The sequence below is a fragment of the Lagopus muta genome, chromosome Z (assembly GCF_023343835.1).
Source record: "Lagopus muta isolate bLagMut1 chromosome Z, bLagMut1 primary, whole genome shotgun sequence".
Taxonomy (NCBI): Eukaryota; Metazoa; Chordata; class Aves; order Galliformes; family Phasianidae; genus Lagopus; species Lagopus muta.
In genome coordinates, this window is record NC_064472.1 from 6,237,119 (window position 1) to 6,309,207 (window position 72,089).

Sequence of the window (72,089 nt, forward strand, 5' to 3'; positions counted from 1 at the left end):
ATCTCATAAGGAAAAGAGAGAAGTCCCTCCTTGTCAAGAAAAGAAAGAACGGTGGCCACCTCCTTCTTAGAAGGGGCGGTTTTCCCACAGTACGTTTTACAGGCTTGATATAATACCTTAATGACGGATTCCATCATCGCCCAGGGAAATCAAACCCTCTGCGACCTTCCACCAGCTACCAGCGCTGCTTTTAGCCCCAGGGGATCAGCCCCTCCAGCTCTTCCACCGCCTTACCACGGCAGGCTCCTGCGTCCGTCCCGCAGCCAGCTGTCACACTTCCACAAGTGAGGCTTCCTCACACGGGGCACCATTTGTAGCCTTTGTTTCAGCGACCCTGACTGAAGTCTCCTTGTGAAAGTGTTCTGACAGCCCCGGTCAGTTTCGCACGCTTTTCATGACACCAATATGGTGAGCGGCAAAATGGCCCTAATTGCAAGGAGCACACCCTTCTTAAAACTTTCCCCACGCCTTAGGGCTACTACCATTATCTCTGACCAATGGACATGTGGCATGTCTTGTTTCCTCCTTATTTGGTCTAACCTGTTCTTCTCTCTTATCTTCAAGACATTTGTTCCCATGGTTTCCCAGGGGCCAACGGGCCCCCGTGGACCCTGGAGACTGCCCCAGCCCATTCAGTTAACTACATACATACAAACAAACAATAATTAACATGCATTTCATATACGCATATCTATATATGTATATATACATGGAATCACTAAGACCACTGAAATTCCCTTGTGGTACACACTGGATGTCCCCACCTTTCTCCATCACCCACCACAAAAAATCACAAAATCACAACAGAGATGGGAGCTGTGCTCAAAGAAGGAAAACAAAACAAAACAAAACAAAACAAAACAAACAACAAAAAAAAAACGCAGAAACAATCTGTGGAGGAAAACTTATTTTACTAACTAGGATATTGCAATGGAAGATAATATAATACAATCTAATTGAAATTGGGACTAATAAATCAAATAAAGAGAGAGAGAGAGTTCCTGGGACCAAGTCAAACCTGAAAAGCTTGCTATGGCTAGGAAAGCACCCTCCAACACCCACCGCAAGGCAATAAGAGACCACCCAACCAGGAAGGGCCAGATCCGGTGACTTCTGTGATGTACAGGGACAGGTACCTGGAATTGGAGCATTAACACTTGGATTCAAATTCCTGTACTGAGTTCAGCACAGTAAATAGCATCTGCTTCCACTCCATTAAGTGCTTCAGCCCCAGGGCTATGGAAAAAAAAAAAAGAAAAAAAAAAGAAAAAAAAAAAAGAAAAAGAAAAAAAAAAAGAAAAAGAAAAAAAAAGTTTATTCAATCTGGTCCAGTAAATACTGCATTACTTATAAACAGAGTTTAAATGCATGCAGTGCATTATCCTCCTTACACGCTGAGATGCAAAGGGAGACCCCGTATATGCTACAGCTCACTTAACACCTCAGATTTCTACCTTCTGCATTCCCTAAAATCATTCTGAGGTGTTCAGAGTGTTGTGCCTTTGAGATTTCTACTTTTTACAGTCATCACAATAGGTAGATTAGTAGATCTCTTCAGCAAAAGTTATTTATCCCTGGGAAAGTAAAGCCTAAACAAACAGAAGAAAACACTCATCATTTTGATTGATAGATTATGTTTTTAAACAACAACAACAACAACATATTATGAATTAGCATTTTAGCATTCACTTATGTTTCAGAGCATTCTAATACTGTGAGATAGGAAAATTCCAGGCACAAAAAAAAAAAAAAAAAAAAAAAAAAAAAAAACAACACATAATTACTGTAGTTTTCAAAGGAACTCAAGTACATATGGTGTGAAATGGTAAACAGTACAACGTTCTAGCTGTAGGATACACTAAATATTGTTGAACACGTTTCTGAATGTTGTAGCAGAGCTTTTTTTTACCTCTGCATTTTCTTTTTTTTTCTTTTTTTCTTTTTTTCTTTTTTTTTTTTTTTTTTTCTTCAAGGATTTCAATGTTGAAGGGTTTTTGTTTTTTGTTTTTTTTTGGTCTTTCTTTGTTATGCTCCACAGGACTAGTTCGTATATGAAGCCATCTTTCAGAATCTGACAGTATGACAATAACAACTCCTTCAAAGATTCTTCTTTAGGTTTAAATTTTCATAATTGCTGGCCTAATTATATATTAAAATTAAAATTAAAAAAAAAAAATCATGTGTGGTGACAGCTTATACACATAAATGTTCCCTTCAAGCAACTATAGATGAGGATGAAAAAAAAGTATTCTAACATCTCATATTGATTGCTGAGTCAATGCTGTTCTTGAAACTGTAAAATATGAATGAATATCCTTTGAAAAGAGTAAGATACTAGCTACCTTTGATCAAATCTGGAATGCATTCCTGCCATGCTACTCACTAAAAAGAACAAATAGAGGATAACCCTCAGATGATGAACCCTGTATCCACAAGGGCTTTCTCTGTGAATCCTAAAAACTAAGTATCTATTGAACAAATGACAGCTTTGAGATGATATGGTCATTGCTTGTAATTCATTCAATGAAGTAAACACCAAAAAGGGACTGGCTTTATTTAGGTCATTCTAAAGGGATTGATTCACAATTAAGACGATTATTAAACAGAGAACTCTGTAGACTGGACATGATAAAATATTTCTTAATTACGGAGAAAGAGAAAGATCCTGTCAGAGGAAAGTGAAAAAATCTCCTTAATTCCATGAGACAAATAAGATTACTGAAATGACTCATTAATTAATCTGCATAGATGCACAAAACATATGAGTTACATATCACATAAAAGTTTTTGCATATATATTTCGTTGTTTAATTTTAGTTTTAATTAAAGTTTTAAATGATCATTTTTTCTATTCTTGCTGGTTCCCAAAGACAGCAATATGAGTCTTCTCAAAGGAAAGGGGCTTGCAAATAGAAGAGAACTTAAAATGGATCTTAGAAGTGTAAGATCATAGAATCTTAAGAGTTAGAAGGGACCTTAAAGGTCATCTAGTCCAACTCCTCCGCAGTTAACAGGGACATGTGCAACTGGATCAGGTTGCTCAGAGACTAGTCCAGCCTGACCTCCAGGGATGGAGCATCCATCACATGAGAAGCACGAGCTACACAGATATATCATAATTTATATATGTCACATAATTATAGAGGAAGGCATTCCGCAAATGTTATGGAAAATAAACAAAGTGAGATCATTAAGATGGATATGTTACTGCTAGACTTCAAAAGAATTGAGATCTAGTACTGTTTTCTGGCTACATTTACATTCTCTGGCTTTGGAAGAAATACACATCCAATGAATTGTTCTCAGCCAACTTCTTAGGTGTATCCTTTGACAAACATGCAATGTGTGATTAGAGATAACTTCTCTCATTTCAGATCTGGAGACAAATGCAATCTCTTTTTAATGACCCTGAATCAATTCAGTTTAAAGTGTACAATCATTTGAAGATCAGAAAAATACGGAATTTAGATTTAATATCCGTTTTCTCATCTTTATATAAAACTTCCAGCAATTGAATCTTAAAATAGTATTGGTTTTGTATGTTTGTTTTTTAAGATTATTTCTAAACAGATACTTATGCCCAATCTCTTATTTATCTGACCTCCTAAATTAAGAGGTCAAATAAAAACACTTCGGTAAGTCAGTTTGAAAAGTCTATTCAAAGAGTCTTTCCCTCAAGTGTCTGTGAAGCAAGCCAGTGTTCCTAAACCTGGCACTAAGGTGCCTTTCAGAAGCATGCTGTGCTTCTGAAAGACAGGTTGATAGGAAAACAGGTTTTCTGGATGACTTTTAAAGATACTTCTTTGATTTGTGCAGAACAGTACAAAGCTGACACAAATAAGTATTCAACAATACAGGAGAAGAAAATGACAGTTTCAAGGTGCTGAAAAACCTTGATTAGGAGCTCTCATGGTATTGTTCTCAGTGGAAATTCATAGTACTTTTAAATTTCCTTAATATATTCTTATAATTGGGAAAAAAAAAAAAAAAAAGATGTAAAAAGAAAGCCATCAACAGATTACATCAGCAGTGTGTGCTTACAGTCCAGAGAGCCAAATGTTTCACAGAATTGTAGAATCACTAAGGTTGGAAAACATCTCCAAGATCATATGGTCCAAACAACCACCTACCACCAATATTTCCCCACTAAACCATGTCCCTCTGCAAAATATCTAAACGTTTCTTGAACACCTCTAGTAGTAGTGACTTAGCCACCTCCATGGGCAGCCCATTCCAGATCAGGCTGGTGTTAGGATCTCCCTTTCATGAACCCATGCTGGATGGACCTCATTCCTTGGTTGTCCCACACAAGCCCTCTGATCTTACTCAAAACGTCAATCTAATGAGGTTCAACATAGCAAAGTGCAATGTTTTGTGCAAAGTGCAAAGTACTTGGGCCAGAGGAATTCCAAGCATATGTAAAGACTGAAAGGAGCAACCCTTGAGTGTAGCCCTGCAGAGAAGAACCTGAAAAACTTAACATGAGCCAGCTGTGTGCTCTTGCAGCTCAGAATGCAAATGGCATCCTGGGTTCCATCAGAAACAGGGTGGCCAGCAGGAACAGGGAGGTGACTGTCCTCCTCTACTCTCATGAGGGCCCATCTGGAGAACTGCATCCAGGTCTGGGGCCCAGAGAGGTTATGGATATCCCATCCCTGGTGGTGTTCAAGGCCAGGTTGGACGGGGCCCTGGGCAGCCTGGTCTAGTATTAGATATGGAGGTTAGCGGCCCTGCGTGCAGCAGAGAGGATGGAGCTTGATGATCCTTGAGGCCCCTTCCAACACAACCCATTCTAAGATTCTATCAAAATGATCTGCTCCATAACCTTCCCTGGCACAAGGTCAGACTGACAGGCCTGTAGTTCCCCAGATCCTCCTTACAGTCTTTCTTGTAGATCAGAGGCACACTGGCAAGCACCCAATCTTCTGGGACCTCCCCAGTTGATCAGGATTAATCCTAGATGTTGGAAAGCAGCTTGGCAATCACCTCCACCAGCTCCCTCAGCACCCTTGGCTGGATCTAGTCTGGAGTAGTAGGTTTCTGACTGTTTCCACTTGAATTGTGGGGGTTTATTCTGTTCCCCATCCCAGACTTTCAGGTCAAGGGGTGAAGTATCCTGAAGAGTTCAAGCTTGGTCTTTCTAATTTTCTCCCTGCATATCTTAACAACTTCTCTGTACTCTGCCCAAGTTGCCTATCCTTCTTCCACACATGGGAGACACTTTTTCTCCTGAAGCCTCAGAAAAATTTCCCTGTTTATCCACACTGCTGTTCTTCCCTGATGTTTCATCTTACAGCACATGGAGATATCCTGCTTCCGTGCTTTTAAGACTTCCTTCTTGAGCAGTGTTCAGTCTTCCTCGGCACCTTCACTCTTCAGTGCTGAATCCCAAAGTACCCTCCCCACCAAGGTCCTGACAAAAAGTTCAGGATCTGAAGTTTGCCCACTGGAAGTCCAAGGTAGCAGTTTTACTAGCTTCCCTCCTAACTTCACCAAGAATTGAGAACTCTACTGTTTTGTGGTCACCCTGTCCAAGATAGCTTCTCACCTCTTAATCTCCCATTAGTCCTTCTCTGTTTGTGAATAGTAGGCCTAGTGGGCCACCTTCCCTGGTAGGCTCTCTTGCTGCATCAGGAAGTTATCTTCCACACACTCTAGAAACTTCCTAGAATGTTTCTTCTGCACTGTACTGTATTTCCAGTATATATCAGATAAGTTGATGAGAACAAGGGCTGGAGATTACTCAGTTTCTGCCAGTTGCTTGTAGAATGCCTTATCTGTCTCTTCATTTTGGTTAGGTGATATATAACAGTCCCCCAGCAGCATGTCAGCCTCGTTGACCCTCCTCCTGAAACTCTCCATGAATATTCAATCTTTCATTCCAAGTCCTGAGCTCAAAAACTATTCTCCAACATAGAGACCCATGTCATTGCTACTCCTTCCTTGTATATCCCAAGAGCTGACAGTCATCCACTGCAGCATTTCCTTCATGGAATTGATCCCACTATGTTTCAGTGATAGCAACTAATTCATAGTTTGCCTGCAGCATAATGGCTTCCAACTTCTGCTTGTTGCCCAGGCTGTATACACTGATGTGGATGAGCTTCAGCTGAGCCTCTTGCCTCACTCCTAATCCTCTCATCATTCCCCCAGGCTCATGTCTAGTGTGCCAGGTTTATTCATCTTCCTGCTTCATACCTAGTTTAAAGACCTCTCAGTGAGCCCTGCTAGCCCCTGAGCTAGGATTCATTTCCTCCTTTGAGACAGGTGAGACCTATCAGTAGCCATCAGACCTGGCTCCAAGTAAACCACCCTACAGTAAAAAAAAAAAAAAAAAATCCTGTGATGGCACCAGCCTCTCAGCCATGTCTTTATGAAATGGATTTTCCTGGTCCTCTCAGGATTCCTTTCTGCCATAGAGGGCACAGATGAAAATACCTGCTCCATCAACTAATCACCCCAATGCCCTGAAATCCCTTTTAATAATCAATGCTCAGGCTTCTCCCAGTGATTTCATCATCACCAGTCAGAACTATCAGTAAAGGATAATAATCAAAGGGGTGAATCAGACTAGAAAGTTTCCTACAAATACCCCTGACCTGGACTCCAGGTTGGCATCACTCTTCTCTATGCGTAGGATCTGTCTGATATGTAGGGCCCTCAGTTTCCCTCCAAAGCATGTTACGTGCGATAATCACCCTTATTTCTTTCTTGGCAGAGTCAGTGAAGGATGGCAGGGCAAGGGGTCCACTACTGTTTGGGGAGTATCACCCTAAAGTCTTTCTTGCAAGTTTGAGGGGAGTTGCTCCATAAGTCTATCTCCTGCTTGCACTCTCCAAGGCTCCTTAATCTCTGCACCCCCTCCTTGAGCTCCACCACTATACTGAACAGATCATCCACCTGCTCAAACCTCAAGCAGGTGGAATTCCTGCTTTCTTTCACTGGCATCAACATGCTCAGGCCCACTCTGCCTCATTGTTGGGCATGCACTCCATCTCAGTTGCCACATTTTTTTTGGCCAGAGCTTTCTATCTAATGGAGACTGTAGCTAGGTTTATTCTCTGGAAGGCAGTCAATAGGTGAGTCAGTCTCCTGAGTGGGGAGAGATACTACGACCTCCTGCTCACCCACCCTGCTTACTGGAGTTGTGAGGAATGCTCAGGCAAACTGCTGCACCACCCCCGTCTGATGCACCATGTCCTGTTTACCACTCTCCTGGGTTGTGGTGCTCCACAGTGTCTGATTTTATACACATGGGAGGAAGAGGAGGTTCAGACACTTTGACCCCTGTTCTGCCCACACACATCGGCATTACCTCAGTTCAAGGGCTATCCCAATCTTCAGCAGCTCTTATCTCATGATTTTGCTGTGGTTTTAACTGTGAAGAATCACTTGGTGCAAACCTCCACTTATCAGCATGATGTTTTCACCAAAATGGTTGAAATGGCACTTCTGTTGGGCTTTTAAAAACTGCCACTGCCACCCCCAGTGCTCTCCAACAAAGATAAACCTACCCCTATGAAGATGAGTTCTTTGATCATGGGGCAGTTTACTCAGCCCCTGGCCTGTTGTGCATCCATGGAAGCCACCTATCTCCAAGGGGGAAACGAATCCTAGCGCAGGATCTTGTGGGTATTATTGAAAGAGCTTTAAACTAGCTATGACAGGGGAAGGGGACAAAATAGGGCTCACCAGAGATGAGCTCAGGGGAACGATGCTTTAGCTGGGGGTGAGGCAGATGACATGTATTGTATCAACACTAAGAGAAGAACCAGGGAGAATTTTCCATCCTTTACTTGATGCAGTGGGGAATGTGACCACTGAGGATAAGGAGAAGGCTGAGGTCCTCAATGCCTTTTTTACATCAGTTATTCTCAGGGCACTTTACGCCCTGAAGTCTGGAATTTTACGCAGAATATACCCCTGGAGATTCAGGTGGAGACAGTCAGAGAGCTCCTCCTCCATCTGGACTGTCACAGGTCCATGGGATGGGGCAGGCTACATCCCAGAGTGCTGAGGGAGTTGTCAGAGGTGATTGCTGAGCCTCTCTCTGCCATCTACCAGCACTCCTGGTTATCTGGAGAGGTCCCAGAAGATTGGAGGCTTGCTGATGTGACTCCCATCTACAAGAAGGGCCATGAGGAGGATCCGGGGAACTACTGCAGGCCTGTTAGCCTGACCTTGGTACCAGAGAAAGTTATGGAGAAAATCATCTTGGGTGAGATCACCTGTTATGTGCGTGGCATCCAGGTGATCTGGCCCAACCTGAACAGGTTCTTGACAGGCAGATGGTGCTTGACCAACCTCATCTCCTTCTACAACTGGGTGACCAGACTTATAGATGTGGGAAAGGCTCAGAAAGCAAATGGTATCCTGGGCTCCATCAGAAGAGTGGCCAGCAGGGACAGAGAGGTCATTGTCCCCCTCTAATCTGCTCTTGTGAGGCCCCGTCTGGACTACTGTGTCCAGGTCTGGAGCCCCCAGTACAAGAAAGACAGGGAGCTGTTGGAGAGGGTCCAGAGGAGAGCCACAAAGATGATCAAGGGACTGGAGCACCTGCCCTACAAAGACATGCTGAGGGAGCTGGGCTTGTTCAGCCTGGAGAAAAGAAGGCTTCAGGGTGACCTAATTGCAGTATTTCACTATCTAAAGGGAGCCTACAAACAGGGGAGGAATCAACTCTTCAAAAGGGTTGATAAATGCAGGACAACGGGAAATGGTTTCATGTTGAGGAAGAGGAGATTTAGGTTGGGTGTTGGGGAGAAGTTCTTTACTATGGGAGTGGTGAGGTGCTGAAACAGGCTACACAGAGAGGTTGTGGATGCCCTATCCCTAGAGATGTTCAAGGCCAGATTGGATAGGGCCCTGGGCAGCCTGGTCTAGTATGAAATGTGGAGGTTGGTGGCCCTGCCTTTGTCAGGGGGGTTGGAGCTTGATGATCCTTGAGGTTCCTTCCAACCCTGGACATTTTGTGATTCTGTGATTCTGTGAAAGGCTGTTGTAGGTAGTCAGCCTAGACTCCAGCAAAGCCTTTGATATGGTCTCTTACAGTATTCTCCGGGAGAAACTGGCTGCCCATGGCCTGGACAGGTACACCCTTCTTTGGGTACGGAACTGGCTAGAAGGTTGTGCCCAAAAGATAGTACTTAAGGAAGTCCAGCTGGCAACCCATTACAAGTTGAGTCCCCCAGGGGGTGGTTCTTGGGCCCATTTTGTTTAATATCTTTATTGATGACCTAGATGAGGGGATTGACTATACCCTCAGTAAGTTTGCAGATGACACCAAGTTGGGAGATGGTGTTGATCTGCCTGAGGGTAGGGAGACCCTTCAGAGGGATCTAGATAAGCTGAGCTGAATGGATGAGGTTCAACAAGGCCTAGTGCCGGGTCCTGAACTTCGGCCACAATAACCCCATGCAGCGCTATAGGCTTGGGAATGAGTGGCTGGATGACTGTGAAGAGGAAAGGGACCTGGGGATGTTCATAGAATCATAGAATCACCAAGGTTGGAAAAGACCTAAAAGATCATCCAGTCCAACCGTTCACCTATTCCCAATAGCTCCCACTAAACCATGTCCCTCAACACAACATCCAGCCTTTCCTTGAACACCCCCAGGCTCGGTGACTCCACCACCTCCCTGGGCAGTCCATTCCAGTCCATGTGTTGGTTGATGCTCGGCTGAACATGAGCTGACAGTGTGCCCAGGTGGCCATGAGGGCCAACGGCATCCTGGCCTGCATTAGAAATGGTGTCATGGAGACACAACAGAATCTCAGGACAGATTTAGTGTTTAGACTGAGCTGGACAACAGTGCATCCTCTACAGACAGTGGTGGAGATGTGTGATTCTGGGATTCAGTTTATCCCTTTTTTATGATACATATTTAAGAGAGATATCTACAGGAGGTTATTCATCTTAGTTACGTCTCTCCATTAGCCATGAGAACTTTAAGGAATAGCTTAAATTAGACAAGAACAGCTAAAAGCAGAGGTAAATCTTATCTATTGTTACTGTATATGCTTTCATTATTCATGAAGATTATGCTCAGCTGTACATGAGGATTTGGTGGTGACTAGTATGTTCTTTGTGTGACACTTATCCCACCAAACTTACACTGTGAGTGTGACCCAATGAACTCACTAGAACATTTCAATTCATTACAATTGCTTTCATAAAGTTGTAGCTACGTGATATGTCCAAACGCCAGTGTCAAGAGTAAGTTTTGTGTTCTAGTTCTGATATTCTTGGTTTTCTCTTCCCAACTTTTATTTACTACCTAGACTAACTAGGCTTTTGACTTACAGTATACAGGAAGGAAATAATCAGTGCAGAATTCAGGCCTCCAATGGCTATGTGACTATGGCTTCAAGAAATCACTTGAAAAATGGTGTGGGTAAAAGTGTTATGATTGACTTGTATACTAAAATTTAAATTATATTTTTTGGCATGTCTAAACAAAATCTTATCCAACACAGAATATGTACTGATAAAGTCAATGTCAAAGCTTGAAATGGAAGCAATTGAAAATACAGAAACAATTACTGCCCAACTGTCTTTGTTTAAGTTTCTATTTATTTATGAGCAATCTTATCTTATAATTTCTGCCAAATTTGTATTTTACTGCAGCCAGCAAAACAAAACAAATCTCTCTTCTTGATTTTCACACAGCTGTGTTCTATTGGAGGTGCTTCTCAGTTTCCAGCAAGTAAGAATCAGTGTTCACATAAGAACTGTATTCTTTCTTTCTTTTTTTTTTTTTTTTTTTTTTGGCAGCTAAGAGCCACACATTCGTTTCCTTAAAAGAGACAAGAAATAAGCTTTGTACAATTGCATATGGATGTGGATCTACAATTGTGTTGTAATGCTGAGCTGGAAATGAATTTCTTGCTCTGCAAATCAATTTGTTCATTAGAACAATCTCCAAATTTTTGCTGGACTCAAAGGCATATTAGACTTACATTTCTTTAATGAGTGTTTAAATAACCATTCTGCTGATGTACTAAGAGAAGCTTATTAATAAAACTGAAGAATTTTTGTCTGAAAGTTAGCTCTGTATGTCATATTTATTATGACGCTCTGCTTAGAGATTTAGTGGGAAGCCTGGTTCAGGCTTGCATCATATTGTTCAGGAAAATTTTTTAATAACAGTTTACATTTATCTAGATGTGTAACTAGATATATAGATATATGCTACTAATTGTACTATACTAATATTCTATATTAATATTGATAACATATTTCATTAACACACACAAAATCCTGAGTAATGAGAATTTAATCCACTACTTAACAAATCAGTAATCCAGAGCAATATCACAGTGATAATGATTCCACTTCACATTAGGACTTTCTTGGGGATCACAGAATAATGGAATGGCTTGGGTTGGAAGGGACCTTTAAGATCATCCAGTTCCAGTCTTCCTGCTATACTCAGAGATGCCTTCCTCTACGCCAAATTTTTCAAAGCCCCATGGGCTTCTCCAACCTTGAATGCCTTCAGGGTGAGAGTGTCCACAGCTTCACTGGACAACCTATTCCAGTGGCTCATCATTCTCACAGTAAAGAGAACTTGCCCATATTTCATATTAGATCATGGAGGTACTGAATCCGCTCTTCATACATGAACTTAATCTGAAGGTCTAGAAAAAGGAGGTAGAAAGTGAAATACTGCTGTCATCATTTTGCCACAAGGGTCTTTATATCCCAGCATCTAAGATTATTTCTTCTTTCTAATTGCTTTAAGAATCTGACAAGAGGTAATGAATTAAATGAAGTTTCCTGAGTGCTACATCAGTAAGTTAAATACAAAATGATTTTTATCTCAGTTTTTCAAAATTGTTTAAAAAAATAAGATTCTTAAAAGTTTAATTCTCTTACAAGTTACGTTCCTCCATCAAACTTATGCAAACTTTTAGTTTCTTCTTCTTATTTGTTGCTATCACTTTCACTTTGTCTAGATTATTTTTGTTTCACTTTGTTTTTCTTCCACCAATATATGATTTATTCCTCATTGTACAATTTATATCTCTTGTTCTAAATTCCTATTTTCCTGGCTTTCAAAGTGTTAGTGTCGCAAAACAGTTAAACTATTAGAAAGGCTGATTGTTTCCCCATTATTCTATGAATTTAAGCACTGTTTGTTGAAATCAAAAGTTGATTCAAGTCCAACTTGCTATGAGTAGAGACTGAAGTGTAGTAAAACAATTTGCATTATTAAAATAAAAACTTTTTTTTTTCTCTTTTCATTTAACACAGTAGATAATTATAATTATTAAGATTTAAATAAAGAGTGGATGTCAACTAGTATCTAATATTACATGAATCACAGAATCACAGAATTGTAGGGGTTGGAAGGGACCTCCAGAGATCATCGTGTCCAACGCCCCTGCCAAAGCAGGTTCCCTACACCAGGTCGCACAGGTAGGCATCCAGGCAGGTCTTGAACGTCTCCAGAGAAGGAGACTCCACCACCTCCCTGGGCAGCCTGTTCCAGTGCTCCGTCACCTCACTGTAAAGAAGTTCTTGTGCATGTTTGTGCAGAACTTCCTATACTGCAGTTTCCAGCCGTTTCCCCTTGTCCTATCTTCGCTAACCACTGAAAAGAGTCTGGCCTCGCCATTCTGTCCCCCACACCTTAGATATATATAGACCTGGATCAGGTCCCCTCTCAGTCTTCTTTTCTCAAGGCTGAACAGAACCAGTTCACTCAGCCTTTCTTCATAGGGGAGATGCTCCAGGCCCTTCACCATCTTTGTGGCCCTCCGCTGGACTCTTTCCAAGAGGTCCCTGTCTTTTTTGTACTGGGGAGCCCAGAACTGGACGCAGGACTCCAGATGAGGCCTCACCAGGGCAGAGTAGAGGGGGAGGATCACCTCCCTCAACCTGCTGGACACGCTCTTTTTAATGCACCCCAGAATGCCATTGGCCCTCTTGGCCACAAGGGCACACTGCTGGCTCATGGTCAACCTGTCGTCCACCAGGACACCCAGGTCCCTCTCTGAAGAGCTCCCCTCCAGCAAGTCATTCCCCAACCCGTACTGGTGCATGCAATTATTCCTCCCCAGATGCAAGACTCCACACTTGCTTTTGTTAAACCTCATCTGTTTTCGTACTGCCCAGCTCTGCAGCCTGTCCAGGTCTCGCTGAATGGCAGCACAGCCTTCAGGTGTGTCAGCCAATCCTCCCAACTTCGTATCATCAGCAAACTTGCTGAGGGTGGCCACTATCCCCTCATCAAGGTCATTGATGAAGATGTTGAACAAGACCGGACCCAGCATCGACCCCTGAGGAGCCCCGCTAGTTACAGGCCTCCAACTGGACTCTGCACCACCAACAATGACCCTCTGTGCTCTGCCAGTCAGCCGGTTCTCAACCCACCTCACTGTCCACTCATCTATCCCACACTTCCTCAGCTTTGTTATAAGGACATCATGGGGGACAGTATCAAATGCCTTGCTGAAATCAAGGTAGACTATATCCACTGCTCTCCCCCCATCCACCCGGCCAGAGACAACATCATAGAAGGCTATCAGGTTGGTCAAGCATGACCTCCCCCTGGTGAACCCGTGCTGACTACTCCTGATAACCTCCTCTTCTTCCAGTTGTCTGGAGATGACATCCAGCACAAGCTGTTCCATCACCTTTCCAGGGACAGAGGTGAGGCTGACTGGCCTATAATTGCCTGGGTCTTCCTTCTTGCCTTTTTTGAAGACTGGGGTGACGTTGGCTATCTTCCAGTCTTCAGGCTTCAGGGCGGTGGTGGAGTCTCCTTCTCTGGAGATGTTCAAGACCTACCTGGATGCCTACCTGTGTGCCCTGGAGGTCCCTTCCAACCCCTACAATTCTGTGATTCTGTGATATTGCAATTCTTATGATACAACTTTAAAATAGTTGTAACAGTAAACTGAAAAAATCATTTTATAAAATAATAGCCTAATAATAAGCCTATTGGGGAAATAGTCACTTAATAATTTTACATGATGCTTTCTTAGCGTTTACTCTAGGCAGAGAGGTTGTGAAGTCTCCTTCAATGGAGATACTCAAGACCCGTCTGTAAACTTACCTGTGCAATCTATTGTAGGAAACCTGCTTTAGTAGGGGGGTTGGGCTTGATGATCTCTTGAGGTCCCTTCCAATTCCTGTGATTCTATGATTCTGTCATAAATTAGTTAGACAATTAGTTAATTAGAAGTTAGACAATTCGAATGCATGTCCAAACTTAAGAAGCTGTTCTGAATTTGATATGAAACTTTTTATTTTACAGTGTTGTGTAGAAAATCTCATGAGCATTTGACTGGCTGTTATCAGGTCAACTTATTAGGGCTGCCTGGAAAACATTTTAATTTTATTTTTAAAATACTGTTTTTAACATTAGGAATTATTCTGATGCACAATCAAAATTGGATCTCATTGCTTAGTTTCTAGTTGAAAAAATATATAGGTCACTGATCTCAGTATTTGTGTGCAGTATCTTTGGTGCTTTGTATATTTTTCATCTTATCTTCCATGTGCATATTCTAACATATGAGTTATTAATTAGGTCAGCATGACTCTCCGAAACCAGATTTTCATCCTGAATTTAAGGAAACTTTATAGCTTTTGTCAAAATAAGTATTTTCCTGTGCACAAAAAATGGTCAGTTTTTAAAAATATGTCTATAATATACATGTGTATAGTTATTTAACTGAGTTTGCAGAGCTTTTTTACAAGAAGGCTACTGCAAAGATACATTTAAGCATAATGCGTTTGCTCCTACGTTGAATTTGAGGTTGGGACTGAATGGTTTATTTGCTGAAGATGAGTCAGAAATGAAAGTAATGGCAGACAGAAGCCATGGTCAAAAAGCTTTCCAAGTGTTTCCTGTAAATGTTTTTGTTTGGGTTTAATAATGTATGCAAAACCTGGTGTAAAATGGCAAATAGAAAACAAATTGTATGTTTTAATTTCTCTTGAAAACTGATTGACAATCATAGATTTCAAGCCAGGCAGAAGTAGAAGTAAAGGAATGGCCTTTATTGCTTCCTTTAATCTCCCTCTTCCTCTTTGAAACAATAGAAGGCAATAATGATTAGAAAATGCAGAAATAATCCAAATACTTCTAAATGTGTTTGATGCAAATTAACTGTAGACTAGATGCAAGCAGTGTTTCAGACTGGTTACAAACTTCATAATACTATTCAAACTACTGAAACTGCATCCATTCTCCTAGGGAAAATAATTTCATCTTCTAGTGAAATTTATTGTCTTAACATTCCTTTGAAGCACTACAAAAAATTGAACAGTCTGCTCTGTACACATAAACTGTATTGGTCTACCATGAAAAAAAACTTATTCAAAGTCTTGTTGGGGTCTCTAATTTCCCTGTTATTTTTAGCAGACTATGCTGTGTGTATAGTTAAATGGTAGCATCAAATGTAATGTAATGGCATTTTGTCTGCATTTGATGCTAGAAATTATTATGTTAATATTAACCTATTCAAGTTCACACAGCTGAAGCAGGTTCCTTTTTCAATATATCTCTCCTAGAACATATATAACTTTTGTTTTGTTTTCCAGAAATGTCTCCTTCCCAATTAAAAAGGTAAGCATGAAGGATGCTCCAAAAGTAATGCCTCCTGTTTGATTATGTTGATGTCAGAGGCAGATATTGATGGTTTGGCAGTAGAGGCTGAACCTTCCAAACAATATGCCTTTAGGAATCATTGTGACAGATGGCAGCAGAGAAGCAGCCTGAAAATATGATGTTCGATATGGAAATATTTATGATGGAAAGGTGTGGATTTTAGTAGAAAGTAGAAGAAATTATATCCATTGACATTTATCAGTATTTATTGAATGCATATGGAGACTGAACAGTAGATATGAACACACTGAAGTGGTTGTTGGTGCATTTCAGCAGTGAAAACTGTGACCATGGGGTCATCTGTAATGTATGCTGCATGCAGGCTCTTGTTCATTCCTGGTGAAAATATACATCTAGGGGTGATGACTACATAGAGAAAAATAGAGTTCTGTATCTGAGAATTTGATCTTTCAAATAGAGTTATTGTGTTCTCTGTATCTGATGTAGTTTCTCTGGAAATGAATCAGAGGCATTATTTTCAAGCAACTTATGCATGAGTTTCTTGCTGTATTACTGGTTCATATAAATGTATAAATAGAAAATAACAGGTAGACTCTTTCCTATGGATCTGCTGTCAATTTCATAAATACCTTGAGTAAGGATAACTACAGGAAACTGGATGTACCATCTCATCCCAGGCAATAGCCAGCATTCACTTCCGCAGAAAGAAATTCAGAAGTTCACCACAAAACTACTATTATATACTGTATATTTTTACAACATACTGCAATATTTAACAATCTTGTTCCTAATGCTTACTACTTATAGATGGTCATGCGGATGAGCTTTCAAAGGGAAGGTCTTTACAGAGACAATGATGATGTGCTGGTACAGGCTTCCCAAAGAAGCTGTAGATGCTCTGTCCATAGAGTTGTCCAAGATCAGGTTGGATGGGGCTCTGAGCAACCTGGTTCACTACCAGATGTGGAGGTTGGTGATTCTGCCTGTGGCAGGGGAGTTGAAACTTGATGATCCTTGGGGTTCCTTCCAATCAAAGTCATTCTGTATTTCTGATTCTATCAGCTTATTATTTGAGTTAGAATAACTATTAATCTATATTTTCTTTTTAAAAGAACAGCTTTAACAACCCAACTCATTATAAAGTAGATAGTCTTGTGAAAAGGATTTTTTTTTTTGTTTTTGTTTTTGGGTTTTTTTTTGATTGAGAAACTAAGATAAAAAAAAAAACAAGTTGAAAATAGGTGGAATGTGGTGAATCACTATCAGAAATACTTCACAGACTTACTCTGTTGAATTTCAAGTCATCTGATTATCTTTTTTTTTCTTACAGTACTCATCCACAGATTAAAAAAAAAAAAGTGCAAAACGTTAAAGAGGAAGAAGTGAGGAAGAGTAATAGCCAATATATTTTTTATTTGAAGAAATTTTACCAGTTATTTGACTCTCCTTAAGAAGAGCAACATTCACAAATTTTGAAATTACTATGAAAGACAACATTAAATAACAGAATTCAAGCACTGCATGCATCCATTTGACACTTTGTATAATCAATGATGTATAGGTACTATAATTAAGAAATATGTACAAGAGAGTTTGGCTAAGCAGATTATTACACACACACAAAAAAAAAAAAAAAAAAAAATAGATAGAGGGCTTATCCTTGTCCTGGGCTCACTAGTAAACTCCAAAAGGAGAGATATCCAGGAAGAGATCCTTCCCCACTTGCAGTCAGCTCTTAAATAGGGTCTAGGGGAGGTGGGGCCAAGCTCCCCCCCTTCTGGCAGCACAGGAATTGCCTTCACATGTGCTCCCAGGGCTGACGCAATGCTCACCTCAGGTGGTCAATCAGAGGTTCAGGTTGTGATTCAGCAGTTCCCATACACACCTCAATAGAAGTAATTCTGTAAAAGAGAAACTCAGAGATTCCATTCTGTTGTCACTTACACCACTCTGTCTAGAGTAACTGCAAATGTTGTAGTCAATAGTTACTTGTGATATACATTTATGAAGCCAAGAGAAAACAGTGCTGTAACTGTTCGGTAAAACCTGCTTCTCCAAGAATCAGAAGAAAACAACACAAAAAATAAAATATACAAAGAACTGAAACATCACAGTAAACAGTTATGGAAATTATGTGCCAAATAAGTTCTAAAAAGTCTGAAGAAATGCAGACAGAAGTTTTGCCTTAGAGATCTCATTCCTTATATAGATTTAAGTAATTCAATTGTTGAATAAATCTTCTATATTTTATTTATTCAAGCATTTTTAACTTTCAATTCCTAGCAGTCTTGCAGGAGTCATGAAGAATGAATGTTCTGTTTTGATCATTGACAAAATGACATGAAAATAAGTAACATACCTGAGTTTCTGGATATTGTAGAAAAAAGGTACAGATAATACTATGTTGTTTACAATTATACTAAGTGGGGGTGGATTTGGGAAAAAAAAAATTGGTTTCTTTTTTAAACTTGCATAATTCATTGGTTCAATACACTGAATAAATCTCAAATTTAGTCATTCACAGATTTTCTCTGATCTATTTGCTGGCAATAAAATTTAAAACAAAACAAAAATATACTTAGTCTCCTTTTAGAGGTGACAATCAAATAAAAAACACCTTGCAGTTTCAGAAAACTTTTATCAATTGGAAAAGGTTGCTATCTTTCTTTCAGTAATAACTTTGGTCAAGATACGGTAGTTGAAATACAGAGGGTTTTCATTAGATATTTAAAAAAAAAATCAGTCTTTTATCTGTAGCTCTTTGATCAAGTATGAAGTACAGGGAATTCAGAAACAACTTTTTTCATTTTCCATGTTCTCCTTCTGAAATCAAAGTGATGGGGTTATCATGTTGTCAAATTCTATTGTTTGACAAAAGTAAGCACAATATTTACAGGAGTTGATTTGACCCCTCTTTAAAGTTTCTCATGCTATTTGTTCTGCATATTTCTGTTCTTGTTCTTTTTTATTTTTTCTTTCATTTGTTTAAAATCAAGAAAAAAAAACAGGCAAATTATTCCAATCAGATTGTTTTTGTTTTTGTTTTTCTTTCTTTTTAACTGATATTTTCTTATTCAGAATATCTCTTGGAGTATCTTTAGAGACAAAGAAGAGAAGGGCTTGCAACATTCATACATAGAAGAATGTACTCAAGGAGACTTTCTCTGCCTAATTTTCTTTAATTTTGATTTCTTTGAAGTTTCCATTTAAGAATTTTTTTCCTTGTCTTGCCTTTGCCTTGCTTTTCCTTTCTGTTCCTTACCTTGCCTTGCTTCTGTCTTCCTTACCTTGCCTTCTCTTGCCTTTGCCTTGCTTTGCCTTGTCATTTTTCTTTCTCCTCCAGTGTTTGCAAAAGAAAAGGAAGAAAAATATTTTCTGTGCTCATACATCTTTGCTTTTTCTTGTCTTAGCTGAGGATGGGAGGTGGAGCTTTCTTTCATTAGTTGCTTTGAGATTCGTATCTTTTGTTCTTCGTGCACTCTTATTTGAAATTCTTTAAGTCAGCGGGGAGCAAGGGTTGATGAGCCCCAGCCTGAGCTGCAGCCCTGGGGCAAAGAATCTTCTTTTTGAATAATAGTCTTACTGTTTCATTTTATTTTATTTTTCCCTGAAATGTATATTGGGTATGTTGATACATAAAAGGCTCTTCTGTGAATTGTACTCATCTTCTTTTCTTTAAGATATTATGACCTTTTTATTTTTCCTGTACTGTTCTATCAGTTTACAATGTTTTAATACTTTTTGCAGGAGCTGTTGTTTTGTTTTGTTTTTCTTCATTTTGGTGGTTTGACATATACATTCATATTTGTGTTTTACTTCTAAAATTGATGTTAGACCAAAGTAAATATTTGCCACCCAGATTCCTGGATATTTAGTGAGAACAAATTTAATATTATGGTGTGTTCAGTTATCACGTAGTTGACCAGATCAATCTACGTTCGTGACAGGGGCAACAGGCCTCTGCCCTCTGCCCCCCACCCCAGTCCCACAAAAATGGGAAGGAAGGAAGGGAGGAAAAGAACAGCGGCAAGAATCTATGGAGGAAAACTTATTTTACTATAATACTGGAATACAAGATAACAAAATATAATACAATTTAATTGGATTTTTTTGAGATTGATAAATCAGACAAGATGTGAGAGAGTTTCCGGGACTGAGTCAAACCTGAAAAGCACTGCAAGGCAGCAAGAAAGAGTCCCCCCTCCCCCCATCCCCCACCCGGAAGTGCCAGATCCCGTGACTGCTGTAATGTACAGGGATAGGTATCTGGAATTGGGGCAGTGACACTACATGATGTTTTGATATGGAATACTGAAACCCAAAAAACAAAAAACATAGAACCATGACATCAGTTTATATATATAAGGGATCTTTACAGGGACATTACATGTCACATTTCATTGTTTAAACTGGAACTTAGAAAGATGAATACCATGTAAGTCTGGGAATTTTGTTATGAAAGAAGACATAAAATTTTCTGCAATTTTCTTGATTTATTCCTTGTTTTTATCTTTCCTTCTGTATAACTTAGTACTTAAAGCTCTTTCTTAATAATCAGCTTCATGAGTTTAATTCTACAATTTCTATTAACCAAGGATGGACATTATCCCCCAAATATTAGTAAATTCATTACTCTTGTTGAGGCATTCCTGGCTGCACACTGGTTCATCAATATTCATAGAGAAAGAGCATAAAAAATAAAACATAATTTGGAAGCCTAATGCCTCCAATACTCCACTGGGAAAAAGGAGGCCTGTGTTCTAATCCTTGTTTTCCTTATTTATCTCTTAAATTACCAGTCAAAAGGGAAATCTGGAGTTTTCTCATTTCACACTGGCCTTGCTGTTTCAATGTAGTATATCATTTCAGTCTTCAATAGCAACTTACTCATTCTTCACTGTCCCTTGGAGCGCTTTGTGTTTGAAAGGACTGCATTACAAGGTGTCTGGTATTCCTTTCTTCTGAGAAGCAGGACCTTGCTTCTTGACTGGGGAAATTTTCCCTTTCAAAAATGTTATATTCAGTTGCAGCTAACTGCAGACTTTTTTACTTATTTAAATTTACTTCATTTTCTTCTGGTCAGAAGACTGGTTTTGATCTACACCATTACTACTCTGGAAAGTGTGTGACATTTTGCAGTGAGAGACTGCTGTTTACTACACATATTTATTCTTAAATGCTCCCCCTCACAAGAATTTGAACGTATTCATAGTCACTGTTCAATTAATTTGCACATTTCTCTCTTTTCATTTTAAAATATATTCCCTGTTCTTTGAGTAAAGTCGTCTATTTCTCACATGCTCTTAGCTCTAACAGAGATCTTTGAAATAAATACATTAAAACAAGTTAATCATAAAGTAAATGGAAGAATCTTACTCTCTGTTTCCACCCTGAAGGGTAAGGAGGAACAATGGCAAACTCAAAAGAATGTGTGGGATGATTTCCAGTGTGCAGTCATAAAAATGTTCCTAACAATATTCAAAATCTGAAGACAGACAGCAGAGCCAACGAGTACACATAACAATTCTGTATGAAAAAAAAAAAAAACAAAAAAAAAAACCTAGCTAGAATCATAAATTAATTCTTATAGTTGGAAAAGATTTTTAAAGGTCATCTAGTCCAGTTCCTCTGCAATGAATAGGGACATCCGCAGCTAGATCAGATAGCCAAGGGCCGGATCCACCTTGTTTTGAAAGTTTCCAGGGCTGGGACACCAACCACATTGCTAGGCAACCTGTTCCAGTTACTCACCACCATCACTTTTAGTAAAGTGATAAGCAAAAGACTTTTTCCTTACATCCAATCTAAATCTGCCCTTTTTAATCTTGAAACCATTTCTGCTTGATCTATCACCATAGACCCTGCCAAAAGGTCTGTCCTTTTCTTTCCTGTAGCTCTGACAGATACTGAAAGATACTGAAAGGCCACTATCAGGTCTCCTCACAGCCTCTTCTGCAAGCTGAACAGTCCCAGCTTTCTCAGCCTGTCCTCATAGAAGAGGTGTTCCATCCATAGGATCATTTTTGTAGCTCTCTTCTGGATGTGCTCCAACAGGTCAATGTCTCTCCTATACTGAGGACTCCATCTCTGGATGCAGTATGCCAGGTGAGGCCTCACCAATGTAGAGGGGAGAAACAGAATCACAGAATCATAGGGGTTGGAAGGGACCTCCAGAGATCATCGAGTCCAAACCCCCCTGCCAAAGCAAGTTCCCTACACCAGGTCGCACAAGTAGGTGTGCAGGAGGGTCTTGAACATCTCCAGAGAAGGAGACTCCACCACCTCCCTGGGCAGCCTGTTCCAGTGCTCCGTCACCCTCACTGTAAAGAAGTTCTTGCGCACATTTGTGCAGAAATTCCTATGCTGCATTTCTGGCCATTTCCGCTTGTCCTGTCACCATTCACCATTGAAAAGAGTCCGGCCTCGCCATTCTGCCCCCCACACCTTAGCTATTTATTGACCTGGATCAGGGTCCCTCTCAGTCTTCTTTTCTCAAGGCTGAACAGAACCAGTTCACTCAGCCTTTCCTCATAGGGGAGATGCTCCAGGACCCTCACCATCTTTGTGGACCTCCACTGGACTCTTTCCAAGAGGTCCCTGTCTTTTTTGTACTGGGGAGCCCAGAACTGGACGCAGGACTCCAGATGAGGCCTTACTAGGGCAGAGTAGAGGGGGAGGATGACCTCCCTCGACCTGCTGGACACGCTCTTTTTAATGCACCCCAGGATGCCATTGGCCTTTTTGGCCACAAGGGCACACTGCTGGCTCATGTCCAACCTGTCATCCACCAGGACACCCAGGTCCCTCTCTGAAGAGCTCCTCTCCGCAGAGCTCCTCTCCAGCAGGTCATTCCCCAACCTGTACTGGTGCATGCAATTATTCCTCCCCAGATGCAAGACTCCACACTTGCTTTTGTTAAACCTCATCTGTTTTCGTACTGCCCAGCTCTGCAGCCTGTCCAGGTCTTGCTGAATGGCAGCACAGCCTTCAGGTGTGTCAGCCAATCCTCCCAACTTCGTATCATCAGCAAACTTGCTGAGGGTGGCCACTATCCCTTCATCAAGGTCATTGATGAAGATGTTGAACAAGACCGGACCCAGCACCTACCCCTGAGGAGCCCCGCTAGTTACAAGCCTCCAACCGGACTCTGCACCACCAACAATGACCCTCTGTGCTCTGCCAGTCAGCCGGTTCTCAACCCACCTCACTGTCCACTCATCTATCCCACACTTGCTCAGCTTTGTTATATGGATGTCGTGGGGGACAGTATCAAATGCGTTGCTGAAATCAAGCTTGACTACATGCACTGCTCAGAATTGCCTCCCTCGCCCTGCTGACCACACTTCTTTTGATGCAGCCCAGGATGCGGTTGGCTTTCTGGGTTGTGTGGGCACATTATTGGATTATGTCCAGATTTCCATCCATCAGTACTCTCAGTTCTGATTTGGCAGGGCTGTGCTCAATCCCTTCATCCTCCAGGTTGTATTGGTAATGGGAGTTGCCTCAACCCAGGTGCAAGATCTTGCACTTAGATTCGTTGAACTTCATGATGTTCATCTGGGCCCACTGCTCAAGCCTGTCTAGGTCCCTCTAGGTGGCATCTCGTTCCTCTGTTGTGTCAACTGCACCCAACGGCTTGATGTCTTCAGCGAACTTGCTGAGGATGCACTCAACCTCACTGTCAGTGTCACTGATTAAGATATTAAAGAGTATCGAACTCAGCACTGTCCCCTGGGTGACACCACTCATCACTGATCTCCATCCAGGCACTGAGCCATTGACCACCACTCTCTGGATTTGATTCTGCAGACTGTTCTTTGTCTATTAAACAGTCTACCCATCAAATCCATATCTTTCCAATTTGGAGAAAAGGATTTAGTGGGGTACATTATACAAGAAGACTGAAAGATTCTTCTAGAATGTGTCACTTTGACAAATTTTTAAAAGGAGAAAATATGTTTTTCCTAATTTTGTATTATTTTCACATAAACTATCTTAATTTGATAAATTAATTTTTTTCATTTTTACATTTTTAATGTTTTTAGACTTGTATGTAATGTTATTGAAATTATACATTTGTGATTCTAAGATATTTTTAATGTACCTTCAGTCTGTCTTTTTTGATATAATTTATGTGATTGTGATGCTTCAGTATGAAATCCTAGCAATTAGTCTAAGAACACTACATGTTGCAGCTTCATTTTTTAAATAGAATTTGTGGCACAGAGAGACAATTTCCAATGTCTTTATTTATCTTTTTGTTGTGCTTCGAAATAAAAATTTATGTTGAAATGACACAACTTCCTGTAAAATAGAAAATAATTGATGAGCAACTAAAACAGTAGAGGAATTCACAAGAAAGGCAATGGACTTACTGTTAGTCGAAATTCTTAGAACAAGATTAGATATCTTTCAAAAAAATAGTCTTTAGTAGACATCATGAGATGATGTATGATTTGTATTTCAGGGAAGAAAATTTTCAAGCTGAAGAACTGTGAAGAAATTCTTTTGCAAATTATATTTTAATATATTGTTGAGTGAATATCTATGCAAACTGTGTGATCTTTTAACTCCTGTCTCACAGGGATGTAGGTGCCCACAGAATTTTACGTATATTGTAGATAAGAAATTGTTTGTCCCCTTCTATCTCTAGTGTTTCCAGTCTGTGATAGTGAGTCTTAATTAACAACAGATTATATACAGATGTGTTCTTAAAAACATCTTTAGTCAGAACTTTCTAGCACACAGGGGCAAGAATTTTTAAGCGGCAGCTTGCCACCTTCTTCAGTTAAAGATTTGTCTAGGTACACACAGCTGTCCCTGCTCCTTATGAGGTTCTCATAACTAATTTATGAACAATTACTTTATTTTATGTTAAACAGATTCTTCCTCATTACTTAAGTATAGTTGGCAACTTCTAGTCATGCATTAAGATCATTTCATCTAAACATAGCCATCTGGAAGCCATGCATCCTGTTTCAAATAACCATCTAAATTCCTTCTGCAGTCAGCAGAAAGAGACATGAGGCAGTTCCGGAGGACAGTTTATCCTGGTGCAAGATAAATGACAGATAGTTGGGATTAATTGCTCTCTAGATACACCTCTTGTTGGCTGAATAGGAAGCCCAAATAAATAACTTGGATATCCTGTTCTCATATTACTTGCTTTATGAAGAATTTCATCATGACTGAAGGGAGCAACCTCTGTCAGACAATACTTTCTCTCCTTACTTCACTAATGTGATACTAGTGATAAAAGTTAACAAGCACCTTGCTTTATTTTTAACACATTAGCAGTTAGTTACTATAGTTATGGTCATAAATAAAGTAAAAAATGAACCACTTGCAGATTTTGCAAATCCAGCCTAAGCTGTGCTTGCAGACATTAATTCTTATTTCAGAACAAATCAAATGTTTGTTGGATTTTTTATTTTATTTTTATTTTTTTGGCCACCGGCCCACAATTACAAAAACTCAATATCTGAATGTGGTCTGAGAGCAATAGACAGCCTAAGCTGAAACTCACCAATTTAGTAGAATGAGTGATTGCATAACATTTTTTTTTCTTTTGGCCTCATTATTCAAGTGATATTGCATATGCCCAACAGTTCAGACCTTTCTGACATTGGCCTGTTAGATGGGTAATGTTTTGTGCAAAATTACTGAGTGGTTTTGGAATTCATTAGCGTGCTAGGGAAGTCTTTGAAGCTCCTGTCTGCTATGATCTTTACAAGAAAGTCAGCAGCAGCTAGGCAGCTTTCATCTTGTGACCACTGCTCACTATGCTGTTTCTAATCATTGTACACTTGTCTTGCGCTACTTCCATCTGTTTACTACATTCACCTGTTGTCATTTGCCTTAATGTCTATTTTGCAAGATTTAAAGAATGGGATTTTGTTGCTGCTGTTTGTTTTTCCTTTTTTTTTAGGGGGGAGAAATGGAGGAGGGGTGAGGGTGAAGCTATTCATTTGTTATGAAAAGTTTTATGAAAAAAAATATATAATAAATACATTTTAAAAACAAATACACAAATCAAACATAGAAGTGATTGGCAAACCAGATGGTTTCAAAATAATAGGTCTTTTTGATGATTTGAGCCATTTTTCTGAGCTAGCAAATAAAAAAATAAAATTCTTATAAACAGAGTTTTCAATAACTATCTGAAATTACAGTATTTGAATGCAAAGTAGCTTGCTACCTGTTGATGTGTTTTAAGCTTTAGTTTGTTCTGATTTTGTTGCTTATATCTTGAATTGCTAAAATGAAAGCAAAATTATATTTTTAAAGAAAACCAACAGCTAGAAAATATATATATTTACAGCAGCATTCTTGTGATTTGTCAAGATTGTAGAATATAAAACTGTCTCCCACTAAATGAATATGATCTTCAAACTTCACAGGATGTGTTCAAGATACTGTTATATATGTGCAGATGTACTTTGCAGATATCTCAGTAAAAACCTTTTCTTTCTTTTTCTTTTAGAGATTCAGTGATCCTGTCCTTACATTTTTCCTCGTTATTATTTTTTTTTTTTCATTCATAGCTTTTTGCTTAGCACTTTTTTCTTTCAATCTCTTATGAACAAAATGGACTACATTCAAAGTGTGTCTGAAAAAAAAAAAAAAGACCCATGGGTCAGATGCACACCCTTCACCTCCTGCAGCAGAGTTCATTAGGAAATAAGAGTAATTTGGTTAGATGGCCCAGCAGAGGGAATATTCAACCTTTAAATAAATACACAATAAAAATAGCACACTGTTACTATAGGGTTACTGGACTGTAGCAGTAAATGAACTGAATAAAATTTTATGGCTTCTTAACATGCTGAGGTTTTGCAGTGTCGTCCATCTTGTAGCCTAACAACATTTCCCAGCCTGCTATCAATGAAACTAATAGTGCGGATGGAAATTTTATGAAAAATGGGAAATCTACATTGGTTTTATATTATGTCAGTAGAATGAATAAAGACCATATTTTGGCATTAATAGCTAATGGTGAAAAGTGCAGAGGGAGGGAGAAAGAAAGAACTGCTACATTTTCAGCATTTAAATTGATGTTTCTTAAAGAGTTGGTTGTAATTATGATATTTGAATGACATTATCATTAAGCTGATAATTTATTCAGTGGCTTGGTGAAAAAGGCATAAAGATGGTGTATTCAAACGTCTTGGTTGTATTCCATAAGTCTCCTCCTGACTCCCAGACTGCTGTATTAATCACTTGGATACCACAGATATGTTCTGTTATTATCATTCACTATAAGGTCAGTTTCATACTAACATAAAGTATGGGAAAGATTGGAGGGATCATGTGGAGCGAAGAAAGCTCAAAATTATTAATAATGCTGCAGAACTATGATAACAACAGTTCTTTATTAACTTAAAATAGGTTCCTTATTGTTTCTCAAGCAGAAATGTCAGAATAACCTCCATATCTTTATACAACACAGATAATGCATAGAGTACATGAGCAGGAAGCAACAAGCACAACTATAACAGACAGGCACTCAGCAAAGATCTGTTTCCAAGGAACCTCGGACTTGAATGTGGGAATTTACTTCAGAAATACAGCTTTGATTCTATTTCAAAAATAAGTAAATAAATAGCACTTCATTAATACGTCAGTTACTAGGAGTGGTAAGAATACATAATGTCTCAGTTTATTGAGTAAGAAGGAAAAAGTGTAAGTACAGCATAAATACATTGTTTTCTCATATATCAGTATTTACAAAGAATGAACACTTGTGTATCTGCTGAAAAAAAAAAATCTATCTCCTAAATATAAACCCAAATCTGATTGATATCAACTATCTCAAATCCTCTTCTAAGCAAAGGTATAATGATTTTTTTTTTTTCTTTGTTTTTTTTTTCTTTGTTTTTTTTTTTCTTTTTTTCTTTTTTTCTCCTGATATAGGCTTAGCCTGTCGACTTGACTGTGAATATCTCTTTAACATAATCATTAGTCATATGGAATAAATAATTCTCAGGCTGATTTCTTTTAATGGTCTACTCAACCACCTGATATTAATAAAGTGATCAATGTTTTATCATCCCCAGTGTTGATTCTTGATATAGATCATGTCTTTGCATTTGAAGAACAAATGTATATGAATGAGAATATTGCCAGGTTATGTCATATCAGAGCCAAAAGATTGGAATTTCCTATGTTAATCTCATCAACCACATAGACTTAAGAGTAACCTGAAGTGCTTTTAACAGACATACCTCAGTTTGAACAATTTTTATAATGAAAAAAGAAAAAGGTGAAAGAGGAAGGGAAAGAGAAAGCAAGATAGGGAGATAAAAAGAAGAGAGAGAGAAAATACGTGTCAATTTTTCATACATGTTGAATTGTCCTTTCCAGATGCATCTTTCATCAATACTTACAGAGAGAACTTACATGGTTTCATCAAAGTTGTCGAATTATGAAATATGTTGTGATAAAGCGTATCTTCTGTGTCTTAGTATTGAACTCATCAGTTGTCATATGATTTCAATCATGACTACTTGTGAAAATACCATCCTGTCCCCAAGACAACAGAATAGTCAACATTGGAATGACATCCCATATAATTAAATATATTCTAAAAATATATTAAATCTACTTAATCTTTTGAATGTATACAGTGAAGAACATTTTCTCTGAAATCTTAGTAAACTGTATTTATGTCCTTGTTTACTGCAATATTTTCAAATCAGGATCAGACAGTTATTTTGCCACCTTCCCCAATTATTTTGCTACCTTTGTTATTGTTGTTGTTTAAAACTTTAACACTTCAGAGAAATATTATGAAAATGTTTTCATATTTCCTTCCTTCTTTATGGTTGCAAATGTTATTCATATTAGATTCTTAATACTTATTTTCCATTCTAAATTAAAAAAAAAAAAAAAAAAAAAAAAAGAAGAAATACCATCTCAACTATCTCTCTTTTATTTTTCAGCATTCTTTGGATTTTTTCTACATAGATATTGCCAGCGTAATGTAAACAAAAGCAGTGCACAATTTAGGGTGATTTTGAAAGTGTTGATATTATTCTTGTGTAAATGGTACACAGAACTTATTTTGTTCCAGAGCATAAGAATGACTCAGACTTGAAGAATATAAAAGCAGTGCCATATAACCAATGATGTATAAGAGGTTAAAAGATCAGACTCTGCATATGGCAGGACATCATTAGGAGAGCTGCCATTATAGTAGAAATATTTTCCATCAAATATTGATATTTATTATGTTTCTTCTATTCCATATGCAGTCACATAGTCACATTTAAATGTTTATATTTATTCTGAATTAATATGTTCATGGTTTGTTGACTCAGTTTAATTAGTTGTAGTCCTTTATAAAAAGCTTCAGTAAGCTGATCATTGCATATTATATAGCACTTACGTGAAAGATGCATCTCTGAGATTCTGTTTGTTATTGGTGTTTTTTTTGTTTTTGTTTTTGTTTTTTATAGAATTCTGAATCTCAGCACAGTTTAGAAATTGTGTGATCTCTGAAATAGATTCCTTCTATTTTGATTTGCGGAAATCCATGAATCTTATTCCTGGCACATTTTTTAGGATTTTTGACCTACAAGTTCAGACTGGATATTTACCTGGGCAGGCTGGAGAAGTGGGCCCATGTGAACCTAATGAGGTTCAACAAGGCCAAGTGCCTTGGTGTTACAGTTGGGCTGGGGCATTCCCAGGTGTTTATACAGACTAGGCAAAGAACTCCTGAGTGCAGCCCTGTGGAGGACTTGGAGGTCCTGGTAGACGAAAAGCTGGACATGAGCCAGCTGGACATGAGCCAGCAGTGTGAGCTTGCAGCCCAGAAAGCCAACTATGTTCTGGGCTGTATTAAAAAGTGAGTGGCCAGCAGGGAGAGGGAGGTGATTGTCCCCCTCTACTTGGCTCTTGTGAGGCCCCACCTGGAGTACTGCGTCCAGGCCTGGGGCCCCCCATACAGGAAGGACGTGGAGCTCTTGGAGTGGGTCCAGAGGAGGGCCACTAGGATGATAAGAGGGCTTGAGCACCTCTCCTATGAAAACAGGTTGAGGGAACTGGGCTTATTTAGCTTAGAGAAGAGAAAGTTCTCGGGAGACCTCATTGTGGCCTTCCAATACTCCAAGGGAGTGTATAAACTGGAGGGGGTGTGATTGTTTACAAGGGTTGAGAGTGTTAAGGCAATCAGGAATGTTTTTAACTAAGGAGAGGTTTAGGTAGGATATTAGGAGGAAGTTTTTCATTCAGAGGTTGGTGATGCACTGGAACAGGTTGCCCAAGGATGTTGCAGATGCCCCATCCCTGGATGCATTGAAGGCAAGGCTGGATGTGGCTCTGGGCAGCCTGGTCACCAGTTGTTGGTGACCCTGCTCATGGCAGGTGTATTTGTAATTAGGTGATCATTGTGGTCCTTTTCAAACCATGCCATTCTATGGTTCTGTGACAAGATAAATTAAGTCTTCTGCTTTTCTCCAGTATTTTCCATCTTGCTAGTGGTCTGCATACATTTTCTGAAGTTCCGTCTCTAAATAACCCACACATCAGAATTGAAAAGCTTTTCTGGCAAGTAGGAAAGAGAATAGATAAAATATAGCAAAGGGTTAAACTTGCAAAAAGAAAAAGAGTCTTCATATTATGCCACCAGCTGTGAGCAGAATTCATTTGCCTCTCAAATATAGCCCCAAGGGAAGATTCCCAGAGTAGTGAGTGAAACAGAAGGTTGCAAATGTCCTGAAGATCTTAAACAGTTTTAGGACTTGTTCAAAATCAGAAGTAGTAAAAATGAAACTGCACAGAAGTGAGTGAAGATATATGTATATACATATACGTATATATATATAAAGTTCCATTGTATACTAAGTTCTCGTAAGGTAAAAATTAGACAACAACAAATATTTATTCTCCCTCTACATGTTTAACCTCAGCTCTCTCTCTCTTTTTTCTTTTTTTCTCCAATCTTTACTTTCATATTAAATTTTCTCTCTTTTTTTTTTACCTTTCTATTCCAACTGTTATGTCCCTATTTCCCTTTCTTCACTCTGTGCTTAATTCACCAAAGCAGATGTGCCTGCTTGATCTGATTGACTTTAACAGGATTTCTCAGAAGCTGTAAGTAAAGTAAGCAGTCTCTTGTTCCTTTTTCAGCTGTGTATGTTCTTATTAACTTTAAAATACTCCAAATCTCCAGGGCATTGAACCCCTTTAACTCTTTGTGACACAAATGGAAGTTAAGGACAACTGACATTTCATAGGACCTCCTCAGCATTTTAGTATATCGATATGTAAATGCCCAATGGGTCAGATCCAAAGTCGCTTGAAATCAATGAAAAAATCTCTTGTTGACTCAAACAGGCTTTGGATCAAACCCTATTTGTTTATCTGCCCTTCTGTATTAACCTTTTATGTTTCTCATCTTTCCCTATCAATATCCCTTGCTAGAGGCAATCTTGGCAAGACTAAACATATGGAGAAAATTAATAAGGTGACTGTATTATTCAACAGTAGAGTAAATGAAAAAGGAGAGGGGAGGGAGGTAGAGGAGAGGGGACAGAAGAGGAAGAAAGAAAGGGAGGAAAGAAGGAAGGGAGGAAGAAGGAGCTAAAAAGGAAAATAAAAGAGAAAAAAGAAGACATGAAAAAATTGAGTTCACTTCAAATGAGCAAAGCAGTGTTACTGAATTATCAGATTTGGTACATAGGAATTTTTGTTTCTTCAGTCACCTAATAAGAAATACGTTTGAAGAATTCTGTGTAACTGAAGAGGTTCTAAGTGATCCAAAATGGAATGGAAAAAGGTGCAGGTGGAAGGAAGACACAGAATAAGGTGCGGGGAGAGGGCGTAGTTGATAAGTAAGTTAAAATCCATCTTGTTGCATTACATTATTTTAATTTTGGATTCTTTATTTTGTTTTATAAAACATATTACTCAGTCTGCAGATTCTGTGCAGTTTATAAAGAAAACATGAGATATACTGATGCATAAAATATTGGGACCAGCATCACAGTATGTGCAAAATTCCATACAAAATTCAGATGTGCAGTAGAATAGAAATTCCTTATTTCTTGACTAGATTAAAATGGGTGCATAATTTATCTGGTGCAAAATATATGCAATGCTCTTTCTTAATAATTTATATTGAAAAGATGTTTTGGCATTTGGTGTCAAGAGCTACTCTTGAAAAAACTCAGACAAGAAAATGCATGTAAAAATAGACATTCCTCATAAGAAGAAGAATTTTTTTTTTAATATATCTCTCTCCTCTCCTGCCTCCCTCTCCCATTTAATTAAAAGGATACAATATCAACATTTTCAAGATTATAAAAATTAACTATGATCCTTATCTATTCATCTATTCATACAGTTACTTGTCATGAACCTTTATATTATAGAGTTATGTTATATATGTATCTTCAGTGGAAACTAAACCTAGACATCTAAGAAGATTTCTTATGATTTTGTGATCTATGAAAAAAACATAAATAACACAAACACAATGAGGAGGATAACAATCTACCCAAAGATCACATAGTAATTATAGATCATAGCACTAAGCAAACTTAACATTTTAAAAGTTGCTGAGATTCTTTGTCTGTTTAACTGGAGCAAAAGGAAGACTGAGTGATGGGTTAACGTTGCTCAGGGATTTGTGTCTGAGCACTAAAACTCCCTGCCCATTAAACCATCCTGCCAAGAAGGCACAACTCCTGATTCTATCAGTTACCACAGTCTCTATGAATAGTAGGTGGGGGCTAGAGGTGGGAACATCAAAATGTGGTCTGGATCTGCAGACAGAAAAACAAATTATTTTTCTTTAGCAAAATCAGGGAAGCATAGCAACAGCTGAGATTGTTTGAGAAATCAGACTGTTTGCAATTACAGCAGAAATGGTAGTCAGGACTGGACACAGACACAATCTGATGGGAATAAAAAGCAGGTATATTGTGTCACCTTTGTAATGTAACAGACAATGTGAGCTTCTACAAGATACTGCTAATGGGGAGCTAGAGCTCTTTTGGCTGTCTGTGGATGTCATGGTTCTATGTTTTTATGGTTTCAGTATTCCACATCAAAACATCATGTTGTGTACGGGGTATTAAAGTGTCACTGCCCCAGTCCCAGCTACCTATCCCTGTACATTACAGCAGTCACGGGATCTGACCCTTCCAGGTGGGGGGGGGGCGCTCTCTTGCTGCCTTGCAGTGGGTTGCAGTGGGCAGATTAGGCGTACTGCCAGTGTTCTGGGATATTTGTAAACTTTGAGCACTACTTAGTCTAAGTAGTGCCTTTTTTTCTTTTTTTTTTTTTTTCTCCCTCCTCTTGTTAGCTTCAATTCATTAACCCTTTTTTAGCAAGCACCAGCGATGAACCCACTCGTTATCGTGGGGGTGCTGGGTAAAGGATTAAAAGCAATGGTGTTACTCACAACCTACTGGCCAATAATCCATCTCACACTTGTGTGTTGTGGAATTGCATTCATATATAACTATCTAAGGGCACTGATGGAGACACCTATGTTTTACCTATTTGCAATGTGGTATGATTTGAACTTTGACATCTACATCCCAGAAGGAATGGCTAATTTCACAAACAACTACATCCCAAATGGAATAGCTAATTTTACAAACAACACGATGTTCAGACCAGTCTCTAGGTTTTCTTCTCGGTTTGTCAAACGTTTTTTGAATCCTGAATTAATAGTCATGTTGGTGTGCATGTCATCAATTTTCCTGAATGTATTCCTATGCATTCGTATTAAGAGAAAGGAGTCTCTTCCAAAACTAGAGAATGATGATTGGCAGGGAATATGGAGAGGTTTAGGAAAGGTTTTAGAAGCATGGGGACCCGCAGTGTCATGGGATTTTACTCTTGAACACCTGTGGGATCCTGAGAAACTAAGCCAGTATTTGAGTCAGGGACTATGCGGCTTACATAAATCTAAGGAGGTACAACTTATTTGGGGTTTGGCTTGTGCTTACCGTGCCCTATATAATACCATTCTGGAGAGAGAGAGTTTCCGAGCTGAGGTTCAAGCCAAAGGGGAAAATCCCCAAGTCAAATCTAATCAATCACAGGAGACACCAGTAACAATACTGGTTGCTCCTGTGGAGGGCAAGAAATGGAAACGAGTGTCTTCGCGTCTTGAATGAAAAAGAGAAGAGGAGGAGGAGGAGGTGGAAGAAGATCCATGAGAGGGGCCCTCCTCAGAACCACCACCATCGCGAAAGGCAAAAGGGAAAACTAAGAGACATGCAGAAGAGAGTGATGAAGAGGAAATCTCTATTACTACTCGCCGGCCTCTAAAGATGACTGAAATCCAAGGTTCAAGAAAGGAGTTTACATGGCACCCGAATGAAACTCTTGTTTCCTGGTTGGTTCGCTGTTGGGACAGTGGGGCCCATAGCTTATCTCTGGATGGTAATGAAGCTCGCCAGCTAGGTGCCATTGCCAGAGATCCAGCTATTGACAGAGGAATTAGTCGGTGTTCAGATGAAGCTGCCTCCCTCTGGGAACGAGTGTTAATAGCCGTGAAGGAAAAGTATCCCTTCAAAAACGGTTTGAAGATTGCGATGAAAAAATGGGATACAGTTGAAAAGGGTATCCAGTATTTGAGGGAAATAGGCGTGGTGGAAATGCTGTATGACCCTGACTTTGTTCCTAACCATCCACGCCAAGACCGCGACCCTGAAAAAGTGAGGACAACGCCTGAGATATGGCAGAAACTTGTGACAACAGTGCCGGACAAATATGCCGCTACACTAATGTCAGCGTGTGACAGATACAACGAACAATAGAGAACACCCTTAATTTATGAATTAATTCTTACGCTCCAAAACTATCAACAGTTGCTATCCCCCATTCATGCTGCTGTAGCCGCTATCTCAAAAGTGACCGACCAACTGAATGAAACGCGGCAGCAAATGTCTCAACTGATTAACCGTGACAAACCTGTAGCAGTATCGGAGATGCTTGATGAAGATCAGGATAATCAAAAGAGTCTAATGAAGGAGATGAAGGAGATTAAGGAGATGATGCGAGCCCACCTAATTAAAGACGATGAACCTTCCTTCTCACGTGCACCATCAAAAATCTCAGCTGTTAGAGGCAGACGCTCTCTGGCTCAAGTAAGGGATAATACACCGCGAATTGTCTTATGGTATTACCTACGTGACCATGGAGAAGACATGGGGAAGTGGCACGGTCAACCTACTCCTGTACTACGAGCCCGGGTGAAAGAATTACAAGGCAGATCAACCACCAGTGCAGTTGCTCCAGTTACCACAGGTAATGAATAGAGGGGCCCTGCCCTCAGTTGGGGGGGGAAAGGGATAATAGAGTATATTGGGCTGTGTGGATTCGATGGCCTGGCACATCAGAACCACTGAAATATAAGGCCCTGGTGGACACTGGTGCACAGTGCACTCTGATGCCCTCGAGTCATGAAGGGACAGAATCAATCCATATTTCGGGAGTGACCGGGAGCTCTCAAGAATTGACTGTGTTGGAGGCTGAGATAAGCCTCACTGGTAAGGACTGGCAAAAACATCCTATTGTGATGGGCCCAGGGGCTCCATGTATACTAGGTATTGATTATCTCAGAAGGGGGCATTTCAAGGATCCTAAGGGGTATCAATGGGCCTTTGGAATAGCTGCTGTGGACACAGACAACATTAAGCAGCTGTCTGTTTTGCCTGGCCTGTCAGAAGATCCATCTGCTGTGGGGCTGCTGCGAGTAAAAGAGCAACAGGTACCGATTGCCACAAAAACGGTGCACAGGCGGCAGTACCGCACCAACAGGGATTCTTTGTTCCCCATTCATAAGTTGATTCATCAACTAGAGAGCCAGGGAGCGATCAGCAAAACTCACTCGCCTTTTAACAGCCCCATATGGCCAGTGCGTAAAGCCAGTGGAGAATGGAGGCTGACGGTGGACTACCGTGGCCTAAATGAAGTCACACCCCCACTGAGTGCTGCTGTGCCAGACATGTTAGAACTCCAGTATGAACTGGAGTCAAAAGCGGCGAAATGGTATGCCACCATTGACATTGCTAATGCCTTCTTTTCCATTCCTTTGGCCAAAGAATGTAAGCCACAGTTTGCTTTCACATGGAGGGGCATTCAGTATACCTGGAACCGTTTGCCCCAGGGGTGGAAACACAGCCCAACCATTTGCCAAGGGTTGATCCAAACTGTATTGGAACAGGGCAGTGCTCCTGAGCACCTGCAGTACATTGATCATATCATTGTGTGGGGCGATACAGCAGAAGAAGTCTTTACGAAAGGAGAGCGAATAATCCAAATTCTTCTGAGTGCTGGTTTTGCTATTAAGCAAAGCAAAGTGAAAGGACCTGCCCAGGAGATTCAGTTCCTAGGCATAAAGTGGCAAGATGGCTGTCATCACATCCCAACAGATGTGATCGACAAAATCACTGCTATGTCTCCACCTACTAGCAAAAGAGAGACACAATCTTTTCTGGGTGCAGTGGGCTTTTGGAGAATGCATGTTCCAAACTAGAGCCTCATTGTAAGCCCCCTTTATTATGTGACGTGAATGAGAAATGAGTTTACATGGGGCCCTGAGCAGCAGCAGGCTTTTGAACAGATTAAACAGGAGATAGCCCGTGCCGTGGCCCTAGGGCCAGTACGGACGGGACAGGGTATAAAGAACATCCTCTATACTGCTGCTGGAATGAACAGTCCCACTTGGAGTTTGCGGCAAAGAGCCTCAGGAGAGACCTGAGGCCGACCCCTGGGATTCTGGAGTTGAGCCTACAGGGGGTCAGAAAGCACTACACTCCAACTGAGAAGGAGATCTTAGCCTCTTATGAGGGGGTTCGGGCTGCTTCTGAAGTAGTCAGTACTGACAGACAGCTCCTTCTGGCACCTCGACTGCCAGTGCTGAACTGGATGTTTAAAGGAAAGGTTCCCTCCACCCATCATGCTACTGATGCCACTTGGAGTAAGTGGATTGCACTGATTACACAACGAGCACGGATGGGGAACCTCAGCCGTCCAGGAATCCTAGAGGTCATCATGGACTGGCCTGAAGGTAAAAAGTTTGGAACACCACCAGGAGAAGAGGTAGCTCGTGCTAAAGAAGCCCCACCATACAATGAACTACCGGAGAATGAAAAGAAATATGCCCTGTTCACAGATGGATCGTGTCGTATTGTGGGAAAGCATCGCAGATGGAAATCTGCTGTGTGGAGCCCCACATGACAAGTTGCAGAGGCCACTGAAGGGAAAGGCGAATCAAGCCAATTTGCAGAGGTAAAGGCTGTCCAACTGGCCTTAGATGTCGCTGAACGGGAGAGGTGGCCAATGCTCTATCTTTACACTGACTCATGGATGGTAGCAAATGCCTTATGGGGGTGGTTACAGCAGTGGAAGCAAAATAACTGGCAAAGAAGGGTAAACCTATTTGGGCTGCGGAACTGTGGAAAGACATTGCTGCCCGAATAAAGAATATGGTTGCAAAGGTGTGTCATGTAGATGCTCATGTGCCCAAGAGTCGGGCTACTGAAGAACAGCAAAATAACCATCAGGTAGACCGAGCTGCCAGAATTGAGGTGGCTCAAATAGACCTGGACTGGCAGAACAAGGGTGAACTATTCCTAGCTCGGTGGACCCATGAGACCTCAGGTCATCAAGGGAGAGATGCAACATACAAATGGGCTAGAGACCGAGGGGTGGACTTAACTATGGATGCCATTGCACAGGTTATTCATAACTGTGAAACGTGCCATCATCAAACAAGCCAAGAGGATGAAACCTCTCTGGGAGGAAGGGCAATGGCAAAAGTACAAATATGGGGAGGCATGGCAGGTTGATTATATCACCTTGCCACAGTCTCGCAATGGTAAGCATTATGTGCTTACTATGGTGGAGGCAACCACTGGGTGGCTCAAAACATATGCAGTACCCCATGCTACCGCACGAAACACCATACTGGGTCTCGAGAAACAAGTCCTGTGGCGACATGGCACCCCAGAAAGGATTGAGTCAGATAATGGGACTCATTTCAAAAATTCTCTTGTAAATACTTGGGCCAAAGATCGTAGCATTGAGTGGATTTACCATATTCCCTATCATGCACCAGCCTCTGGTAAAATTGAACGATACAATGGATTCTTAAAAACGATGCTAAAGGCACTGGGTGGCGGAACATTTAAGCACTGGGAGAAGCATTTGGCAGAAGCCACCTGGTTAGTCAATACCAGAGGATCTATCAATCGTGATGGTCCTAACCAATCTAGATCTATGCATACCATAGAAGGAGATAAAGTCCCTGTTGTACATGTAAAGAACATGTTAGGAAAGGCAGTTTGGGTTCTTCCAGCTTCTGGAAAGGGCAAACCTCTCCGTGGTACAGTTTTTGCCCAGGGACCAGGATTCACTTGGTGAATACAGAAGAATGGGGATGTCCAATGTGTACCACAAGGAAACTTGATGCCAGGGGAGTGCAGTCAGTAATTCTATGTATATATATATAGCCATGTGTGAGTAATGCATTTTAATCATTTTTTGTTTGTTTGTATATATATATGTGTATATATTTTAAGCATGATGTAACAATTTAGAATAAGGGGTGGAAAGAGAGCGCCCCCCCCCACAGCAGAAAAAAAATCTGTCACGGAGTTGACTAGATCAATCTATGTCCATGACAGGGGCGACCGGCCCCCCCCCACCCCAGTCCCACAAAAATGGAAAGGAAGGAAGGGAGGAAAAGAACAGCGGCAACAATCTATGGAGGAAAACTTATTTTACTATAATGTTGGAATACAAAATAACACAATATATACAATTTAATTGAAATTGAAATTAATAAATCAGACAAGATAAGAGAGAGAGAGTTCCCGGGACCGACTCAAACCTGAAAAGGTTGGAACAGCTAGGAAAGCACCCTCCAGCACCCACTGCAAGGCAGCAAGAGAGCGCCCCCCCCCCCCACCTGGAAGGGTCAGATCCCGTGACTGCTGTAATGTACAGGGATAGGTAGCTGGGATTGGGGCAGTGACACTTTAATACCCCGTACACTACATGATGTTTTGATGTGGAATACTGAAACCATAAAAACATAGAACCATGACAGTGGAAAATACTTCCTTATTAATTAATAAATCTTTGTGAACTGTTAAGTTGAAGACTGAGAACAAATTGCCTCAATCATTTCCCATACAATGCAAATCCAGGCTACTCACTTCATTGAGATATACTCCAGAAAATATCCTTTTGGATAGATAAAGTGAAATAACAGTATGCTAATGAGAATAATAATCAATGTGCATTATTTCTGTACGTTATACATAAACTACAGAAAGATTTAGAGTAATACAAACACTGTATATCTTGCAACAACAGCTGACATTTCATCTAATGATGTTATCATATTGGTGTGTTCACACAAATAACAAGTGCTTGGAGAAGAGAAGGCTTAGCTTGGAGAAGAGAAGGCTCTGGGAGATTTAACTGTGCCCTTCCAATATATGAAGGGAGCGTATAAACAGGAGGGAAAACGGCTGTTTATGAAGGTGCAGAGTGATAGGACAAGGGGGAATGGATTTAAACTGAGAAAGGAGAAGTTTAGGTTAGATATTAGAAGGAAGTTTTTTCACTCAGAGAGTGGTCAAGCACTGGAACAGGTTGCCCAAGGAAGTTGTGGATGCCCCATCCCTGGAGGCATTGAAGGCCAGGCTGGATGTGGCTCTGGGCAGCCTGGTCTAGTTGTTGGCAACCCTGCACATAGCAGGGGGTTGAAACCAGATGTTCATTATGGTGCTTTTCAACCTAGGCCATTCTATAAAACTGTCCAGTTTAACAGAACATCTAGTTCAGAAATGATGAAAGTGAAGAATTCAGTGACTTTGCAATTGCCTTCCAGATGATGGTAGAGTTCATGGGTGGTACAGTTTTGCATGCTGCAAAATACTCATCTTTAGATTTGTAGCACTTTCGCAGAAAAAAAAGAAAAATGTGTCTAAATTCTTAACATCTTTTTTCTTTCCCATCACAGATGACATAAAAAAGAAGAAACACATATGAACTACTAGAGTTATCCTGAAAAAGGAGCATAGTAAAACAAATCCTGAAACTGAATGATTGAAAGGAATGCATATGGAAAAATCAAGTGACAGATAATGTATATAACATAAAAGTGAAACAAAGTAATTCACACTCTGCTCTTAACTGAGAATTTAGGAATGGTTTTAGGTATGGTCAGATCACAAGGTCATAGAAAAGCAGATAAAAGATAAATATTTGATATTTTTTTTTTTTGGTAGATACAGGCCAAAATCTTCATTTTTCAATACTCACCTAACAGACTTACTTGTGGACCACACTCAGAGTTTTCAGAAAAGTATTTTCAAAGTTCACAAACTTTTCTGTAACAATGAATCTCATAAACAAGGGGAGATAACTTACTTTCATAATAATAATAATAATAATAATAATAATAATAATAATAATGACAACAACAATAACAATAACAATAATAATAATAACAATAACAATAATAATAGTGTCAAATGAATACTTATATTTTTGTTTAGGCTAAAGTTTTCTTCATTATCTCAAGTAATTTGTTGACTTGGACAACATTCTTGTTTGTAGCATGATATACCCACACTGCAAACATTTCACAATCTTGAAGTGACTTATGTCACTTCAGTAGCTGTACTGGATATTAGAGTTCAATACAGCATTTGTAAAGCAGCATCCAGAATGCTACCTACTCTGAATTATCCTCATGGCTAAAACTGAAATTACTTTCCATCTCCTGCTCTTAAAATCAGAATAAGAGGTTTTGTCATCAGTGATTATGGGCATCACTGAATACTGAAAATAATAAAGAGAGCCTTTTGAACAATCTGCAAATAACTTTCCTCATATGGTACTTAAGATTTTGTTGCATTAACAGTGAGTTTGCTTCCATGCTAAAGTATATGAAAACGTTGTTATCAGTTTAAACAGAAATACATAATATCACCTGATGCTCTTCAAAGCTGGGAGCTGGCTAGTAAATAGTCAGATAGATAAGGAAAGAAACCCTTTGAACTGCAGCTCGATGTAAGATGAAGAGAGGTACACCAGGGAAGAATATTCCTTTGAAAACATAGCAGAGTACTCCTAGAAAACTGGCTTTCATCAACATATGTTAGTCAATAGCACCTTAACTGGACAAGGGTATGTAGAGAGTTGGGCAAATCTCCTTCACGACACAACACAAAAGGAACTACATCAGCTGGAAAAGAGGAATGGTGCTCTTGTGCTCTTCTCCTGGGAGTGTTGTGTAAAGGAACTGGATAGAGTATAGGAAGGAAAGGTTTCAAAAGGGATGCAAGTTTTAACCTTAGCATTTTACGTGGTGTCTTTGTTGTTTAGTTTCATTCATCATTAGTCTGCACCAGAATATTTCTCTGTAAAGTTATACAGAAAACTGTATGTACTGCTTTTGAGCACGACCTAGACTTAGGGCTAGTTTTTTGAAGGGATGAGAATAAGTAATTTACTTTAGGAGATCATGCAATAAGAAGCATTAATATTGCATCTAAACTAGGATGAGTATGATGAGAAAAAAGAAATAAGGAGTTAAAGTTTCATAGAATCATAGTAGAATCTTACTGCATGCAGTGAAAAATTAACATCCAGATTTCTGCCATGGAACTTTCACCATGACTTGCAAAACCAATAAAAGGCAGATTCTAAAATATAACTTATTTACCGACTACTGGGTTTATTGTTACTGACTGTCCTAAGCTTAATTGTAATCCTTTTTTAATCATATATATATATCATATACGATTATATCCACACTGATATGATATATATCATATCATATATATCATATATATATTCTCATATATATGAGAAGCAGAACATAAGGAAACAGTATTACCTTGAGGACATGTCCAAGCATCTGTTTTTGCATAAATTTCTAAATGAGTATTCAGGCTCCAATGATCTGTTTTCAAAAGGGACCCTAGAATATTGTATGTAGACTTTTATTTTTCCTCCTGGTAACAGATAACAATAATAAAATAATATATAATAAATTATTTTCTAACTGCACTCAGTGTGTAATGGATATATAAACAATGATTTTATTACCACAAAATTGCTATTCTTCTTCATGTATGGAACTGATGAATCACAGTACTGTTAACTTCACAGTGGTTCTTAAGAGACTCTCATACAAATATTTGGTGCACAATCTCACCAAACTTTTAATCTTTGGATTTTACCAGTAAGTGTTAGGAAGAACTGACTATTGAAAAAATGACTGCAGTTAGGATGTGAACTGAAACAACACAGCAAAATCATAGTGTTTTCTTTTGTTTGTTTGTTTGTTTGTTTTTGTTTGTTTTTGACAAATTGAATCTCAAAGTACAGTTGTTTAGAAGTTTTGAGTAATCGGAGTATTTTCAGGATGTCTAGTACGTAAAGATTTTAATATGTAATACCTCCTAAAACAGAATGAATACTGTAGTGTGGGAATATTGGAACAGCTTGTACTGGATGTCATCTCCAGACAACTGGAAGAAGAGGAGGTTATCAGGAGTAGTCAGCACGGGTTCACAAGGGGGAGGTCGTGCTTGACCAACCTGGTAGCCTTCTATGATGTTGTCTCTGGCTGGGTGGATAGGGGGAGAGCAGTGGATGTAGTCTACCTTGATTTCAGCAAGGCATTTGATACTGTCCCCCATGACGTCCTTATAACAAAGCTGAGGAAGTGTGGGATAGATGAGTGGACAGTGAGGTGGGTTGAGAACTGGCTGACTGGCAGAGCACAGAGGGTCGTTGTTGGTGGTGCAGAGTCCGGTTGGAGGCCTGTAACTAGCGGGGCTCCTCAGGGGTCGGTGCTGGGTCCGGTCTTGTTCAACATCTTCATCAATGACCTTGATGAGGGGATAATGGCCACCCTCAGCAAGTTTGCCGATGATACGAAGTTGGGAGGGTTGGCTGACACGCCTGAAGGTGTGCTGCCATTCAGCAAGACCTGGATAGGCTGGAGAGCTGGGCAGAAAGAAACCGGATGAGGTTTAACAAAAGCAAGTGTGGAGTCTTGCATCTGGGGAGGAATAATTGCATGCACCAGTACAGGTTGGGGGATGAGCTGCTGGAGGGGAGCTCTGCGGAAAGGGACCTGGGTGTCCTGGTGGACGACAGGTTGGCCATGAGCCAGCAGTGTGCCCTTGTGGCCAAAAAGGCCAAAGGCTTACTGGGGTGCATTAAAAAGAGCGTGGCCAGCAGGTCAAAGGAGGTGATCCTCCCCCTCTACTCTGCCCTGGTAAGACCTCATCTGGAGTACTGCGTCCAGTTCTGGGCTCCCCAGTACAAAAAAGACAGGGATCTCTTGGAAAGAGTCCAGCGGAGGGCCACGAAGATGGTGAAGGGCCTGGAGCATCTCCCCTTTGAGGAAAGGCTGAGTGAACTGGGTCTGTTCAGCCTTGAGAAAAGGAGACTGAGAGGGGACCTGATCCAGGTCTATAAATATCTAAGGTGTGGGGGACAGAATGGCGAGGCCGGACTCTTTTCAGCAGTGTGTGGAGACAGGACAAGGGGAAACGGCCAGAAACTGCAGCATAGGAAGTTCCGCACAAACATGCGCAAGAACTTCTTTACAGTGAGGGTGACGGAGCACTGGAACAGGCTGCCCAGGGAGGTGGTGGAGTCTCCTTCTCTGGAGACGTTCAAGACCTGCCTGGATGCCTACCTGTGCTACCTGGTGTAGGGAACCTGCTTTGGCAGGGGGGTTGGACTCGATGATCTCTGGAGGTCCCTTCCAACCCCTACAATTCTGTGATTCTGTGATTCTGTAATATAACTGATAACAGTAAATCATTGTAGAAACAGCTTACCTATAATCAAAATGTTGATCTTTGGCTTGAGTACTCTAATAGATTATCCTAGATTTCAAACAACTGCAACAAACATTGTGTCAGTATTCCTACCTTTAAAATAGTGAAAAGGAGGAATAAAAAAATAACTTGCTCTAGAAGAACTATCATACACTTAGAAGAACTAATACCATTTCAGAGGCTGGAAAGTAGTTTATATATTGTAGCAATTACAACCCATCTTTCCATTATTTAAGTAAGACATTTTGACACACAATTGAAACAAAAGAAAAGAAATGGCAAATGCAGTGTTAGAGATACACAAACAAACTCATCCTGTGAGATACATGAATTAATCCTCTGGTTTTCATGATAAGGCTTTATCTAAGGCATTGTATCCAGTTCTGAGTGCTGCATTTTAGAGATAGAAGTGGAAAGTGCACAGTGCAAGCAGTGTCCAGAAGTCCAGAAACAAGCTATGAGGAAAGATCAAATAACTGCAGCCTCTTTGCAAAAACTGAATGTTAGAGTAAATGGTACCATCTTCCATATATGTAAATGATTACTTAAAATAAATAAACAACATATTAAAAATAAATAAAAAACAGCTTACATACTTTTTAGGAAAAAAAAATATTAAGTCACTAGCATTGTTTAATTTGACTAGAAAAGCTGTGTAGTTGTCAGAATTAGACTTTGACAATGAAATTCTTAAGAATAATTTTTTAGAGTTGAATCTTAGGACACAAGACAGTTTATCTGATATGCTTAAATTTCTGAGTGTTGCTTCCCCACACATTTTAGCTATAACAAATCTTTTGTGCAAATTTTCACTTATAGTCATATTGCAAAAGCTGCAAAAAGCAAAGGGAAAAAAAAAGCAAAATGAAACCAGCCAAACAAAAGAAAGCCCATTAAACAAAAAACTTCCTCACAAAAAATATGGTTAAGATCAGGCATAATATGTACACTGATTCTCTATGTTATAGACTGATAATATAAACATCCATGTGTACTAGATGAAGATGTCAGGCAGAAGGTCTTTTCCATGCTAAGGTTTATAGAAATACCTATTATTATTATTATTATTCTATTATTTTCTTCAGAAAATCAGTTCCAAACTCAGTCAAGAACTATCAAGAAGATAGCAAAGCATCAGAGTGTGGTTTGAAAAAGTGAAATACTGGCATTCATTTCTTTAAATAGTATGTATAACAGTACTGTAGGAAATCCATTCAAATTTCATTTTTCCCTTTGTGAATTCAATCACTGAAATTAAAGGAAGTTTCGGTCTTCAGAATTTACCAACATATTCTACCACTCTTAGTGTGGTATATTATTGACTGGGACACAATCAGTTCTATCAAATGAACATAACCATAAATTCTTGGATGATAGTTTTCATCTTGCATTAATTACATTTAGAATGACATTTATGACTGATGAGTTCTTGAATTTTTTTCTGCAACATTTTTGATAAATCTGTTCATATTTCTGCAGTATTTTAATAATATTCTGACTGCAAGAGAAGAAAAAAAAAAACAAACATGCCAGCAAACAACAACAAAAAGCAATTAAATATTCAGCCTCCCAACATACAGTTATATTTTTCTAACTAAATTCTCTATTGTTTGTTTCTAGGAATGAATCTAGCTACTTATTCTTCGTACTTTTGTCATAATCTTCAGCTATTCAGTTTGTTTCCTGAATGGAAAATATAGAAATGAACATTACTCTGAATTTTGTCTTTAACTGCATAAGCAGTTTGTCTGTCTACTTTATAGACTTTCTTTTTTTTTCCTGTTGTTGTTTGTTTGTTAATTTGTTTCCTTAGGAAAAATTAATTTTTTAATGATGTTTATACTCACAGAAGAATGTGCACTGGCACAGCACTTTTCATAGCCAATGCTGTTAATTCTTAAGATACTTGATCCACAGCTGTAAAGCACAATTTCTAGTTTATTTTTCTTAAGTTTTTCATCCTCATCCATTTTGTTTGCTTGCATATGACTTTAAATTAATCGAAGTTGAAACTCTGTAATTACAACATAAACTACATGTTCTCTTTTCTTTATATTTTGCTTTGGAACTAATGACTTACTTATTTAACTAGATTAGCCTTAAAATGCAAAAAAGGGTTATTAGAAGATAAAAAGAAAAAAAAAACAGAAAAAGTCATTTCATTCAAACACATATATAAACATTTAATCATTGCATTTACATTTTCTTGACATTTTTCAGTCTTCAACTTTTAACTTACTCTAACTACAGAAAAAAAGAAACCATCTTTTTATTTTTGTCTGTTTTTTTTTTCAATGAATACAGCCAAAACTGAAGAAAACAAATGAAGTAAGGACTTTTAATATCCTTCTAAAATTAAAGTATTTTTCTCTGCAGTTGTTAAATAAATACACACATAATTAATATATATTTTTTAAAAATGACCTTTACAGACATAATCTCTAATCTCTTGAGTAAATAGATATGTATATTTTTAAACTAGGGGAAGAAAAGATTTCTTAAAACTCTCATCCCTGAAGATATTGAAATCAAGAATTTTTTAGCCAGATGAAGTATCTGGTGAATGGAAAAAAAAGAAAAAAGACAGGCTTGAGTGGTGGGTCCGGGAGAACCTCATGAGATTCACCAAAACCAAGTACAAGGTCTTGCACCTCAGTTAAGGCAGCACCCACTATCAATACAATCTTGGGGGTGATAGAATAGAGAACAGTCCTGCTGAGAAGGACTTGTTGGTTCTGTAATGGATGACAAGCTGGACTTGGGCCAACAGTGTGCCCCCACAGCCCAGAAAGCCAACCATATCCTGAACTGCATCAAAAGAAGCACATTCAGCAGGGCAGGTGAAGGAGCTGATCTTGCCCCTCTAGTCTGTTCAGGTGAGACCTCATCTGAAGTACTGCATCCAGATGGTGGGTCCACAGCACAGGAGAGACATAGACCTGTTGTGTGTGTCCAGAGGAGGGCCACAAAAATAATCCAAGAGATGGAATACCTCCTCTGTGAAGAAGGCTGAAAGAGCTTGGTCTGCTTAACCTGGAGAAGGCTCCAAGGAGATGGAAAAGTGGGTGTTCAGTATCTGAAGGAAAGCTACAATAAATAAGGGGGAAGACTTCATCAGAATCAGTTGTAATAGGGAAAAGGAAAAAGATTTTAAACTAACAGCATGGAGATTTAGACTGGACATAAGAAAAAATGTATTTTACAATAAGGGTAGTGAAACGATAGAACGGGTTGCCCAGCAATGTGGCAGATGTCCTGTATCAGAAGATGTTCAAGGTCGGGGTGGACCAAGCTCTGTGTATCCCAATCTAGCTGTATGTCTCTGTTCACTGTAGGGTACTATATGACTTTTGAAGTCCTTTCCAATGATTCTATGATTCTATGTTTTGAGGCTACAGTTTTGTTTTTTAAGGTCCCCATAAAGGTGACTGCAGTTCTAGGCAGTCATAACTATGTCTTCTCACAATATTTCCATTCTTCAGCTCCTTCTTCTCCTTTCTTAGTAGTTTCAACTTTTTATAGCTTTGATAGTTAGGATTCAAAGTTGAATTTCCAAAGAAATCAGGGATGCGATACATTTAACTTAATTTTAGGTATGTAATAGAGCAAATACTTCAGAACTAGATACAGATACAAAGGGCACAAGATCACTGTTTAACAGACTGAGTTCTCCGCTACAAAACACTATTTTTTAAAATGGTCACCACTATGAGCTATGTACTTTCACCACTGTTGAACAAAAGTCTGCATGCTTCACTCAGAAAAATCTACACCATCTGAGGTGATCTGCAGCCACTGTGGCTACTCCTGAAACACTCCACCCACAGTTGTTTCACAGCTGCTAGAATGGCATTGTTGCTATAACACCACCCACTATGTCACTGTGCTCCCACCCACTGTTTGATCTCCATAAACTTCAGCACGCATTGATGAATGCCAATGGATGCCATTTTTTTTTTTTCTACATGAAAGAATTCAATTAGATATCTTTGATTTGTATGCACTTCCATGTCAGACGCTATTTGGTCAATCTCCTCCACTGTTGCCATTTGTTGCAAGCCAATAAATTTTAACAGAATGATGACATGAAGACTCAGCCTCTACCTTTCCACTAACATCCATGATGTAGTCAAAAAAAAAAAGAAAAAAAAAAAAAAAAAAAAAAAGTGCATTATCTTCAGTGCTGCCCTCTTATATTTCACCATAATGAGCAACAGTTAATTAAACAGTCAATTCAATGCCATGTCCAACAATACAAGTTTTTCTTTAATAAAATTGTCTCCAGGTTCAATATATTGTAGTTGTATCAGTGAATTATCTTGATCTTCTTAAAAGGGTGGGAGTGTTTCATAACAGAGGAGACACATAATAGTTGTATTGTTAAATGGAAGCAGTGTTTTTTTCATCTTCTTAATTTTTCTTGTTCTTTTATTCTTTTGTTCTGTTTTGGTGGTCATCCAAGGTTGGATTCATCTCTTCTAACTTTTGCTGTATTACATTGCACATCTAACTTTGTTTGGCATGTAGGCTCCCTTGGTAGTCTGTAGAAAGAGAAAGTGCCTCTAAAGAGTGATTTATCTGCACATAAAGATAACTGAGATTATTGAGATGAATAACCCTTTCTCTTAGATGGCTAAACTTGTGTGATATTAATATAACTCAGTTGTGCTATATTTTTACACAGCTTCAGTATTCCACACTGAAAATGGCAGCCTTTGGTCTACTTGAAAGATACTTCAGGAAGGAGATTTAATTTAAAATATAAATATCTTTATTGTTGCCTGATTCTTACAATTTTCCTTGATCTTTGCTGTGGTTACACGCTGATAAAACCAAGAGAAAACATGGTTAACGTTATTCTTAAACGTTTGCAGCTCTCTCTGCCTTTCCAAAAGCGAAACAATTTTAAGTGTAAGATTATCTGGTAGTAAAAATGAGCATTTTTTTTTTCTGATAAAGACAGTAACTCTACTTATTTATGTAACCTGGCAATCACCCACTGTGCATAGGAGTTGACAGGAAATAACTAGTTTCTCTTTTGAGTGTATTTCAAATAGATAGATAGATAGATAGATAGATAGATAGATAGATAAAATCAGGGTTCATTATAAGAGATTTCTCTAGAATTTCACCATTTGATTTTTAGAAGATTGCCGTGAAATAGATAAATTCTGAAACAATATGCATAGGGCCTTGTTGAACAAGTCAAAAGTGTTTGTAATTCACACTAGTAGAAATGTTCTGCGTAAATCCGTAATCTGTTAATTGTAGCTGAGCAATTCAATACTCAACCTACTAAAAGCCAAAGGAAATAAATATCATGTAAAGAATTCTAGTCTAAAAATAAGATCTTCTTTCTGATATCTGACATGTGATGACAGTTCATCTTACATCATGTCACATTAACTTAGTGCAATAAACCTGTTTTTATAAAAGGAGAAAATGATGGAGAAGAAGAAGAAAAAAAGTAAGAGGAATTCTCCTTAAACAGATTGTTTGGACAACACTAATTGTTTGGACAGTAAGACAATGAATAGTCAATCCAAATTTATCAGATTAATGGAGATAGAGCAGATGAATTCACAGGATTCACTTGAATCCTCTATCTGGAGTTGGCAGATGCTCTAGTAACCATCTACATTAGTTATATTTTAAATATGTTAGTATGTCTACAATTTACAAATAGAAGATGCAGAAGACGCAGAACAAATGAGCTAAATATCTGTCTTAAGTTGTTAACTAGAGTTGCATTTCTCCAGGTAGTCTGGAGCATCAATGAAGAATAAAAGCCCACTGTTTAATAGAGATATCTTTTCTCAGAGCATTTATTGACCAAATGACTTTAACAGAGACCAGCCTAAAGGATGTAACTCAATCTTAACTTTGCAATAACTTATGTTTACAATCCAGCTCATACAGTGGGAAACTGTAAGTAAACTACCTTGAAAGCCTTAACAAAAATTGCAGTGTTCACTTACACTTAATTCTGTGGATGTCAAAATCACAGAGTACTCACGGATAAAAAATTTCAGTAAATTAAGTTGTAAATACTATCAGGTGGACATTCAACATTCATGAAACATGTCAGTGTATGTTCTGCACTTATTTTGAAAGGGTAGCCCGATGTTTTTGCAAAAAAGATTAATCATTAATAAAAGTAGGTATTTTCTTTAATACATGGCAGCTCTTTTCCCTTTAAAGTGCTGCTTGGCCAATACCTCAGTGCAGTATTAGACCAATACTGTTCTAGAAGAAGTAGTATTTTTTGCATGAGGAGTAGAACTGACCACCTAACTGCCTGAGGTGAATAAAGACTTCATGAAAGTACCCAGTCACTTTAAATTAGGTTGAGGTCCCATTTGTTTGCCAATTTTCTGTTCAGTACTAATATTTCTAAAACATGACTACAGTACATGGAGTGAAGTTTGTTACTTGCATGAACAATTCTTTCTGTGGTATATATATGAAGTGGAAAGCAAATTTATAGAACAAAAAAAAAAAGGTTTTCAAAACAGAAGAGGTATATACAAGAGGAACTACTATACTTGGGCATATGAGGTTGTAAAGATTTGTTACGTACAATCAGGATAATAAGGTATGGTTTCTGCTATATCGCAAAGAGAAAAAGATAAAGATTTCATAAAATGTAAGCTATTGCTCTTGTCCAGAATCAGAGCTGAATTTTAGTATAAATAAATAAATAAATAAATAAATAAATAAATAAATAAATATATATGGTAGCTTTGATTTAAAGAGTAAGAAGCTATGTTGTTTTAGTTACATTAAAAATCATTTTTAAAAAGCATATTTAAAATTTTATCTATTTTTTCATGGGGAAGAATTAGGATAGCCCAATAGAAGTGCAGTCTCTGCATTGTCACGTGTCTTTTTCCGACTCTCTTCATCTGAATATTTTACTGTAAGCAAGTTTGTAGGAGGAGACAGTTGTGCAACTACATAAGCAACATAGACTATGTGTGCATGTATTTTTGTGTGCTTAAGTAATTAAATTAACCTTTCTTGTCCTTTGAATTAATAGCAACTCATGGGATGAAATGCTCTCAGATGTGGATTCTGTGACCTTCAGATTTTGAACAGTGCTTCAAGTAAGTTTAGCATGATGACTACTTTAGGTTTCCCTGCTCAATAGCCATTTTGCAGCACCTATGTCCCAAATGAATAGACAGCAAGATCAGGTTTTTTTTCCTCCCTTCTCTTGATAAATGTTTCCCCTTTTCCACTTGGCTGGCAGAAAGGCAACCATTAAACGTTCATTTGTTTAAACTAACAGACTGTGGTCATCTGCACCCCTGGGAGGGCAGGAATCCAAACAGGTCTAAAATGGCATCGTTTAGGAACACAATCAATTCATTATCTTTTTCATAAACTTTGTGTATGCACACATTAATCATAATGGAATGGCACTGGGCAGAAAGTTCTTACCTAAGCAAGTTCTGTGCTGAAACATCTCTTTATCATTTAACTGCCTCTCACAGTCAGGCTTTTATTGTTAGTTCATTCAACCATTTTAAAAGTGCTGGTGTGCCTTTGTATGCACCAGTTGAAAAACCAATAGCGAACCATCATGCCATGGACACCACATGCATCTGATTGTTCTGGATGCTGTCCTTAGAAATGAATGCTGTATCATTTTATATTTTTCCCCTATTTTTAGCTTCTACAAAAGTGTTTATGAACAGATGGTGTTGCTTCACATGCTATTTTTGACCTCAAGTCTGATTTTATGAAATGAAATACAAACATTTTATTTTATATACTTATGTGACCTTCACTGCGGTTTCATCCTCTCTAAAAGTCTTTATTGCATTTGCACTAAACAAGTAAATTCCAGATTTGTGATTTAACCACTAAATGAAAAAAAAAAAAAAGAGGGGAAGGAGACATTTTCTATTTCCTATTTTATAAGAATACTAAAAACGTTTTATCCACTGACCTTCATCTTTTCTTTTTTGGCCAAAAACATTTAGCTGTTGTGTCTTTTCCAAGCATCTGAGAGCTCATTGCTGAATAAGATTGAACTCCTTTAAATTTCACCTGTAACTTTAGTGTTGTATAAATATGTGAGGGTTCAAAAAGCAAGGTTGTTTATTTGAAGAACATGGAGGGAAAACTAATTTGATATCCCACCTAATTTCTCCAAAGTTAAAAACTCAGGTTAGGATTCATTTCACCTGATATTAAATACATAAAATACCTGTAAGATATGGCATTTTAGGGTACAATAAAATTTGCCTGAGGATAAACCAATCTCTCTACTGCCTATAGACAAAAAGTGAATTCCTTTACTGACAGAGCTTTTACACAAAATTTATCCAATGTAGATTTTCAATGAAAAATATTGACTTTTTTTTTACAGTAAGTAACTGTCTCTGCATGGACATCACATTGCCTGAAGTTCTGATGTTGTTTAAGCCTTGATGTAGGTATTCAAAGTTAACCCTAAGAGTTTAGTGTTGACTTTGCCTGTTTAAGGTTATGTAAGAAATGTCACAATCTTATCCTGGTGTGACTTTACATTGATAAAACTATTCTAAAATGTTTCAAAAAGCTTTCTGGAGGAAAAAGTCCTTTTTATCTACATAAAATCACTCTATAGAAAATATTCAAGACTTAGTTATAGTTGTCTTAATCTTATATATAAAGCAAAAATGCATTAATGTACAAGGTAAATGCTAGTATTGCAATAGAGTGCATACATTTTAAGTAAAATACTTTTTAATATATGTATATATCTATGCTGTCAGTAATTAATATCTTGGAATTATGAACAGTTTATATTTAAATTACATTATTTCAGAGTATAAGAATATCTGAAGAAAAGCTAATTGAGTATTAAATCTAATACTTTGGTTTTAAAACTTCAATTAGCAGCTTCTGTCTTTTGCTTCTCTCTTTTACTTCGTATTTTTTACTCTTTCAATCATGTTTTTAAAGAAAACTGCTCTGTCAGTGCTCTTGGGGAAAATATATTCTGGCAGATAGCTGGACTTTCAATGAACAAACAAACAAACAAACAAACAAATAAAGCAGCCATTGAAGTGGCTTTGTTTTTCTCTGAGTTTCCAGTATGTGTCATGGAACATAATGGAAAATGACATGACTGATAGAAACCTGACGTGATTCAGGGGGTATTAAAGGTGAAAATCATGAGTATTCTTTGAAGACTTCCTTTATTCTTCAGAAAGCCATAGTATATTTGAAAATGCCACATATTGTCACAAAAGGGATAGGAAAGATTCTATAAACTAAGGGGTTAATATTTATATCTTGTATAACTGTAAAAATATAACAAAACAAAAGGGAAAGTCCATAAGAAGTTCTCCATAAGAAATATCATTTCAGGGAAGAAAAAAAAAATAGCTGTTTTGTTTTTCTTTTTTAATTGAAGTTATATCTGTTAAGATAAAATTTTGTTTAAAACCAATTATTACTTTTCAACTTAAAAAATGTGACAAATTGCACTGTGTAATTTCAATACATCTTTTGAGAGGGATCATTTTTTGAACAGTAGTTTATATGATATATGGTTTATTCTTTTATGTTTTAGTGAAAGCACCAATTTTTTTTTTATGTTCTTAAAATTACTGCAAAACTTTTACTTTGTGGGATAATTTTATATTGTATTCTTTCTGTGTTCAAGGGAGTTTTGATGGAAAAAATGAAACAACAGAATCAAATTCTATAAGGATTGTAAGTATATATATATATGCACTATACATTCAATAAGGATTATAACTTATTATATATTACGTATGTGTATATATATGCAACATGGACAGTGGGATCTATGATTCTATGATTCTATGAAACTATTTTGAAATAAAGATTACAGCCATTCTCTTCTTCAAACCAGTGTGTGAGTTTTGACATAAGTCACTCAAATGTTCAGTGTATGCAACTTTTGCATTTGTTTCTGACTTCTCTGTAAAGCAGTTGAACACATGTCACTCCTCATTTATATCTCATGGAAGACTTAGGAACATCAGCTCTTTTCTTTCCTGAGCATCTTGGCTACAGGAAGTACTAACAAGGATGTAACACCCTTGGGTGTTGAGGGAGCTGGCAGGGGTGATTGCCAAGCCTCTCTCGGCCATCTATCAGCACTCCTGGTTAACTGGAGAGGTCCCAGAGGATTGGAGGCTTGCTGATGTGACTCCCATCTTCAAGAATGGCCATAAGGAGGATCTGGGGAAGCACAGGCCTGTTAGCCTGACCTCGATAGTGTGGCCAGTAGGAGCAGGGAGGTGATCATCCCCCTGTACTCAGCACTGGTGAGGCCGCACCTTGAGTACTGTGTTCAGTTTTGGGCCCCTCACTGCAGGAAAGACGTTGAGATCATTGAGTGTGTCCAGAGAAGGGCAACAAAACTGGTGAGGGGTCTGGAGCACAAGTCTTATGAGGAGCAGCTGAGGGAGTTGGGATTGTTCCGTGTGGAGAAGAGGAGGCTCAGGGGAGATCTCATTGCACTTTACAACTTCCTGAAGTAAGGCTGTGGTGAAGAGGGGTTTGGCCTCTTCTCCCAGGCAACGAACAGGACCCGGGAAAATGGCCGCAAGTTGTACCAGAGGAGGTTTAGATTAGACAGAAGGAAGAACTATTTCTTTCAGAAAGTGGTCAGGCACTGGAATGGCTGCCCAGGGAAGTGGTGGAGTTGCTGTCCCTGGCAGTGTTCAAGAGGCATCCGGATGAGAAGCTGCGTGATATGGTTTAGTAGCTTGTGGTAGCAGTGGTTGAGAGGACAGTGGGACTGGATGTTATCTCCCTTGAATTCAACCCTCCTTGGAGGGTAATATGTAATGGCAGTAGTTTTACCTGTGAAACAATACTTTAGTTATCTGGGAACGAGTTCTGTTTGATTCCACTATTTGCTGATTTAATCCTATGCCATTTAAGAATTTGTGAATGCTCATTCATGAATATTTATTGTGTTTAGATCATTTGGGTTGGGACTAGTTTGTCCAAAACTGGAAATCTGACATGTAATCATGTATATCTAGGCTAGTTGTCCGTGTACTTTTAACAAAAAGAAAGAAGCTCTTTTACAATAAGTCTCATTTCATTCTTACAGGCATTGCAAATATGTCATATTTGTCTTGTCCTTAGAACATCTTTGTTCTTCTAATTTGATTATGAAGAATGACTAGTTATAGACTTGTCTACTACAGACATCTCTATGTGCAATGTAAATCTTTTAGAATAATGGAATCATAGAATGGCTTGTGTTAGAAGGGACATCAAAGATCATCTAATTCTCCTCATAATTCATTCACACTCTCATAATTGAATTGCTTATTTTTCCTGTAGTATTACCTAGCAATATGTGGTGCTGCTCTACTCTAAGTAATCTTTTTAGTTTTAACTATCTTTTTATCTATAATACTTCTGTTATGTTCTCCCCCCTCCCCTCCCCCTTTTCTGATAACAGTTCTGATAACAATTATTAATTTGTCCTTAATTCAAAAGAACTTACAAAATGCATCCTTGATTATCTTGCTTTTGCCTTATCGCTTATCACTTCCCTATCGTCCTTTTCTGAGAAACACGGAGAGGATTAAATTAGTCATTGATTTTAAAAAGTAAAAGTAATATAACAAATTAATACAAGAATATGAGTAAAGTGAGACTACCTAGATACTTTACAATCACAGCAAAAAAATCCAGATCTTCTAAGCTTCAATTATTATATATGCTGCTGGCTAGTTTAGTTGCAGTTCTGGACCATAAAGCATTGTTTGTTTGTTTGTCTTTAATTTCTCATACTTTTATCTTTTTATAAGTTTGACTTCTATTTTGTTTTGTTTTATGTTTCATGTTTATCATTGTTCACCACAGGATATACACTGGATAGTAGAGTCCTTTATCTCAGTTGATTGGTTCCTATTGCTCTTAGTTCTGAACTCTAACTGATGTGGTGGCTCTTTGATTTTTTCTCTAGGTAGATAACCTGCCATTGTTTGTAAGATTTTACTTTTTCCAAGGTTGGATCTCTTTGATGTCCTAATTAGAAAGTTGTTTTATATAATTATTTGTGTATTTTCTAGCTCTAATTAAGTACATGGATATTTAAATCAACTGCTATTAGTAGAAGTTGTCATTCATCACTGTATGTCATCATTTACATGAATTATTTTACATAATACTGATGTAGATATTGATATATTGATAAAAATAATAATAAAGGATTTTAACCACATTGTTTTTATCAAGAATTGACAGAATAATGAACCTAAACATTTTGTTTTATTTTTAATGAAAAGTAGAGAAGAGCTTTTCTACGAAAGTCTATGTGCTGTAGGCTTTGATCAGCTGTGTAAGAGAAGGCTGTAATGACTTTTCCATTAACACTGTTTCCTCACCAATTATTGATTTTTCTTCACTAAGTACTGTTTCATAAACTACATATGTCTGACCTTGTTTTTAAATTCTAGTGGGGGAAAAACAGTATTTTTGATTCTTTATTGTTTGACTCTAACACATGAAAGGTCTGTATTTTAGAGCCAAATACATGTAAAGGCTTTTAATACTTCCAACCTGTTATATTTTTCCCCAAGAAATTAGAAATTAATTTTTAAAATAAGTATTCTCCTTTTATGCTCCATAATTCTTCATCTATACAGATCAGTCCTTTTGTACATCTATAATCAGCATGCAGAGTTCTGATTACAAAATATAAACAATTTGAGGAAAATCTTAATCTTATTTATATTATTAATTTTAGTTACCAGTGAAAGATTCAAAGAATGTCCTTACTAACAAAAAAGAAAAAAAGAAAAATCTTCTGAGCAGCTCAGGCATGATTTTATTCTACCTGAGGAAAAATTGACAGTAATACAAACTGCAAAGATTTTTAAACTCCAAAGGAAAAACAAACAAACAAACAAACAAAACAAAACAAAACAAACAAACAAAAAAAAACTATAGATGAGTTAAGACATTGTTATGAGTAAAAATGTACAGATTCAATCAGATTCATGTAATATCATGTAAATTCATTTTTAGGATATAATTAGAGACATTTAACTGTGCCAGTAATAAAAGACCTTGGTAGAATGGAAGCTACAAATGATGATACATTTCAAGCTAGATGATAATTATAAGATCCCTGCTAATATTTCAGACTCTCATCTTAAGTACGGAAACTGCTCAGTATATAATAATAATAAAAAATACTACAACTTTATATCCCTTGTTATATTCTCTCCTCCAGTTCCAGTTGCTACGAATCTTTTGCTGCAGTGGCATCTCTGCTTCAAATAAGACTGATTAAAATGAAATTACTCAGTCTCCTGACCCATGGCAAATTTCATGAGCTGCAATTTGTCTAGTAGTTGAGCTGTGAGTACAGTCTGATTGGCTATAATTTAGGTTTATAGTTCCTTCTTTTTTTTTATTCCAATATAGTAGACATCAGTGATCCTGAATTTAAAAAATAAAATTAAATTAAAAAATAAACATTTTTTAAAAAGAATTAAAAGTAATATATTCAGAAACAAAACAAACAAACAAAAAAAAAACAAAAAAAAAAAACAAAAAAAAAAAAAACCCAGACACATAGGCACAGTATTTTGAGCTTCAAGAACTTCATGTTAGACCAGACTTCTTAGATAATAATGTTCAGCATAATTGGATATTTTACTTAAATCACTTTTATGACTTCAGGAAAATAAGAAGGTCCTTTAGATTTTCCTTTGGTATTTTCAGTGTAGGCTTTCTGAACATGCTTTAGTCAAACCACCCCAGGAATTTTTTTTTTTATCTCAGTGCTCTTAAAAAATCTTTATAGTTCTAAAGAATAGAAAGAAACTAAATATAAATAAATGGAGATAACTAAAATTATCACTTCAAGTAAGTGATTTAGAATGATAGAACCGTAGAATGCCTTGGGTTGCAAGGGACATTAGGGATTATCTAGGTACAAACCCCCAGCCCAGGGTAGAGTTGTCAACCACTAAATCAGGCACTAGATCAGGTTTGTCAAGGTCCTGTCAGGCCTACTTTTAAATACCATCTGGAAAGGGAAGGTACTGTGCAGCTACTGTGGGCAACCTGTGCCAGCACCTCATCACACTCTCAATGAAAAACTTCATCCTGATTTTTTTTTTAATTTTCAAACTATTTTATTTTTTAAAACTATTCCTTCTTATTCTAGCACTATCTTCCCATGTAAAAAGTTGATTTCCCTCCTATTTATAAGTTCCCTTTAGTTACTAGAAGGAAGAAACAAGGTCTCCCAGCAGCCATCTCTTTTTGAGGCTGCACAAGTTCTGCTCTCTCAGCCTGTCTTTGTAAGAGAAACATTCCAGCTAACTGTTCTTGTACTACATGTAAATTTAGAACAAAACTGTTTGCAGAAAATGTGCTTCATTATTTTTCTTATATCAGCTTCTTGTTTAATTTTGTTTAATTGTTTAATTTTAACCCTTGCAATGTCAATTTTGTTGTCATGAACAATCTCCAAACTTTTCCAAAAGATCATGCTCCTAAGCAGAAAAAGCTGAGTATCCATAATTTGTTGATACAAACATAAGAGGACTGTTCTGACAGCATAAAATATCTATTTTATTATGTTGGTCAATGGCATCGTAGACATATGTTGGTGGTATGGCAGTAAAGGTTGAACCTTCCCTTCAGCAATTTTTTCTACTGTGCGACAGATGGGACAGTCTGACAAAATGGAGAGTATCATGAAAGTGCATATGAAGTAAAGATGTGTAATTGAATTCTTCCATGTGAAAAAATTGCCCCACTGACATTCATCAATGCTTACTGAAAATTAATGAAAACCAAACAGTGGATGTGAACACAGTGAAGTGTTGGGTGGTATGTTTCAACAGTGTCAAAAATACAGAGCTTGTGGTGGTGACTATATTGACTAAGTGATTTGTAGCTGAGAATTTGCCCTATCAAACAGTGTTATTGTACTTTCCCGTCTGTTGTAGATTCCATAGAAATAAATAGGAGGCATTACTTTCAGAGTGACCTACTTGTGCATATGTTTTAGATTGTATGTTTGAGCACATGCAATTGCATGTATATCATTGTATATGTGTTGCCGTGCACATATGTACACACACACGTTTCTATTTGCATATATATATGTATGCATTTTAGACATCTGTAGTGTTAAATGTTTACAACTACACCATATTTATGCAAGGCGCAAGCCAGTTGTTGTATCTGAAATATCTACTTCTCTTTCAAATGCTTTCATTTTCATACTGACTGCAAGTGCATCCTGCAGTAGCTGACTCACATAGGCCTGAGCCATGTGAATTCTATCTACTAATGATCTCTGTCAGAAGTAAAATAAAATAAAGCAAAAAACAAACAAGCAAACAAAAAACAAAACAAAATAAATCACCAAACTTCTAAATATGTGCATTACTATGATAAAGAAGGAAAAGAAACAACTAAATTCTTCATAAATTTTCTACTTCAAACCAGCTTAACCGATCTGGTGACCTTCAGTGATGGAGTGATGGCACTGGTGGACAAGGGGAAGGTGACTGATGTCATTTTCCTGGACTTGTGCAAGGCCTTTGACATGGTCCCCCCACCACATCCTTATCTCCAAATTGTAGGAATGTGGATTCGATGGGTGGACCACTCGATGTTTGAAAGGCAGCAGACAGAGGGTGGTCATCAATGGCTCTATGTCCAGGTGAAGGCCGGTAACAAGCAGTGTCCCCCAGTGGTCTGTCTTGGGACTGGTGCTCTTTGACATCTTTATCAATTACATCGATGATGGAATCAAGTGCACCCACAGCAAGTTTGCTTATAACAGCAAACTGAGTGATGCAGTTGACATGGTGGAAGAAAGGGATAACATTCAGAGTGACCTCAACAGGCTAGAAGGTTGGGACCGGGTGAACTTAATGAGGTTCAACACAGCAAAGTGCAAGGTTTTGCACTTGGGCTGGAGGAATTCTAGGCATCCATACAGAATGGAAGAAGTGGTCCTTGAGAGCAGCCCTGCAGAGAAAGACCTGGAGGTCCTGATGGATGAAAAGCTTAACATGAGCCAGCAATGTGCTCTTGCAGCTCAGAAAGCAAATGGTATCCTGGGCTCCACCAGAAGAGGGGTGGCCAGCAGGGACAGGGAGGTGATTGTCCCTCTCTACTCTGCTCTTGTGAAGCCCCATCTGCAATACTGTGTCCAGGTCTGGATCCTCCAGTACAAGAAAGATAGGGAGCTGTTGGAGAGGGTCCAGAGGAGAGCCATGAAGATAACCAGGAGGCTGGAGCACCTCCCCTACAAAGACAGGCTGAGGGAGCTGGGCTTGTTCAGCCTGGAGAAGAGAAGGCTGCAGGGTGATTTAACTACCTAAAGGGAGCCTACAGACAGGAGAGGAATCAACTCTTTGAAAGGGTACATAATTTAGCAGAACAAGGGGAAATGGTTTTAAGTTGAGGGAGGGAAGTTTTAGGTTGGATGTCAGGGGGATATTCTTTACTATGAGAGTGGTGAGGTGTTGGAACAGGCTGCCCAGAGAAGTAGTGGATGCCCCGTCCATCCCTGGAAGTATTCAAGGCCAGATTGGATGGGGCCCTGGGCAATAACTGTTCTCGTATTAAATGTGGAGGTTGGTGACCCTGCCTGTGGTACGGGGGTTTGGAGCTTGATGATCCTTGAGGTCCCTTTCAACCCAGGCCATTGTGTGATTCTGTGACTCTGTGAAATGGCTTTTAAAACCCTCATACTTTCACTAAATTCCGATGTCTTACAGGCATTTTATTACCTTAAAGAATGGTATCATTGGCTTTGTCTATAAAAACAGGTTTATAAGGAGTTGATATATTTCACAGTGATGCTTTAACTTGAAAATAGTATGAAAAAAAAAAAAAAAGAAAAAGAAAAAAAATATAAATCTGTGGAAAATGTGACAGGAAAACTTCTGACCACTTTTGTTTAATGCCATTTTACATGTCAGAGTAATAGCTGAATAAAGCAAATGATGAAAAATCTTTCAAATAATCAAAAATGACAATTACTGCAACTTAAAATATGCAAGAGCTGGACCTCAAAAATCTGTGCATTAAAAATTGTATTTAACTATTTTTAGTATTTTAAAATTTGCATTGTTGAGTCTTTGTTATCATTCATTTTTCAGGATCTGGCAACTGTAGGAACTTGTTTTCCAGAAGTGAATAGCTTGTTAATGCATAAAATATGGTTTACTTGTAGAGGTGAAATTGAAAAATTACTAAGGAGCTAGAACAAGCAATGTAAAAAATTTTCTGAAGGGAAATTCAGAATTTCATACCAATGATCAAACTACCATGGACTGAAGATGTTTCAGAATTAAAAATATGAGTTTCTCAATTAAAAACTGTAGCGGTTTTATATAAACTTTTGAATAAAAATTAAAGTATTTTCTTAAAAATGTGCAAATACAACCATCATGGAACAATATTGATACTCAAGAATTTGAAGTTACTACATTCATTTCTATGAACTACTCTGAGACACAATAGCGAAGAAGATCTCATAATTTTGGTATGTGAACATTAATGTAGGAAATGGTATGCCATGTTGAATTAAAAAGGGAACTCATATGGCAGCATGCAGACAAAATGTATTTCAAGATAGCCTCTGAAGAGGTTTTCTCCTAGTCTGGCAAAATATTCTGGACATGTGCGGACACTACTATCATTATAGCAGTCATTATCTAGACAGATCACAAATCAAAACACTTTTATCAACCTTTCCAAACGATCTCCCTGTTTGGAGACTTGAGAAGAAAATTCATTGTAGGACAATGTCTAATTTAATAGTGAAAGGTACACTACCTTTTAAATTATTAAATGAAGATAAAGATTAAGATACTTGAAAATAAGATGCCACAGAAACATATTGTGTGAAAACACGATGTGTAATTACTCTTCCATGTGATGTAATAATACCCTACAACAAAGGATGGAATCTTCTGCAATGTAAACATGATATGGAGGTTTGTTTATTGTAAAGATATCCATTTCTTGAACTGAAATAGTAGTTTTCATTCTGTGTGTGTGTGCAATCAAAATGAGTTTTCTTCCTTCCCTTCCCTTCCCTTCCCTTCCCTTCCCTTCCCTTCCCTTCCCTTCCCTTCCCTTCCCTTCCCTTCCCTTCCCTTCCCTTCCCTTCCCTTCCCTTCCCTTCCCTTCCCTTCCCTTCCCTTCCCTTCCCTTCCCTTCCCTTCCCTTCCCTTCCCTTCCCTTCCCTTCCCTTCCCTTCCCTTCCCTTCCCTTCCCTTCCCTTCCCTTCCCTTCCCTTCCCTTCCCTTCCCTTCCCTTCCCTTCCCTTCCCTTCCCTTCCCTTCCCTTCCCTTCCCTTCCCTTCCCCTTCCCTTCCCCTTCCCCTTCCCCTTCCCCTTCCCCTTCCCCTTCCCCTTCCCCTTCCCCTTCCCCTTCCCCTTCCCCTTCCCCCCTTCCCCTTCCCCTTCCCCTTCCCCTTCCCCTTCCCCTTCCCCTTCCCCTTCCCCTTCCCCTTCCCCTTCCTTCCCCTTCCTTCCCCTTCCCCTTCCCCTTCCCCTTCCCCTTCCCCTTCCCCTTCCCCTTCCCCTTCCCCTTCCCCTTCCCCTTCCCCTTCCCCTTCCCCTTCCCCTTCCCCTTCCCCTTCCCCTTCCCCTTCCCCTTCCCCTTCCTGATATGTTAGAGTATCAAGGAATTGTAAATTCCTTTACTTTAAGATCTGCATTGCAGAGAAAATTCAAGGCACCATTCAAAAACAGTTTTTTTCTGAGACTGCAAATTAGGAGCACAATATTCCAATCTTAACCAATTTTTGAATATATCTTTACTGTACTCCACAAAATATAGTGACATTGGAAATATTATATGTGACAAAGTGAAAAAAATCAGCCATCCAATATGATCGCTTTTGTAGAAGTATGTTTAGTGTATTCATTAACATCTATGAGAGATCTGTATTAAGTATATGTACAGAAGCAGTCCAATCTCAGGGGGATCAACAGTGAAACTTAAAAGAATTTGCTTGCACAGACTGACTATGTTATTATTCACAGGTAGAGTTCTGAAAATAAAGTGAAACAAGAAAATTCAGTGATACATAAGAAAAACTATTGACTCCCAGTGGCCTGTCTACCTTTCTCAGATTAGGAAAACAAAGCATTCAAATTTAAGTAGCACCCAGTAATTTCTCCAAACTCTGTGTCAGGAGACCCAGGCAGCTTTGTTGATTTGCTTTCCATATTTTCCTTGTTAGGTCATGTACTGACCCAGACAAGTTCTGGGACCAGACTGAGTGCAATTTCAAAGACTTAGGAGGAAAGAATCACAGAATTATTGATGTCTGTGATCCACACTAACATCAAGTTCCTCAGTTAGTCAAAGGTTAGTAAAAATCTCTCAGACCTCATAAGAGATCTGCAGGCTAATTTACCCCCTTCCTGAGCACCTAAGTTCCCTTCTCTCCCAGCCTGTAGATCAGCAGGGAAGAAAAAAAGTTTTGAAGATAAAAGCCTTTGTGAAGTAAGTTAACAGGAAAGATGAAAATTGATCAGTGAAAAGAAATGTGTAGCAAGTATGTATAATAAATAAATAAATTGTGCTCTTGAATATTTCCTGTTTTTCAATTTTAAAAAATCAAATATGTTTTTTTTCCAAATCAAAATCAGATGAAAATAGTTATGGCAATCCGCAGTAATTCAAATCAGCTTTTAAATGACAAAAAGAAGAACAAGTATTTTACCAAGTCTCATATTTTTGTGAATAAGTAATTTATTTTTATTAGGACATTTTTCAAATTCCAGTCAAACACTGTGCTTTATTGGCAAATAAAGAAACAAAAAAGTATTTTTTTCTAGAATTAATTTAATCAATACCATCTGTTGTTTTATTATGCAATACACAAACTATTAAAACATTAAAAAAATAAAAAGTAACTTTGAAGATAGCCATTATTGTTGTTATTGTTGTTTTGTTTCTTTAACTTTTTTTTTTTTTTTTTTTTTTTAATAGACCTAATCTAGACCTAATCTGCTTATATCAGGAATGGTGTGGTGAGCAGGACTAGGGAAGGCATCCTGCCCCTGTACTCGGCATTGGTGAGGCCTCACCTCGAGGGTCATGGAGGTGCTGGAGCAGGTCCAGAGAAGGACAACGAGGCTAGTGAAGGGCTTGGAAAATCAGCCCTATGAGGAGAGGCTGAGGGAGCTGAGGCTGTTTAGTCTGGGGAAGAGGTGGCTGAGGGGAGACCTTATTACTCTCTTCCAGTACCTGAAAGGTGCTTACAGAGAGAGCGGGGTTGGTCTCTTCTCACTGGTGACAGATGACAAGATGAGGGGAAATGGCCTCAAGTTGCGCCAAGGTAAGTTTAGGTTGGACGTTAGCAAACACTTCTTTACAGGAAGGATGGTTAAACATTGGAATAGGCTCCCCAGGGAGATGGTTGAGTCACCATCCCTGGATGTGTTTATGAGCCGTTTGGATGTGGTGCTCAGAGATATAACTTAGCAGAGGGTTGTTAGAGTTAGGGTACTATGGTTAGACTGTGGTTGGATGTGATGATCCTTGAGGTCCCTTCCAACCTGAGTAATTCTATGATTCTATGATTCTAATAAGGAAAAACAATTTTATTATATTTTTTATTGATACTATAAAACTCTTCTTCAATGTCGGAATACAGCACCATTGAAAATATTTTGGAAATTTACATATTACTCATATATAAATTGAAATGATGTAAGGACATAAAAATGCATCACTGTATAGTATGTATCTGTGAATTTATGTTTTATCAAGAAAATTTGGATTTTGTGTTGAGAGACATGATTTAGTGAGTACTATTGGTGATAGGTAAATGGTTAGACTGGATGATCTTGAAGGACTTTTCCAACCTTGGTGATTCTGTGATTATATTTAATTAAACGTTTGCATGATCAAGGCTGAAAAGAAAATTTTACCCAAATATTTTCAATACTTGGAAAATCTTAGCTACAAGCTAAACTCACTAAACAAACAGAATTGCATGAAATGCTAGACTACTTTGATGTAAGACACTGGATTAGGGATACTGACCATTATTACTGTTGTTTAGCTTAGAGATGGGTAGGCTCCAGGGATACCTCATTGTGGCCTTCCAGTAGGGAAGGGAGCATATAAACAGAAGGGGCAATGACTGCTTATGAGGGTGGATAGTGATAGGACAAGGAGGAATGGCTTAATGCTAAGGCAGGGGAGGGTTGGGTTAGGTATTAGGAGGAAGTTTTTCACTTAAGGGTGGTGACACACCACCAGGACCCCCAAGTACTTCTCCGCAAGGTTGCTCTCAAGGAAGTCTTCCCCCAGTTTGTATAATCACCTGGGATTGCCCCAGCCCGAGTGTAACACCAAGGCACTTGGCCTTCTTGAACCTCATTAGGTTCACATGGGCCTACTTCTCCAGCCTGTCTAGGTCCCTCTGGATGACTTCCCTTCACTCCAATGTATCAACTGCACTATTCAGTTTGGTGTCATGCAAAGTTGCTGAGGGTGACTTGATTCCATCATCCATGTCATTGATAAAGATGTTGAAGAGCACTGGTCCCAAGTACCTTGCCTCACCTCTGTCTCTTTCAGTGCCTCTGTTATTTCTGTTGCTGGCATTATATTGGCCATCTACATCTTTGTATTCATTTTTTCAGGACATACAGATCCAGCCACCCCATCTCACTCTATTATCAATGTGTACAGGATTTTCCAGGTCTAATAATCCTTTATACCTCATATCAGAACTTCTATATTCAGGAGGAGTGAAACACAGAACCTTGCAGCAACTCTTTTTGAGAATGAAAGACTCCTTCAGGTGGTTTCAAATTCAATTTCAGAAAGTGACTGATTTTTGCATAATGGGTTTTTGTGTCAGAAAGAGACAGATTATTGTGTTGTGATGTGCAGTACAGTTTAATCCTCTCTTCTCTCATGTTTTTCTATTATTTCTATTCAGTAAGATAGTAATAAGTATTTTAGAGACTGTATAGCGGCCTCATAGGTGCAATATTAAAACAAACAAAATATATGGATAAGGAAATAAAGTCTTCTTTCTGGTTTTTAATACGATACTGTAATCTTAATGCTTATTCCTGTGTTTTCGGCATCTTCAGATGAGAATCACATCTGCTTTCACTAAACCCCTCTCTTTTCAGTTATTTCTGGAATGCACCTTGCATGATGCTGGTTTTCCAAGAAGTTGATATTTTTGTTCCTATGCTTGCCAGTCTTGATACAGTTAACTCCCTGAGCTGCACGTGTGGTATGGATGTCTCACTCATAGGAGGGAGAAGAGGTTCTTTTAACATATGTATACCTGAAGGTGAGATTAAGACACAGCAGGCCAAATGTTAGCCCAATCAGTTTATTACAAATCCTAGTTACTTAGGGATATGGGGGAGATGGGCAATAGTAACGAAATAGGAAATAAAAAGCAAGGAGTATCTGTGGAAAGCAAGAGAGAGAAAGTCACCACTGTGGGTCCAGTGAGGTTCATAGCATAGGGTCCGTAGCAGTGGGTCCAGCGAGGTTCATAGGTCTGTTGTTCTCCAGAACTTGTCTGGTCACCACGGGGGATGGGAGGAAGCCCGGAAGCTTTGCAGCAATCAGGCCCTGGGGGTGTTTCTTCCAAAGAGGTTTTCCCCTCAGAGAATTCTCCGTCGAAGATTTCTCTGGGTGTTCTTCTCTCAAGTCCTTAGTTTAGAGAGGGCCTTTTATTCCCCATTTCTCTGTTTCTTTTTCTTCTTTTCTCTCTGTTAGTGTGACATACCTGGCCCAACAGATAAGCCATCAGGGAGTGGTGCCTTTGTTGCCATGCACAAGCATTATCACCTTTTACAGTGGTCAGTTCTTTCAAGCCGCACCCCTGAAAAAAGACTGCTTGTCCCCGCTTCTACTTATCTTTACAATCATGAACAGAGGTACTGAGGTACTGTGTCATGATAACACCTACCCCCCTAGATAATTTGCAGTTGTCACTTAGAGTCTTATCACCGACAAAGCCTCACAAAGCAAGCTTTGAGACAAAAAAAAAAAAAAAAAAAAAAAAAAAAAAAAAACAAAAAACAAGAACCACGGTTTTATCTTTCACAATGGGCACATGAATAACTGCTAAGATTCTGAATGGAGACTGGTGTTTTGGGTTGTCTTTGTGCAACCAAGTGATCAATACTGTCTCCTTTACATTTCCTTTATTTTCAGAGTGTGAAGCCCCCACTAAGGTTCATAACCTTGGTGGTCATCTTTCGTCGTGAGCTGTCTTTGATTATAATTTTACTTCACACAAATCTCATTCTGTTTATCTCCAGAACATAGCAAGGCTGTGACCAAAGCTGTCTCAGGATGATGCCAAGTCAATAATTCATACCTTTATTACATCTCTGCTGGGTAGCTGTAAATCAACCTGGTTGTTGTAATTGTAGTATGCTAGCACCTGTCGATTGGTATTTTTGAAACTGTTCTGAATTCAGCTATTGCTCCATGCCTTTTGTAATCATATCTACATATCCAGTAGTTGTAAAATATAAGAAATACCAAGCCTTTCAGAGAAGAAAAAAAAAAAAAAAAAGTACACTGCTTTAGATTTTAAATCCTTCTTCATGTAATACCTTAAATAAAATGTAATTATCTGAAACCACCGTATACACTTCACTTTCCCCCTTACACAAAAAGACATACCTATATATATATATATATATAATGTCATCTAGTTTCAACATTTAGTGGTATTATATGAAGTGCAAGCTTGAATGAAATTTTACTTCATATTCAGGTTTAGTTTATTTTTTTTCTGAATTATCACAGAATCATACAACACGTCCTCCATTGGAAGGGACCCGCAAGGACCATAGAATCATAGAATGGCTTGGGTTGTAAGGGACCACAAAGATTACGTAGTTATAACTCCCCTGCCATGGGCAGGATTGCCAGCACTCCTAAGTCAGAAACTAGATCAGGTTGCACAGGCCCTCATCCAGCCTAGTCTTGAACAACTCCTGGAATGGGATATACACAAATTCTTTAGGCAGCCTGTGCCCACCTCACTACCCTCTCAGTACCCCTGGCATCTAATCCAAATCTTTTATTTTAAAAACATCCCTTCTTGTCTTATCATTATCTAAGCACAAAAACAGTTGATTTCCCCCTTGTTTATAAGCTCCCTTTGTATACTGGAAGTTTACTATCAGATCTCCCCTGAACCTTATCTTCTCTAGGCTGAACAAGCTCTGCTCCTTCAGCCAGTGTTCATAAAAGAAGTGCACCAGCCCTATTATAGCAGCCTTCCTCTAGAAGCACTCCAACAATTAAAAGTCTTTCTTGACCCAGGGTCTCTGAACTCCATCTGGACCCTCACAAGGATAGAGGAGCAGGAACAATCACTTCCCTTGCCCTGCTGTCTGCTCCTCTTTTGATAAAGCCCAGAATATTGTTGCCCTGCTGTCTGCTCCTCTTTTGACGAAGCCCAGGATATTGTTGGCCCTGCAGGCTTCAAGCTCATTCTTCTGTCTCATGTTTAGTCTACCAAGACCCCAAAATCTTTCTCATCAAGGATGCTCTGCCTGATTTTATCTCAACCCACATTTATATTTGGGGTCGCCCTGACTCAAATGCAACACCTTGCACTTGGCCTTCTTGAACCTCATTAGGTTCACATATTCCCACTTTTCAGACCTTTCTAAGAATCAATGAGTACAACACAGGATCATCTCAAATTCAAAGCATTTGTCTAAGAGTGTTGTCCAAACAATTCTTGTATTCCAGTAATATGGTGCCAAACCAGGGTTTGACCACCCTTTGGTGAAGAACCTTTTCCTAACACTCAACCTGACTTTACCTTAATGCAGTTCGATGCTATTCTCTTCGAGCCTGATACTCTCACCTGCAGGGGCAGACATGAGCCCTTGCCTCACTACTCCCCTCAGGAAGAAGCTGTAGGTCACCATGAGGCTTCCTCTTCTCTGGGTCAAATAAACCAAGTGACATCAATCAATCCTCAAACATCTTGTCCTCTAGACCCTTTCTCATCCTTCTAGTCCTCCTTTGGATGCTATATAATTGTTCCATATCTTTCTTATACTGTGGTGCTTCAAAATGCACAGTTTAGACAACCTCTAGTTTGTGTGGTAAATTTATGTCTTACAAAATTTATGTTATTTATAATGTCAACATTTTACGGGCTGGTTCGGTCCGGTTCTGTGACCAGCGGGGCAGAGGGATCTGTGGATCCGCACCTCCGGAAAAGGGAAACAGGGGACCCCAAAATAATTAAAAACAGTGGCAATAATCTGAGGTGGAACAAAGTAATTTTACTAAATATAGTATTAGCAAAGTATAATGAGAGAGAGAGAGAGAGTGTGTCTGAATGGTAGATAGGCCTCACCACAATGCTGAGTTGAATGAATGAAGAAAAGCAGACGGCGAAGCACAGACGGGGAAGAGCAGGCGAAGAAGAAGAAGCAATCAGGTGAACTTTCACAGAATTATAACTCCTTGCTGACCACAAAGCCTCATCGGGAAATGTAGTTCTTCTCCGTCGGACAAATATTTGGAACTCAAGCATCAGAAGTCAAACCCCCCAGTGCATTACATGATGTTATGGTGCGGAATACTGATAACCAAAAATCGTAAAACCATGACACTTAAATCTATAGTTCTCAAATATATGTGGTCTTCTTACAAGAAACCTTGTCTCTTTGTACAAATTTGTACAGAAAGAGACTGGAAAAGTGTGTACTGAGAGTACTCATCCACTCATATACAACTCGCAGACAAAACATAAAGCCATTTTTTTAAATTTATTTATTTTTTAAATAATAACTACAGTACTGGATAATTTTATGTACTTCAGTGTGCGCATATCTATAGTTGATAATTCTGCATATTTAGAAAATTATATGATAGCCCTCATTATGGCTAAGTATGATATTAGTGCTCCCACTTTTAACATAGGAAAATGGAGTAACATGAGAAAGAAAGCTCATGGAGCATCCTGGGTCTTCAGAAGTCTTTATTTGCTCCACAAGCAGATAAAATGCTGACCTTTCTGTAGTAGCCGGAATAATATGTCAAACAAATTCATACACTCAGTGAATATAGCCATAGAGTGGTTATACCAGCATCACACAGTTTACATTTCAAAGCATATTTATCACTACTGAGTCAAACAAGGCAAAATTCCCAAACCAATTTATAATTTACAATCCAACATTTGGGATTCTGGCAACTCAGTAATTATTTGGCTTCTTCTGTTTGTGTCTCTATGTGTATGTTTATTATTTTAATTATTTATGTGAGATATGTGCAGATGAGTTTTATTTTGGAGGCTTATGATACAAAAACCATGCTTGTGATTTATTAAAAACAAATGATGTAGCAAAAAGAAGATTATATTTCTATATAACAGGATAGAGTTCTTGCCAGATCATGGAAACAGAATTTAACTAGTACTTTAATTGAAGCTGCTAGTTAAAGAGTTGTTTAATATAAGCTGACTTTGTTTCCCTTTTAGCTGGGAGGCCTATTTTCTCACCCTTCTTAGTACATTTTGTGTATTTTATAAGTTATTTTCTTGTTTGCAGAGATTTCACTGTGATAGCAGAAAAGAGCGAGTGATCCAATGGGAACTTGCCTATTTCAGATTGGGCCTTGTAATTGTTGATAGCCTAATGCTGATTTAAGTAGAAAGCACAGTAGACACACAGGTTCTGTAGACATTCAATTGGTCTTCCCCTTGTAAGGAGGGATGTCGAAACGGGACACATGAAAGTGGGTTGCACTATTATAGTTTGTAGCCACTAAAGGCATTCAAACAGGTTCAAACATCCCAATGCTGCATACACAGGAGGAGTAGATTGTGTTGAGTTACGGAGATCAGGTGAAACAATGGCAGCAGAATAATATTGTAATGAGTGTATTTCAGGAGTTACTTGTAGCTTTTAACCTTGCAACATATTCTTACAGTGCAGTCTGAAGGCACTGGGGTAATTGGATCACAGCGGGAAGTCAAGGCTATGGCAGCATTTCATTTTATATCTGAAAAAAAAAAAAAAAAAAAGCTAACAGAAATCCTCTATAAACCTTTCTTTTGAATCCATTGAATATATGGCCAGATCATTCAATTATTAGCATTAGAAAGGCATGAATTGATTTCAGCAGAATCTTTCTCAGAAAATCTCTCACATTCCCATACACAGAAACAGAGTTACCTGTTTCAGGTTTACCTGTAGTAAAGAGCAAAGGATTTAAGAAAGACCCTGGATATTCTGATTCTAATAGTAAACTGTATCTGGCTCTAGTGGTAGAAAAAACAACACTGAGATAGGGTGTGTTCCTCACAGAATGTGGACATTTTTGTTCACGGAATTCTGCTTAAAAGGCCAAATGCTCCTATGATTGGGAAAATCTAGAGCAGAAAAAGAAATACAGTATACAAAAGAACACTGAAGATACACCAAAATCTTTTCCCCTACCTTCAAATTTTGTATCTTAGGAATGAGAACCTGAACTAATCTACTATCCTACAAAATCACTCTACACAATATCTTATTTCCTTGGAGGCATTCAGAGTCAGGGTGGATGAGGCTCTGGGCAGCCTGGTCTAGTGGTTGAACCCCCTCCACACAGCGTGGGGGTTGAAGCTAGATGATCATTTTGGTCCTTTTCAACCCAGACCATTCTATGATTCTATGATTCTATGATTCTATAATTCTGTGATTCTATGATTCTATGATTCTGTGATTCTATGATTCTCTTGGCAGTCAATACTGGAAAATCCCTCCTTCAGTACTTTCTTCATCCTGTAGTTGGGACTCCAAACTTCCTCCTGCACTCATCTGGAGTCTAGAATTTTTCAGGAGTCAAGAAAAGAAGAAAAAAAAATTTCATGCTTTTTGACTGACATTAAAAACTAGCTAACATTATGGACAAGAATGCTAGAGTAACAGAACTAGACTGAAAAAAAAGTGATATAAGAAAAGTAAGATGAAATAAGAAAAGCTATATGCCTCGGAAGAAAGAATTTAAGGAAGGTAAGGAAGATAGTAAAGATAGTGATAAATTTCTTTATACTTACATGAATAAAATTGATCAGTGGAAGGAGAGAATACCACGTGATTGAAATATACTATTCTGGTTCCTAATTTACATGATTCACTTGAAAAAAAAATCATTCCTGGATCAAAGAATAGAATGAAAAGTAAAAGCAAAGGAATAAAACATGTTTTCAATATGATTTTCTTTTGTCTTCCTTTATGTATTTATTAAATTAAACAAAAAGAAAAAGGTTGTAAATCTTTATTTATCTACCTTAGACTTACAAAATCCTAATTTAACGCCTAATATGGTGTTTGAGAGGAAGCAGCAAGAAAAAATATTACAGTTGCTACTATTACCATTATAGTTCACATAATAGTCACCATAAGTAGTAAATATGTATGAAAAAGACAATATCCAGTCATTTAGTTAGCTATGTTAAACAGGATATAGAGCAAAAAGAAAGATAATAAATATCATAGTGTGTTTATTGTTATACTTCTACTTAATATTCTAGTGATGAGAAAACAAAATTCCTGTACATTCAGAATTCATGATTGTTAAGGATTCACTAACAAACAAACTGTATGAATTATGCATGTGTTACATCATTCCACTGACAACAAACTGGAGACAT